The following is a 60,948-nucleotide window of genomic DNA, read 5'->3' as shown; positions in this document are numbered from 1 at the left end:
CCTCCTCTGCCCCTTCCTTTGCCCCTCCCCCTCCAATCCCCTTCTTCCCCCTCCCCCTTTCTGCTCCCCTCTCCTCCTCCCCATGGTCAGTTTTACCTATCCTAACCATGATTACATAGGAGTAAATCCCATTGAATCAATATTCATGCAAATCATCAGACCTGCCTTTCCTCTCCTTCCCTGCCCACTCCACGTGTCCCTCCCTTTCCTCTGGCCAGTCTTACCTATCCCTCTGCCCTTCCTCCTCCTCTCCTCCCCATCGCTGTGGTCACTTCCACCTATCCTAAGCATGATTGCAGGGGAGTAAATTCCAGTGAACTCAATAAGCATGTAAATGATCAGTCCATTGTCACCAAGCTTGCACAGGATCCCATTTCTTACCTCCTGGATTAAAAAGCAGAGAAATTCACTAATAGGCAAAAAACCTTGCAGTTTAAATTGGGCAGCTATAGTGAATGCACCAGGGGAGCAGGAGACCTGATCTCCTCTCTGAGATATTGGACTGCCCTACAAATTTGTAAAAATGCAAACACCATTTGGGTTGGTCTTTCACAGTCCAATCCACTTGCTGTGTAGCTTGGAAGAATTTGGTAACGTGCCTCTGAGGATATGGGGAGTGGTGGCAACACCCAATCAGCCCAAATAATAGAAACAAGACATGTGCTGTGCTGATCTTGTTTTAGCAGGGAGGAAGCAACATTAAGACAGTTGATATAGTTCAGGTAGTCACTTTAAATATGTCTGATCTACTTTGCAATTTCAGTGACGTTTCCTATAGGAAATCATTTTCTTTTGCTTCTATTTCTGTGAATATGTGAAGTACAGCAACACTTTGCAAAATTTACACTAAAAAAACTCCAAAAATAATTGTGGAATAACTATTTTGCAGAATAGTCTGGACATGAGGAGTAGACATCAGGAATGTCTCAGTTTGCACAAGATAAAACAGTGGGAGGTGAAATATATTCTAGCAAAAATCTAGGTGTGCTCTATGTTTTTAATTGACTGTGCCCATCTTGCCTTAAATGAAGTGGTTTAAACATAGCAGCTTGAAAACATGCATCTTGGGCAGGCTAAGTTTTTTTCCAGCAGCTGGAGTCATTCCTGAAGTAGCAACATATTGTAATCAGTCTGATTTTACATCAACTGCAGTTTCAGATTTAACTGTTAATGCACCTAAACTAGAAATAGAACATAACCTCCAATTTGAAACACAAAAGGCTGTCTTCACTATCATGACACTGACAAATAAAAAGGCTTTGAAATTCATAAAAATAAATTTGACACAGGTTTCTAGGATGAATGAGGGAAATAAAATTTTCTAGATTAGATTCTCTGTAGAAACAATAGTAACACAGGAATGAAGCAAAGTAATAACACCAACAAACATACAAAAATGTAGTTCATCTTTGGAGATGGCAGGTATTACCATCACTCACCATATGCTCAGAGGCACATCGCAGAGCTTGGAAAAGTTACTTTTTTGAACTACAACTCCCATCAGCCCAATCCAGTGGCCATGCTGGCTGGGGCTGATGGGAGTTGTAGTTCAAAAAAGTAACTTTTCAGAGCTCGGGGCATGTTACCAAATTCTTCCAAGCTACACAGGAAGTGGATTAGACTGTGAAAGACCAACCCAAATTGTGTTTGCATTTTGACAAATTTGTAGGTCAGTACAATATCTCAGAGGGGAGGTCAGGTCTCCTGCTCCCCTGGTGCATTCACTATAGCTGCCCAATGTCCCTGCTTTTTAAAAAGTTTGATAGAAATATCTGTGGGCTATAGGTACGTTCTTAAACCACAAGGTTTTTTGCCTATTAGTGAATAGGTTTAATAATATCACAAAACCCTATTTTCACAGCTTTGGAATACATTAATTCAAGCACAGTCTTATCATTTATTCTTACGAGGAAAACAAAAAAGCCCTGTAGTTTGTTTCAATCAGAAGCCAGCAACTTTCAGAGCAAACTGCACACTGTGATTTTGTTTCCATTTAAAAGTTAAGCCCTATTTAAAATATAGCTCTGGAGTCTGTACATGGGCAGAGGACAAAAAGACTTTGGAGAGCTGTCATAGTAGGCAATTAGTGCTTACCTTGGTGCACCAATGGTTTGACTTCACCTAAGGCAGTATCATACAGAAAAACAGATTAAAAGGAACTTCATTGTGTCCTCTTAACATTATTTTCCTAGAGGAGGATTGGTGGCAGATACTGGCTTTGGAATGGACACCAGTGCTGCATCTTGATCCTGAAATGCTTCAAACTATGTAAGGGCTACCTCTCCTAGACTTGCACTCAGGTTCTATTTTAGCACATTCCCCTAAAGCAACGATAGCATGCATTTATTGACTATTTGTAGAGACCAGAAGCTATTCTTCAAGTGATCAAAGTATTAAGCTTCAGGGGAACATCCTATGTACGTCCATAATCCACAAGTAGGTGTCATCTCAGAAATGGATTAAGAACTAGTTTTATCTGCCAAGAGATTGTTATGACGGCAGCAGGAGACTGCAGCAAGAATAGCACCACAAAGACAGAAAAATGTATCAAAATAAAATCAGTAGCTGATTGCCCAGCATTTCTTCAGAACTACTGGATCAGGAAAGTAGCATAAACGTGAAATTTTGCACTTGCACATAATTTAGTTCAGACTAATCCATGCTTTCATATTCTGTTCAAAAAGCTTGAAATCTGAAATAGCTTTAAAGTTGAATTGTACTCACAAGAAGCGATCAAGGAGCCTTGAAGCCATAGTTCATCTTTCCCGTTCATATGCGGCATGAATTTTAACTCTTCTTTGAACAGAACAGCACACAGTATACTGCTTTTGAAATGTAATGTATTTGCTGTTGTCAGTCTTACAAACTAAAGGCACATGCATGGATGAGGGGCTCATCAATCAGGTTGCAGAACAGAGAGAGGAAAAAAGGTTACTCTGTTGAGACCAGCTGCTTTGGGCCTACCCTCAACTGTCACCTAACAGCAGCCATGCCACCAGGCTACATGATCTCTTTCTACTGCAGTTGGTGCTTAAATTGGTGCCTGAGCTTGTATTTCTCCTTCCGTCTCATCCCCTTTTCCTTGTATATCATGGCTTTAGTGTGCAAGACTGACAATAGGAACCGTCTTATTACTGATTTTTGTAAGCCTTTTCAGCTGAAGAGAGTAAAATGCTCTAAATAAATAATCACAAGCTAGCTCCCACTGAACAGATCCTCCGTGGCACAGAATGGTAAGCGGTGGTAACGCAGCCGAAGCTCTGCTCACGGCCAGAGTTTGATTCCAACGGAAGGAGGAAGTCGAATCTCCGGTAAAAGGGGTCGAGGTCCACTCAGCCTTCCATCCATTCGTGGTCGGTAAAATGGGTACCCAGCATACACTGGGGACAGAACTGGCAATCCCACCCCATATATACGGTCTGCCTTGTAAAAGTCGCAAGACATCACCCTAAGAGTCGGAAACGACTTGCACTATAAGTGCGGGGACACCTTTACCTTTAGCTCCCACTGGGTACATTTAACTGTTCTCTGTACTACCATCTGGGCCAAGAGAGTGGTTATATAAAGGTGGGCTGCAAATGTAAAATAGAAGTCAAATTCTGAAAACAAATTCTCAAGCGTAACTTTAATTGCTCAAACGAGTTTTACCACAGAAGAGTCCTTACCAGAGATTATATCCAGAGACATGTGCTAGTAGTGGTACACTCCCAAACAGGTACTGGGCATGTGCCTCTTGTATAGCACCACATGCTCCACTGCTTTTTGTTCACAGAAACAAACTGCATAAACTATCTGTTTGATAAAATCTGCCCTGGATCAGGTACTGATAAGAATGTACTAGTTTTATATCTGCAAGGAGTTTGTGACTTATCACAAATTGCATTAAAAATACGACAATTATTTCCATGAGGTATTAGAGGTTTATTTCTTTGTAGCCATATACTTTTATTAAGCATTAGAAATTCACATACAAAATCAAACTCCAGATCTGCATATATTAACAAAACATGAACCATCATTCCAAGAAGGAGGTGCTGTGCTTAAATTTCTTCTACTAAGATACAATCCATGCCCAATAAATTGTACATTGCTGAAAAGTAAACGTAATGCATTACAGCCACTGAGATTGTGTCTTTGGGAAACAAGTTCTTTTTTTTAAAAAAAATCCATCATGAAAGGTAAGTACACTGACTTGAAAAAAGGGTAAACAATCATTACACAAGGCAAAAATGTTATATATCATTCAAAAAGTTTATAAAGAGATACGGAAAAGTACCGAAAATAGTTTTCTTGTATAAAATTTCAGTAATAAAATATTGCTTTCAATAAATAAGAAATGTAGATTTTGTGAACACTGGTTGCGACACCATTTTCTTGGTACCTAAAACCTGCATTAATTTGTTAATTTCCAGGCTATTTACATGGCAGTAAGAAGTCTTTGTATTGTATGCCTGTAATGAACATAGCTGGTTTGGGGCAGAGGTTAGGTGACTTCCAGAGTCAAACTAGTCCCTAGTGTGCTTCCCCCCCATTGTTTAAAAGAACACCATATGCAACTTCCCTTGCATTTTGTAACATACAAGTTTAGAATATTCCAAAATACTGCTTGAGTGTGCAATTGTGTGAGATAGATTAATAAAGCAGGGAAACAAGCTTTGCTACATCTATATGGATATATTAGATTTCATTGCTGCCCGTCCCATCTGTAGACATGGCAATTTTGAACAATTTTTTAGCAGCTGCTCAATAGCAATGTGGCGGACATTAAGTTGTGAAGCCAAGGAGTCTTTTTCTTGCACTTGCTCGGTCAGCTCTTCAAACACATCTGAAATACATTTTGGCATAAATTAATCTACAACTTCAAGTAGTAAGTTCATTACTTTGCAATTCTGTAGTTTCATTTACAAGACACAAAAAAGAAAAACTATTTTCTACACTTAAAACTAACAGTCGTACATAACAGTCTTGTAGTTATTTATTTTTATTTATTTATTATTTGATTTATATTCCGCCTGTCCTCCTGGCAGGAGCCCAGGACCTCAAATAATTACAAAAATGCCTACTGTTAGGCAAGCTTATCTTACCCTGGATTTGTTTGAGAAGTTTTTCATTCAGCTGTTCCACCTCTCCAAGAGTCATCATACTCACTGAAACATGAAAAAAAAATCAGCCAGACAAAAGAGAGGGAGAGGAAAAGGAGGAGGGGTGACTTACAGAAATATTAAAAAACACTTTTATTTGAATGTTAGGGTCAAACAGCTGTGTAAAGAATAACTGAGTTTAATATATTGCTTAATAGAGAATTAATGTTATACTTTCTTTCTACGGTAGTCACAAATCACAACACTGGAAAGCACCAACCTAATCCATTCATATTCTAACAACTTCATGTTCAAAAGAAAATGAAAAGCCCAAATGCTCCAGACTGAAGTTTGTACAATTGCTTTCTTGGGAATCTGCACCATTTTTGCCTCAATGCAATATCACACTCTGCTCTGGTCAAGGTCATAAAAACTCTTGTCGAAAAAATGAGAACACTTTTAAAATGTTCGCTGTGGCCATAAAAAGGACAAGTTTAATAAGCAAAGTAGCTCTTATTCCACCAAGGTTGCATGCCTTTCTTATCATCAGTCTCCCACTTCCCCAGTACTTGTATATCTTTCATAGCTGGTACAGGATTGCTATAATAAATGCAAAACCGTTACCTGACACACTTAAAATTAAGCATTCAGAGACAAACATTATGAAATTAACTCATGTAAGCATGAGTACATATACATGCTTACTGAGAAGTAAGTTATAGTATGTTCAATGGAGCTTACTCCCTAGTAAATGTATTCAGGACTGCTGCCTCATGGAGATTAGTTCTCCTAATTTAAAATGAAGTCATTATGTTTACTGGTTCTATGCTAGTGTGAACTCAGAAGACCTCGGTTCTGCTTAAGGATGAATCACTGGAGCAAATCCAGAAATGTCACAGGATTACTACAACGTCCGTGTTCACATACTATTTAAAGAAGGGAAATTTTCCTTATTTCATGGGTTACCTGATAATTAGATACTAGCTTAAACATTTTGGAGAAGTGTAACTTTCCTATTTCCATTAACTTTAAGATGATCATGTTCAATTACAGAAAGCTATTAAAATACCCTTCTAAAGGTATAGAACAAAAATAGCCAGAGATATAAATATAACTTCTTTCACTTACATTGCTCCCTGCTGAACTGGGGATGTCTTCTTTGGACATGGGTATCTGGGTCTTCTTTAGCTTTTCCCATCTCTGCTGACTGGTTATGACTAGACCACAATGAACTTCTGCAGCAAAATGGTGCACCTGCTTGTTCCAACATATCAAGTCTAAAATCACTGGATTCTTTTGGTTCAAGAATACTTTGTGAGCAGTTTGAAATATTCCCAGAGTTTCCATCTATCCATTTTGCAGAGTATTTAGGGACTTGGGAATCAAACTGCGGAAGGAGCTTTCTCTCTCTCTTATTTCTAAAGCCCAAAAGCCGGTGCTGTGTTTGTTTTGAACTTTCAGAATCCAAATCCAAATCTTTATTTTGTGCATACTGTATAATCCAGTTAATTTTTTTGCTCAAGATGTTTTTCACTTCTGCATATGTGCTCTTGGAGAGTTTTGACCGTGGACAACTCTGGTTTGCTATTAAATGGAATTTTTCAAAACAGTCTCTGTGTCCCCTTAATGATCTTGTGTGCAGAAGATCAGACTTTGGTATTCCTGAGGAGAGAAAAGTTATAAATTGACTGACAGAATAATATTAAATTATAGGCTGCAAATAGTTTAAAAGAAATCTGCACTTAAGGCTAGATGCAAGCTGTAAGGTCATAGTGTGGTTTAACAGGCAGTAGTGTAGTGGCAAAATCAGAAGTGCAGGGTCCCTTCATGATAGTCACAGCCAAGCCCTCTCTTTTTTCCCCCCCTGCTGGGTCGAGAATGAAATCATTAATGCAGGTGTCCTTAGGAGCCAATATGCATGAAAAGGGAGAGTGTCAGCTACTGAGAAGAGTCTACTCAGTTGCTATCTCAACTCCTTTCACTCTGATTAGCTCTAATCAGCAGGAAAGGACTAGAAAGCATGTTAGGATACATGCTCCCTTTCATGCTGATTGGCTCATAGGATGCTGAAGTTTATAGCGACCCTGCTCCCAAAAAAGGGGTCTAAGATGCCCTGAGACCTTGGATGACTACACCTCTGTTAGTAGGGCATTTTCAGTATTTTAGGTTCACCTAATTTTACTCAGAAGAAACTCAAGAGCTCTCTACACCCCTGCATTAAAATATACTATTACCAGCACTATCTCAGCACCTAGGAACTACCTCAGAGGATCAGTCTAAGTGACTTAAGAGGAAGCTAAACTCATCAGTAGTGGGAGTCCCCATGTGACAGGACCTGTCACAATGACCACAATCTTACCTGCATTCAGCTTCAGGCTGAGTAAGATTCCCAGCTGATATTGTTCAACTTATGACATGTAGCTCACATGAGCCAATCTGAATCTTGTTAAGACTATGGCCTTCAGGAATGTGGACTGATTAGAAGTAACATTTCCCAACATAGTATTTTCCTACAGATTTTGTACTTTAGAGGATGAAGCAGGAGCAACATCTTGTACAAGACAATAAATCATTTATTATTATTAACAATTTATATCCCACCCTTCCTCTCAAAGGACCTCAGGGCGGCAAACATAAAATAATAGTCTTTCATCAGTGATCTTCAGGTTGCTAGGGACAGTCCTCTTTAGCCATACATGCCTCGATAAACTGGAATGTTTTCAAATTCCTCCCGAATGTTAATAGCGATCGAGACAGATGCACCTCACTGGGGAGGACATTCCACAAAAGGGAGCCACCACTGAAAAGGCTCTGTCATGGGTCAACACCAACTGGGTAATGCTCGGTGGCAGCACCATTAACAAAGCCTCCGATTGTAGGGTCCAAGATGGTTGATACTTGGGTCCTAAGCCATTTAGGGCTTTATATGCTAGTACTAATGCCTTGAATTTGGCCTGGCAGCTCACTGGCAATCGGAGTGCTTTTAGGACTGGTGACATGCGGTCCAATTGGGCTGTCCCACTTACCAGCCTAGCAGCCACATTCTGCACTAGCTGCAGCCTCCGGACTGTCTTCAAGGGCAGCTACACATACAGTGTATTACAGTAGTCCGGACAGGAAGTCAGCACAGCATGGGCAACTGAGGTCAGGCTATCCCAACCCAGAAACAGCTGCAACTGGTGAATCAGCCTCAACTGGGCATAAGCACTCCTAGTCACAGAAGCCGCTTGGGACTCTAGTGACAAACTGGAATCTAGGAACTCTCCCAGACTATGAACCTGTTCCTTCAGAGGGAACACAACCCCTACCAGAACAGGTCATACATCTAATGGCACAGGAACCATCCACTCACATAACTTGTCTTATGAGGATTCAGTCTCAGTTTGTTGGCCCCCTCCAGTCTATCACTGCTTCTAGACACCTGTCACAACACCTTCATAGCCTCTCCTGATACAGATGGAATAGAGATACAGAGCTGTGTGTCATCAGTATACTGACAACACCATACTCCAAATCCCCGAATGACAGCTCCCAACAGTAGAATATAGGTGTTAAATAGTATAGGAAATTTACCTATGTATACTGCAAACAATATTAAGTACTGCTGCATGCTACCCAGAAACAGGGAGATTTCATGCTTTAAGCAGTTGAATTAAGGGATTCTTATAAAATATCATAGCTGAAAATGGGAAACTAAATTCTGAATTTCCTTATTCAGAGTTCTTCATGGGAGAAGCTGAGATGAAGAAAATAAATTGTCCCTGAACTCATATTAAAACTTTGTAAGTATGGAAATCTATCTTTAGTCATTGAAATTGCTATTTTAAGTTTAGCCTCTTTTGTGGACTACTTTTTCTAAGCTTTCAGGGGAGAAGCAACAAGGAAATAACTAAAACGGCTTTGGGGTGATGGCACTACCTTGCCAAATCTATTAAGGAATATTTAGCTGAATGAAAAAGTATATAAGCATTAACTAGATTTGAGTGCAAAACAGTTGAAGCAATTGTTATGGCTTCTGATTAAGCTACTGAAATCTTGCACTAACTAAAAATGGATTTCTTAACACAAAAAAGTAGTGTTGGTGTGAGAGACTGGATTCCCTGCACAATTACTAATACAGAATACAATCAAAGTAATTTTTAGAAAATGTTCTACTCCTTACAAGTTTGTTGGCCCCAGCCACGCCCCACTGTTTCTATCACTTGGCCAGCCACCTCCCTCCTCCTTGCAGGAGAAAGTCTAAAGGGGAAGAGAGGAAGAAGCTTGGGAACCCATTTGGGTGTTGGGGGAGGAGAAGAGGAAGCTTGGCGACCCTTTGTGGGAGAGGAATGCCTGTTTGAGAGTCTGAGTGTGTGCGCATGTGTGTTTGGTAGTCCTAGGGGAGGTGGGAGTCCCTGGGTATCAGAGCCATCAGGCACTTTAATATGGCACAGAAGTAATCTTTCGCAGGACTAGATTCTGATGTTTTGCGCAGCTGCTGGACAGAATCTCTATAGTCTAAGCACCCTTAAATAGCCAGGATTGGACATGGACAAGGACAAGGTCATATCATAATCCACATTACGTAGCATATGTATGAAGGTGACAGTGTTGCAACTGTGTAATTCTCCCCTCAGCAGAAATTTGTTGCTATTTTTACTAGAAAGAGTACAAAGACAGCTTTTTCATCCCATTCAACGCGTTTCATCTCTCATCTGTTGGAGTTTAGCCTGGAAAGTATGTGGGTAGAATAAATCTGGTGTCCCTTCTTAAACTCTATTTATTTCACATATACTTCATTCCAGAAACCTGTAGCTATGTTTGGGTGTGCTCCTGGACTCAGCTTTAAACTTGGAGGCCCAGGTTTCTGTGGTGGCCAGGAGTGCCTTTGCTCAGTTAAGACTAGTTCGCCAACTGCGCCTGTTCCTGGAGACACCTGATCTGGCTACGGTGATACATGCCTTAGTTACATCCCGTTTAGATTACTGTAACACGCTCTACGTGGGGCTGCCTTTGAAGACTGGTTGGAAACTTAGATTAGTACAACGAGCGGCAGTTAGGATACTATCTGGGGCTGGCTACAGGGATTATACAACTCCCTTGTTGCAACAGCTCCACTGACTGCCAGTTTGTTTCTGGGCACAATTCAAAGTGCTGGTTTTGACCTATAAAGCCCTACATGGCTTAGGCCCAGGCTATTTGTCAGACCGTATATCCCTATATGAACCTATCCAGGCCCTGAGATCTTCAGGAGAGGCCCTCCTCTCAGTCCCACCACCGTCACAAGTGCAATTGGTGGGGACGCGAGATAGGGCCTTTTCGGCGGCTGCCCCTAGGGTTTGGAACCCCCTTCCGAGGGAGGCAAGAATGGCCCCCTTTTTACTGTTCTTTTGTCGACAGGTGAAGACATTTATTCCAGCAGGCTTTTGGAGTAGAAGTTGTTTAGGACAGGGCTTCTAGAGGTATCCCATATTGTTTTACGGTTTGATCACATTATTCTTAAATTGGTTTTAGGTATTTTTAGGTGATGTTTGTTTTAATGCTGTAATGAGTTTAATTCTATTTTAAATGTAGATTTTTATACGTCCAAATTATATGTACTCATTTTTAGTTGTAAGCCGCCCTGAGTTCCAGTTTTGGAAAAAGGGCGGGGTATAGATGATGATGATTCACACATCATATGAAACTATTTCTAACATGGCCCCACTCCTGGCCTTCTGAAGCAAAGTTTGTGATTTGTTCCCCCGAATAAACCTTAGCTACCGCTTGTGATTTGTTTGGAGAAAAAATAAACCATGAGGCCTGATTTGAATGACATAACAAGCAAAGCTTCATGGCTTGCTGCTCCCAGGATAGCCAGGAGCAAATTGGAGACTTGAGTAATACGTACCAGCATACTCCTAATTCACATTAAACTAGAGATAGCTATAGTGAACCAGGCTAGAGTCTTCATGAAAGTTTTCAACTGAGTGTATAGCACATGCAATAAAAAAATCAATAGCTATAAACTAATTGAACACAATTTTGAAGTACATCTGATCTTTTAATGAGAAAATAATGTATATTTTAGTTTTTTAAAGTCAGTTACTATCATTCTGCCCTGAAGCTCATGATATCATTTATAAATATTTCGAAGACACTGCAATTTATACTGGTAACAAACAAAATCTGATTATTATACCCTTACCCTGCAAATACCCTGTACAGATGCTTCACCAATCTTGATCAAAGACACTGAGGGACTTTGCCAGGAAAAGCCCCAAGTGATTATTTCTGCCAGATTATTAGTGGGCAAGCAAATTGGTCTATGTTATACTACTGTTTTCTTATATGGAAAACCCAACATTCTTCCTAAGAATTTGCATCAAACATTTAGCCTAAATGTTCAATCTGAAGGATTAACTCTCTGCAGAGGTGTAACTGAACTGACAAACAGCTCTCAGCTAGCAGCTACTTATTCTATGCCTATGAGGTCTCTCTGTATTTGAGCAGTTTTAATTAAAATGCTCAAAGGGACTCTTGTCCCAACATATTTCTGTCTTCTTGATATATTAAACAGATATTTAGAGCAGCAAGCATATACATGCAAAGAAAGCCAAAACTAAATTATTTACTTTTCTGTAAGTATCAGGTGCTGATATAATTTGAAGTCATTTCTACAGCCTTCTACAATTGAACACTTTATTATGTAGAACAGCCAGCATTAGCTTTTGTACCCAGCTCATGTTGTTCTGTTACACAATAGCTGCTGGACTTGTTTTCTCTTTATGTGCAAGTCTCTGCTCCTCAGAGTTATGCTAGTAGCTGGGCAAGTTCAGAGAACAGGCACAAACACAGCTTTGATGCCAGGACTTGCCAACTATATATAACATCCTTCATGTGTCCTTCACCACCACTGTTTCTCCAGGTTGGATGGCATCCAAGTTTTTATTTACTTAAAAGCAATTATCCATAGGTGGATTATAATTCAGTAATAGGCAAAAAAGCTTGCAGTTTAAGAACAGATATAGCCAACAGATATTTCTATCAAACTTTAAAAAGCAGGGAATTGGCAGGTATAGTGAATGCACCAGGGGAGCAGAAGACCTGACCTCCTCTCTGAGATATTGGACTGCCCTACAAATTTGTCAAAACGCAAACACAATTTGGGTTGGTCTTTCACAGTCCAATCCACTTCCTGTGTAGCTTGGAAGAATTTGGTAACGTGCCTCTGAGCATGCAGTGAGTGGTGGCAACACCTGCAATCAGCCCAAATAATAGAAACAAGACAAGTGCTGTGCTGATCTTGCCGTAGCAGGGAGGGAGCAACAGTATGCTGATGACACCCAACTCTATTTTTCCTTTCCACCTAGAGCCAATGAAGCTGTCCTGGTCCTGAACCAGTGCCTGGCATCAGTGATGGACTGGATGAGGGCGAACAAATTGAAATTAAATCCAGACAAGACAGAGGTGCTCCTGGTTAGTCGAAAGTCAAATCAGGGAATAGGGATTCAGCCTGTTCTGGATGGGGTTACACTCCCCCTGAAGACACAGGTTCGCAGTTTGGGTGTGCTCCTGGACTCAGCTTTGAACTTGGCGGCCCAGGTCTCTGCAGTGACCAGGAGTGCTTTTGCCCAGCTAAGACTGGTGTGCCAGCTGCACCCATTCCTGGAGACGCCTGATTTGATTACAGTGATGCATGCCTTTGTTACATCCTGTTTAGATTACTGTAACGTGCTCTATGTGGGGCTGCCTTTGAAGACTGTTCAGAAACTTAAACTGGTACAAAGAGCTGCAGCCAGAGTGCTAACTGGGGCTGGTTAAAGGGACCATACAAACCCCTTGTTACGACAGCTCCACTGGCTGCCAGTTTGTTTCCGGTCACAATTCAAAGTGCTGGCTTTGACCTATAAAGCTCTATACGGCCTAGGTCCAGGCTATTTGTCAGACCGTATCTCCCCATATGAGCCTGCCCAGGCCCTGAGATCTTCAGGAGAGGCCCTTCTCTCAGTCCCAACACCTTTGCAAGCGCGATTGGTGGGGACACGAGATAGGGCCTTCTCAGTGGCTGCCCCCAGGTTCTGGAACTCTCTTCCTAGGGAAGTACGAATGGCCCCTTCCTTGCTATCCTTCCGTCGGCAGGCAAAGACTTTTTTATTCCGACAGGCTTTTGGACTAGAAGATGCTTAAGATAGGGCCTCATAAGGTCTGTTGTATTGTTCTATGGTCCTATTCTTAATGTTTTAAACTGTTTTAGTATCTTAAGTGTATGTTTCATGATTTTAATGTTACAAATAGTTTAATTCTATTTTAATTCTATATTTTTGTATGTTTTTTATCTATGAGTAGTTTTTATTTGTAAGCCGCCCTGAGTTCCAGTTTTGGAAAAGGGGCGGGGTAAAAATAAAGATTCATTCATTCATTCATAAAACAGTTGATATAGTTTAGATAGTCACTTTAAAAATGTTTGATTTACTTTACAATTTTAGTGAAGTTTCCTATAGTAAATCATTTTCTTTTGCTTCTGTTTCTGTGAATATGTGAAGTATAGCAATACTTTGCAACACTAAAAAAAGCCCCCCCAAAAGTTGTGGAATAACGGCACTGACTATTCTGCAGAATAGTTTCCAATAGACATGAGGAGTGTCTGAGTTGGCACAAGATAGAACAGTGGGAAGTGAAATATATTCTAGCGAAATTCTAGGTGTGCTCTATGTTTTTAATTGACCATGCTCACCCTTCCTTAAGTGGAGTAGTTTAAGCATAGCAGGCTGAACACATACATCTTCAGCACGCCAAGTTTGTTTTTTCCAACAGCTAGAGTCATTGCTTAAGTAATAGTCTGATTTTACATCAAACTGTAGTTTCAGATTCAACTGTTAATGTGCCCAAACAGAAGTAGAGCATAACCTCCAGTTTGAAACACAAAAGGCTGTGTTCACCAGCGTATGATATTGGCCAATGAAAAAGCTTTGAAATTAATAAAAATAAATTTGATACAGATTTCTAGGATGAATAATGAGAGAAATATAATTTTCTAGATTAAAATCTCTGTAGAAACAGTAGTAACACAGAAAAGAAAAAGTAAGAACACCAACAAACATACAAAAATGTAGTTCTCCATCTTTGGAGATGGCAGGTGTCGCCATCACTCACCTTATGCTCAGAGGCACATATTACCAAATTCTTCCAAACTACAAATGAAGTAGATTGGACTGTGAAAGACCAACCCAAATTGTGTTTGCATTCTGACAAATGTGTAGGGCAGTACAATATCTCAGAGAGGTCAGGTGTCCTACTCCCTTGATGCACTGACTATAGCTGCCCAATTTCCCTGCTTTTTAAAGTTTGATAGAAATATCTGTGGGCTATAGGTACGTTCTTAAACTGCAAGGTTTTTTGCCTATTAGTGAATTCCACTTTAAACAGTCATGGCTTTCTGTGTCTAAGGCTGTTTACACACCATACATTTACAGCACATGGCTTCCACCAAAGAATCCTGGGAATGGTAGTTTGTTAAAGGTGCTGGGAATTGTAGTTCTGTGAGGAATAAACTACAGTTACCATTATTCTGTGGGGGAAGCCATGTACTTTAAATTTAGGGTGTCTGTGGAGCCTAACTTGCTAGATTCAAAATTGGAGAGACAAGAAAGGAAATGGAATTAGAGAGTAAAGGAATACAGAGTGCAAACATTGCCTATTCTGTGTAGAAAGTGTATATGCTCCTTCCCTTAGGGGTTCACCACAGGCAGAGTTGTACTTTGGTTTACAAAGTAGATTGGACTGTGAAAGATCAACCCAAATTGTGTTTGCATTTTGACAAATATGTAGGGCAGTACAATATCTCAGAGAGGTCAGGTCTCCTGCTCCCTTGGTGCACTCACTATAGCTGCCCGATTTCCCTGCTTTTTAAAGTTTGATAGAAATATCTGTTGGCTAAACGTACGTTCTTAAACCACAAGGTTTTTTGCCTACTCCTGAATTTCCCAGCTTTTTAATCCGGGAGGTAAGAAATGGGATCCTGCACAAGTTTGCTGAAAATGGATTGCTCATTTGCATGCTTATTGAGTTCAGTGGGATTTACTCCCTGCAATTATGCTTAGGGTAGGTGAAACTGACCATGGGGAGGGAGGCCTGGAGTGGTCAGGAAGAAGAAGGAAGAGGGGAGGGGAGGAAGAAGGGAGGAGGAAGGGTGAGGAAAGGGGAAGGAGGAGAAAGGCAGTTCTGATCATTTCCATGCTTATTGAGTTCAATGGGATTTACTCCCATGCAATCATGCTTTGCATATGTAAAACTGACCGGGGGGGGGAAGGAGGAGGACAAGAGGGAGGGAGAAAAGGCTGGAGTAGGCAGGAGAGGAGGAAGAAGGAAGAGGGGAGGAGAGGAAAAAGGTAGGAGGTAGAGTAGAGGGGAAGGAGGGAAAAGGCAAGTCTGATCATTTGCAAGCTTATTGAGTTCAGTGGGATTTACTGCCATGCAATCAAGGCTAGGATAGGTAAAACTGACCATGGGGAAGGAGGGGAAGGGGAGAGTAGAAGGAAAGAGAAAGGAGGGGAAAGGGGAGCAGGAGGGGGAGGGAGGGGATTGGAAGGGGAGGGATGAAGGAAGGGGGAGAGAAGGGGCATAGGGAGGTGATGGGAGAAAGGAGGAGGGGAGGGCAGGTTTGATAATTTGCATGCTTATTGAGTTCAATGGGGCTTACTCCCGTGCAATCATGCTTAAAAATAAAAGGGACTGCCTTCAAGTAATTTCTGACTTATGGTGAACCTATGAATAGAGTTTTCATGGTAAGTGGTATTCAGAGGTGGTTGACCATTGCCTTCCTCTGAGGGTGAGAAGCAGTGACTGGCCCAAGGTCACCCAGTGAGCTCCATGGCTGTGTGGGGATTCAAACCCTGGTCTCCCAGGTCGTAGCCCTAGGATAGGTAAAACTTACCATGGGGGAGGGAGAGAGCAGAGGAGAAGGGGGGAGGAAGGAGGAGATTGGAAGGGGATGGGAAGGAGGGGATTGGAAGGGGATGGGAAGGAGGGGATTGGAAGGGGATGGGGAGGGGAAAGGGCAAGAGGGAGGGGATAGGAGGGAGGACAGGGAAGGGAAGGGCAGGTATGATCATTTGCATGCTTATTGATTTCAGTGGGATTTACTCCTGTGCAATGATGCTTAGGATAGGTGAAATTGACCTGGGGGTGGGGTGGGGCGGGGAGAGGAGCAGGAAGGCAGGAAGGGGAGGGGGGAGAAGATTGGGTGGGTGGGCCCTGGGCAGAGGAGAAGCCCCTTTCCTTTCCAAAAGGAAAACATTGTGAACAGTATCATTGCCTTTAATATGTTTCCCCCACCTTTTTATTCTACAGCAGGCACATGTAGCCTCTCACCCAAATTTAAACCAAAGCTCTCCCTGGCCACATCCACACCTCTATTTCACTTTAGATAGTCATGGCTTCTCCCAAAGAATCCTTGGAAGTGTAGTTAGTAAAGTGTGCTGAGAGTTGCTAGGAGAGGCCCTGGTCCCCTCACAGAGCTTCAATCAGAGCAGCTGACTGTTAAACCACTCTGGAGCTCTGTCAGGGGAATAGGAATCTCTTCTCAGCACACTTCACAAACTACACTTCGCAGGATTCTTTGGGGGAAGCCATGACTATCTAAAGGGAAATAAAGACCTGGTGTGGGTGTGGCCCCCTGATTAGCCAAGCCAAGCAGCTGTGAGTCTGGCTTTTAGAACACTGACAGTTGGTTCTTACTGAGCATCCCCAACATTGTCATTCAATTCCATGTAGTTTCTTAAATTAATTAAAAATCAGCCAGGCAGTTTTTAAACGTTTAAACTTCAGAAGATAAGAGTATGGGACAAGGTCAGCAATAGGATTATAGGTACTCTGTGAACATGGCTGATTTTTAATTCATTTCAACACACTATGAGAACTCTGACAGAAAAAAGTCCAAAAGGGCTCTGGTTTCTCTCTCTCTCTTTTTAGACTTTGAACTCTTGATTCTCTCTGACTGTTTTGTGTATCATCACAAAAACTTAGAGTTGTTAAGCAAGTGTTTCTGAGTTCACGACTATAAGTTTTGTAAGGTTTTGTTCTGAAATGAGCTTATGGGAAGAATCAGAATGACATGGGGGTATTTTCAATTTAACATTGTGGAATGTGAAAAGTCTATGCCGACTGTAGTATAATTAAGTACAGTACCCTTTTAGGTTTTTGTGTTGTTGTGTGTAATGGTAGATTTTGTAAAGGTTTTTAAATTAATTTTTACCTAAATCAATGAGACAATTCACACATGTTAATCAATTGAACAACACATACTTAGAAACTTGAATACAGTAAACTGATTTGCTTTAATTCACTCCTCTTCCCTCCACCTTACTAGTAAGGAAGCCAAAGAGCTCTTCAGAATGTTGCAACAGCAGTATTAAAGCTGTTATTTGCCAAGGATTTTTCTAGTGATGCAGCACAGACAATCCTGCAGAAGTCAGCAGTCAATTTAATTACTAAACTGAACACCGTTCTCACTGTTGCAGAGGCTGTCCAGTGAGGGATTCCCCAATACAAAAAAGCATTGCCACCACACGTGCATCTGTCTTTGGGGGTGTTATTTTTCAGCACATGGCCAAAAACAAATAAAGTGATTCTAAATAAACAAAAACAAATAAAGTGATTCCAAAAAATCCAGTGCTTGTGTTACTTTCCTTCTAGGAGGAAGGGCAATATATAAATTTAGTAAATAATAAATAAATAAATTCAGGCCCAAAATTATTACATTTTAGACACCCTCTTTTGTGACCAGAGACATCTGGCTGCAACCAGGATAAGAGTGGAAGGGCGATGGAAAACTTCATCTAACTTCACCCTAACAGCCTGGTACAACTGTAGATGGCAAATTACCCTGTGTGAGAAACTGACCTATGCAGTTTGGTGCGCAAAAGGTCCTAAGACAGCAGAGATCTTTCAATCCAACTGGTTTCTCCTCCTTTCATTAATTAAGTGGGAGCAGCACTATCCCTCCACGATCTCAGAATTCCTTTTGGAGGGACTCAATCATGAGCTTGATCTTCTACTCACACTCCACCCATTAGTTCTCTTTTATTGCCATTTGGATTCTTTAACTGGCTGTATTTTCTTATTGTTGTTTCTTGTTATATTCTTGCTTGTTTGATGAGTTTCAGAACATAGTACAATATAACCTAACAAACATTAAAAAACACTGTTGCCTGTGACAGCACTCAGATGCATAGTTCTCAGCCCAAGAGTGGCGTTTTCTACTGTAAGAGACTTCTACTTCATACACAGATGGCCAATTATCATTAGATTATATATAGGACAAGCTAGGGAAAGGGGACCTTACATTTGTTTTTATATATCAACAGTTCCTAAACTGCTTTACTGCCCAAATTAATAGTTCAAAAGAGGCATCCACCATGGTCTGATATTCTTTGTTTCCTCAAATAAATGTTAGGTAAAAAACTAAGGTCACTCATGCAGGAAGACTACTGACTGGATGTAAAACCAGCAAATGTTTATTATTACAGAAGTAGGTTTACTTTAGGATGCACACCTTAACATGGTGAGGGAGTTTGAGAGTGTTGAAGAAGCTGAGAGCAATGCCGTCAGGAGTCTAGACCAAGAGGCTAGACTCCTAGCAGGGGCACCCATGGCGGAATGGTCAAAGCTGAGACACCAGACTAAGATGCATCCAGACTCAGAGGAAGGCAATGGTAAACCACCTCTGAATACCTCTTACCACAAAAACCCTATGAACAGAGTATCCAAAATGTAACACGAGATAGTGCTGGAAGATGAGACCCCTAGGTCAGAAAGCACTCACCGAGCTACTGGGGAAGAACAAAGGACAAGTACGAGTAGCGCTGTGACTAATGACGCAGCTGGGTCAACGCCTAAAGGAAGCCCAGAGGCTGATGTGCACAGATGCGAAAGGAGAGTCCGGAGTTGTACAACGCACACAATAGGAACATGGAATGTGAGAAGCATGAACCAGGGAAAGTTAGAAATTGTCAAGCAAGAAAAGGAGCGTATCAACATTACAATACTTGGCGTGAGTGGATTAAAATGGACTGGAATGGGACATTTTCAATCAGGGAACTACAAAATATTTTATGCAGGAAATGAGAAATCAAGAAGAAACAGGGTTGCTTTAATACTGAGAAGTGATGTAGCAAAAGCAATTAGGAGCTACAACGCAAGGTCTGAGCAAGTGATATCAATGAGATTAAATGGGAAACCTATTAACATAACCATCATCCAAGTCTACGCTCCAACATCAAACGCAGAAGAAGAATTGGAGAGATTTTACACAGAAGTACAGGAGGAAATTGATCACACACCAAAACAAGATATGATGATAATCATGGGGGACTGGAATGCAAAAGTAGGGAACAGAGAAGAACTAGGAATTGTGGGGAAATGGGGCTTAGGTGACAGAAATGAAGCAGGAGAAAGACTTATTGAATTCTGTGAAGCCAATGATTTGTTTCTTGCCAACACATTTTTTGAGCAACCAAAAAGACGACTGTACACGTGGACATCACCAGATGGTCAATATAGGAATCAAATTGATTATATAATTGGAAACAGAAGATGGAGAAGTTCCATACTTTCTGCAAAAACAAGACCAGGAGCAGACTGCGGTACAGATCATGAACTGATTGTATTGAAAATCAGAGTACAGCTAAAGAAGAACAACAAAGCAATCATAATGCCAAAATACAATTTAAATAACATCCCAGAAGAATATAAAGATCAAATAAGGAACAGGTTTGAGGCTTTAAACTTAGTTGACAGAGAACCAGAAGAACTATGGACTGAAGTCAGGGACATTATCAGGGAGGAATGGAAAAAGACAATACCTCTTGTTAAAAAGAGAGAAAGACCTCAATGGATGACTGAAGAAACTCTTAAAATGGTTAAAGAGAGAAGGAAAGCAAAAGCAAAAGGAGATAGAAACACAGTCAGATTTGAAACGAATGCTGATGAAAGTTAAAGAGGAAAGCACAAAAGCAGGAGTACAGCTGAATGTCAAGAAGACTAAAGTAATAACAGAAGATTTATGTAACTTTACAGTTGACAATGAGGACACTGAACTTGTCAAGGATTATCAATACCTCAGCACAGTCATTAACCAAAATAGAGACAATAGTCAAGAAATCAGAAGAAGGCTAGGACTGGGGAGGGCAGCTGTGAGAGAACTAGAAAAGGTCCTCAAATGCAAAGATGTATCACTGAACACCAAAGTCAGGATAATTCAGACCATGGTAGTCCCGATCTCTATGTATGGATGTGAAAGTTGTACAGTGAAAAAGGCGGATAAGAGAAAAATCAACTCATTTGAATGTTGTGCTGGAGGAGAGCTTTGTGCATACCATGGACTGTGAAAAAGACAAATAACTGGGTGTTAGAACAAATTAAACCAGAACTGTCACTAGAAGCTAAAATGATGAAACTGAGGTTATCGTACTTTGGACACATCATGAGAAGACATGATTCACTAGAAAAGTCCATAATGCTGGGAAAAACAGAAAGAAGTAGAAAAAGAGGAAGGCCAAACAAGAGATGGATTGATTCCATAAAGGAAGCCACAGACCTGTTCATGACAGATGCTCTTGGAGGTTGCTGATTCATAAGGTCGCCATAAGTCGTAATCGACTCGAAGGCACATAACAACAACAACAAGGTTTACTTATGACTTATATTTATGAAATACAGTTCTTGACAAAATGCATATGCTTCAACTTGTCTTTTGGAATATATAATACTGTACAAAAATATATAATTTCACTATTATTCTGGATAAAACCCTATTGTTTGGAGGCAATAACCAGATTAATAACTTCATATTTCAATGCAACAGTGTTTATTCCTAAAGGGAACTGGAAGATTGTACATTTTGTCAAGAACTCTATTTCATAAGACATGAAGATGCATGTGTCATTGCTGGAATTTTAACACAAATGAGGAAAATAAGCGAACTCAATCTAGGAAATGGGCATGGACAAGTAGGTGCTTACCTGCAAATGTATAGTATGTTTAAAGCCTAGGCGAAAGCGAACACCGGTTAACTAAATTAGCAATCCTTCAAATCCTGATTATCAGATTAGAAAGGTATAGAAAGCTTTAGAGTACCTATACAAGTACTTATAAATTGACTAGCCATTTACTGGGCTCACACACACATAGTGCAAACCCATTATATTTATTAGTTACATTCCTATTTTTTTCTTGACTCAGTGATTTTTAAAAAAATTACACAAGCACCTTATGTGGCATATAAAGCTAGGACACAGCATATTGCTCAATACCGTACAGTGAACTTCATAGCCAGGGCCATGGCCAGGCATGACTGGGTCCTTGGGCACCAGCCTGCTCTGGGCGCATGGTGCCGTAGCCCAACACCCCCCCATACTGGCGGTGTGGGGCTAATAAACCTGCCTGTGTGCCCCTCCTAACCCTCATCTTGTGTGAATGACATGTGCGTGTACCACATATGCCTGTAAAGACAGCGAAGGGGGCATCGGCCCCTTATGGAAGCCCCTGATGCCATCTTGGGTGATGGCAAGCATGCGCACACAGCGCACATGGCATTAACACTGATGGTAGAGGAAGGTGGGGCATGTGGGTGGGCTTACTGAAGCTTGTGCTGTCTGTATTGGAGGGGTGCCTGGGAGTACCCTCTCCACAATACGCTGCAGCGTTGGGTTGCAGGCCCTGACACTGCAGTGGATCACAGAATGGGAGCACCACCCTCTAATCCTAAGGAGGAGCACTTCAGAGGTCCTTCTGGGTCACAGGGGCCCTCACCCAGGGCCCAACCTTTGGCACTGGCACTGTTCATAGCAGAATGTGCTCTGATCATATGTTTTCCATGTCTGAATACAATACTCTAGTAACTGCAGCATGACAGAGCCACACTAGATCCTGACTATGAAGTTTTCAACATGAAAGGATTTTGGACCATTGCTAGGAAATAGACTAGCAAAAGTTTCTGCTGCACATTCACAGGCTCTATATGACAGTCAGCATTTTATATATACATTTAATGCAGTTATCAGTCTGCATTTCATTTCCCTTTGACCTTACTGCTGACATTTTTTCTCACAACACTCATAAGAACATAAGAACATAAGAAGAGCCTGCTGGATCAGGCCAGTGGCCCATCTAGTCCAGCATCCTGTTCTCACAGTGGCCAACCAGGTGCCTGGGGGAAGCCCGCAAGCAGGACCTGAGTGCAAGAACACTCTCCTCTCCTGAGGCTTCCGGCAACTGGTTTTCAGAAGCATGCTGCCTCTGACTAGGGTGGCACAGCACAGCCATCACGGCTAGTAGCCATTGATAGCCCTGTCCTCCATGAATTTGTCTAATCTTCTTTTAAAGCCGTCCAAGCTGGTGGCCATTACTGCATCTTGTGGGAGCAAATTCCATAGTTTAACTATGCGCTGAGTAAAGAAGTACTTCCTTTTGTCTGTCCTGAATCTTCCAACATTCAGCTTCTTTGGATGTCCACGACTTCTAGTATTATGAGAGAGGGAGAAGAACTTTTCTCTATCCACTTTCTCAATGCCATGCATAATTTTATACACTTCTATCATGTCTCCTCTGACCCGCCTTTTCTCTAAACTAAAAAGCCCCAAATGCTGCAACCTTTCCTCGTAAGGGAGTCGCTCCATTCCCTTGATCATTCTGGTTGCCCTCTTCTGAACCTTTTCCAACTCTATAATATCCTTTTTGAGATGAGGCGACCAGAACTGTACACAGTATTCCAAATGCGGCCGCACCATAGATTTATACAATGGCATTATGATATCGGCTGTTTTATTTTCAATACCTTTCCTAATTATCGCTAGCTTGGAATTTGCCTTTTTCACAGCTGCCGCACACTGGGTCGACATTTTCATCGTGCTGTCCACTACAACCCCGAGGTCTCTCTCCTGGTCGGTCACCGCCAGTTCAGACCCCATGAGTGTATATGTGAAATTAAGATTTTTTGCTCCAATATGCATAATTTTACACTTGTTTATATTGAATTGCATTTGCCATTTTTCCGCCCATTCACTCAGTTTGGAGAGATCTTTTTGGAGCTCTTCGCAATCCCTTTTTGTTTTAACAACCCTGAACAATTTAGTGTCGTCAGCAAACTTGGCCACTTCACTGCTCACTCCTAATTCTAGGTCATTAATGAACAAGTTGAAAAGTACAGGTCCCAATACCGATCCTTGAGGGACTCCACTTTCTACAGCCCTCCATTGGGAGAACTGTCCGTTTATTCCTACTCTCTGCTTCTTAACCAATTCCTTATCCACAAGAGGACCTCTCCTCTTATTCCATGACTTCTAAGCTTCCTCAGAAGTCTTTGGTGAGGTACCACTCATGTATATATACATCTGTTGAAGTGAAACCTTACGCTATAACAAATCAGTTAGTCTTTAAAGTACCACAAAACTGTTTTTACTACAACAGATTAAGATGGCTACCCCTCTAGAAATACGGCTCCATGGTATACCGCAGAGCTGAGAGCTATGAAAGAATATCGGAGGCGGCTTGAGTGCAGATGGAGACGAACTCCTGGTGGATGCAATTATACACTGGTAAGTGCCAATGGTAAGCTGTATTTAGGGGCAGTAAGGGCAGCAAAAAAGCAATATTTTGCTGCCACTATCGAATCATCAATCTGCCGCCCAGCGGAGCTCTTCAGAATTGTCCGGGGGCTATTACACTCTGGCCCCAGGGACAAGGTAGAACCATCTGAGGCCCGCTGTAATGAATATGCTAGGCATTTCCAGGATAAAATCTTTAGCATCTGCCAGGACTTAAGACTCCAGTGTTATAGCAGATGAATCAAGCAAGGTATCCAGAGCACAGCCTTGTCCCGATTTCTTGGATGAGTTTCAGCTGCTGCAGCTTGAGGACGTTGACAAGGTGCTTGGACAGGTTCGTGCAACCACTTCTGTGCTGGATCCTTGCCCTTCTTGGCTAATAAAAGCTAGCAGGGATGGAACAGCCGGCTGGGCCAGGGAGGTAATTAATGCCTCTCTGCGGGAGGGGGTGGTCCCTGGCTGCCTGAAAGAGGCAGTAGTGTGACCACTTCTAAAGAGACCCTCCCTGGACCCAGAAAATCTTAATAACTATAGGCCGGTAGCAAATGTTCCATTCCTGGGCAAGGTCCTTGAACGAGTGGTTGCGGGCCAGCTCCACACACTCTTGGATGAGACCAATTATCTGGATCCATTTCAGTCGGGTTTCAGGCCTGGTTTTGGCACAGAAACAGCCTTGGTTGCCCTGTATGATGACCTTTGTCGGGAGAGAGACAGGGAGAGTGTGACTCTGCCGATTCTCCTTATCTCTCAGCGACTTTCGATACCATCGACCATGGTATCCTTCTGGGGAGACTGGCTGAGTTGGGAGTAGGAGGGACTGCATTGCAGTGGTTCTGCTCCTACTTGGCAGGTCGCCTCCAGAAGGTGGTGCTTGGGGAACATTGCTCACCACCCTGGACTCTCCAGTATGGGGTTCCGCAGGGGTCAGTTCTGTCCCCCATGCTGTTCAACATCTACATGAAACCGTTGGGTGCGGTCATCCGGAGCTTTGGAGTGCGTTGCTATCAGTATGCTGATGACACGCAGCTCTATTTCTCCTTTTCATCCTCTTCAGGTGAGGCTGTCAATGTGCTGAACCAGTGCCTGGCTGCGACAATGGACTGGATGAGGGCTAACAAACTGAGGCTCAACCCAGACAAGACTGAGATGCTGCTAGTGGGTGGTTCTTCTGACCAGATGGTGGATGTCCAACCTGTCCTGGATGGGGTTGCACTCCCCCTGAAAGAGGAGGTTCGTAGCTTGGGGGTTCTCCTAGAACCATCTCTGTCATTTGAGGCTCAGGTAGCCTCGGTGGCATGGAGTGCCTTCTACTAACTTCGGTTGGTGGCCCAACGACGTCCCTATGTAGACAGGGATAACCTGGCTTCAGTTGTCCATGCTCTGGTAACCTCCAAATTAGATTACTGCAATGCACTCTACGTGGGGCTGCCTTTGAAGACAGTTTGGAAACTGCAGCTTGTGCAAAATGCAGCATCCAGATTGGTAACAGCGACCAGACGGTCCGAACATATAAAACCGATTCTGGCCCGCTTGCACTAGCTGCCTCTTTGTTTCCAAGCTCGATTCAAGGTGCTGGTTTTGACCTATAAAGCCTTACATGGCTTGGGACCACAGTACCTGATGGAACGCCTCGTACGAACCCACCCGTACACTACATTCAAGATCAAAGGCCCTCCTCCGGGTGCCTACTCCGAGGGAAGCTCGGAGGATGGCAACAAGGGAGAGGGCCTTCTCAGTGGTGGCCCCCAAATTATGGAATGATCTTGCTGACGAGGTGTGCCTGGCGCCAACACTGTTATCTTTTCGGCACCAGGTCAAGACTTTCCTCTTCTCCCAGGCATTTTAGCATGTGTTTTATACTGTTTAAATTTTTAAATTGTGTTTTAAATTGTTTTTATAAGATCTGTTTTAAATTGTATTTGTTTTAATGTTTTTAGTTATTGTAAACCGCTCAGAGAGCTTTGGCTATGGGGCGGTATACAAGTATAATAAAATAAATAAATAAGATAAATATAATACAGTTCTTAGATACAGTAGATAATCTTGCATTTAGATACTAGTGCCTAAAGGTAACAAACAAGCAATCAATATTATATAGCGACTACTTTTGAACTTTTCTATTATTGTAGTTGTTTTTGGGGAAAACACTATGGAGAAATTTCACAAATATACTAACAGTTAAAACTTTGTATTTATATACAGTACTACTATTCTGGTAAGAGCCCTTCTTCCCTTCAAGGAGACATTTCCTCTCCCAGAATCTGGTTTTAGATCTTCCCAATGTCTCAAGGGCAGAATATTATTGTTCAATATTAGGCTACACTTACCTTCAATGTTTAGCTCAAAACAAACGTGGCAGAATGAGAGAGTCTCTCTTTCTGTTCCTAACTTGCACACACTGCAAACGTTATCATCATTCAAGTCAATGTTAACGAACTGCTCTTCATTCATAGTGTCCCTAAAAAAGAAAATGTTCAATTATCCAGTGAAGCCTGAAGAAAAGCACACCCTAGTACCCCAATTAGCACATAATTAAAAGTCAAAATGGGGGGAAATGGGCACCTTAACTTCTATGTTTCAATATATGGTAATACACCTGGAAGTTTCTATTTTCATCTTCCACCGATTTAAAATGTAAACCATTATTTTAATACGTCCTTTATTCTTTTATGTTTATATAGTTTAAGCCTACAGGTTGGCAGTGTTTTCCACATTTAATTTTTTGTAAATAGTCTAAATATTTTAAAACTTACTAAGCAAGCACTTAAATTATATCTAACCTATATGAAAGGAAAGGAAAGCACTTCACATTGAAAGACTGTTTTCGTGTGAACAAATTAACTGTATTTAAGGATTTAAAAGTTTTGTCCCAATTTAGTTTGGCAGTCATGGCAGATGCAGTTTGCATTTTTTAAAATTACTTGTCTAAAAGCAGGAACACATCCTGACTTACTGCTTTTACTCACGACTTCAAAGTCATTTGGAGCCTATACATGTTCTTCCTAACACAAAAATACATGGTTGGCACTAGTTGTTGTGTGCCTTCAAGTCGATCATGACTTATGGCAACCCTATGAATCAGCGACCTCCAATAGCATCTGTTATAAACCACCCTGTTCATGTCTTGTAAGTTCAGGTCTGTGGCTTCATTTATGAAATAAAAACATTTCTTGTTTGATCTTCCTCTTTTTCTACTCCCTTTTGTTTTTCGCAGCATTATTGTCTTTTCTAGTGAATCAGGTCTTCTCATTACGTGTCCAAAATATGATAACCTCAGTTTCATCATATTAGCTTCTAAAGATAGTTCTGGTTTAATTTGTTCTAACACCCAATTATTGGTCTTTTTCGTGGTCCATGGTATCTGCAAAGATCTCCTCCAACACCACGTTTCAAATGAGTTGATTTTTCTCTTATCTGCTTTTTTCACTGTCCAACTTTCATATCCATACATAGAGATCGGGAATACCATGGTCTGAATGATCCTGACTTTAGTGTTCAGTGATACATCTTTGCATTTGAGGACCGTTTCTAGTTCTCTCACAGCTTCCCTCCCCAGTCCTACCCTTCCTCTGATTTCTTGACTAGTTAATGACTGTGCCAAGATATTGACTGTTATGTGCCTTCAAGTCGATTATGATTTATATGAATAATCCTTGACAAATTCAGTGTCCTCATTATCAACTTTAAAGTTACATAAATCTTCTGTTGTCATTACTTGAGTCTTCTTGATGTTCAGCTGTAGTCCTGCTTTTGTGCTTTCCTCTAACTTTCTTCAGCATTTGTTTCAAATCATGACTAGTTTCTGCTAGTAGTATGGTATTGTCTGTATATCTTAAATTATTGATATTTTTCTCTCCAGTTTTTACACCTCCTTCATCTTGGTCCAATCCTGCTTTCCGTATATGTTCTGCATATAGATTAAACAAACAGGGCGATAAATACACCCCTGTCTCACACCCTTTCCAATGGGGAACCTATCAGTGTCTCCATATTCTATCCTTACAGTAGCCTCTTGTCCAAAGTATAGGTTGTGCATCAGGACAATCAGATGCTGTGGCACCCCCATTTCTTCTACAGCATGCCATAGTTTTTCCATGATCAATACAATCAAAGGCTTTGCTGTAATCTATAAAGCACAGGGTGATTTTCTTCTGAAATTCCTTGGTCCATTATATTATCCAACGTATGTTTGCAATATGATCTCTGGTAACTTTTCCTTTTCTAAATCCAGCTTGGACATCTGGCATTTTTTGCTCCACATACAGCAAGAGTTTCTGTTGTAGAACCTTGAGCATTATTTTACTTGCAAGGGATATTAAGGCAATAGTTCGATAATTATTGCATTCCCTGGGATCTCCTTTCTTTGGAATTGGAATATATATTTAACGCTTCCAGTCTGTGGGCCATTGTTTAGTTTTCCATATTTCTTGACAGATTTTTGTCAAATTTTGGACAGATTCAGTCTCAGTAGCTTCTAGCAACTCTATTGGTATGTCATCTGTTCCTGGTGATTTGTTTCTTCCAAGAATTTTAAGAGCAGCTTTCACCTCACATTCTAAAATTTCTGGTTCTTCATCATACTGTTCCTCCATGAATGAATTTGTGATCCTTGCATCTCTTTTATATAGTCGTTCAGTGTATTGCTTCCATCTTCCTTTTATTTCATCTCCATCAGTCACGTGTGTTCCCCTGTTGATTATTCAGCATCCCTACTCTTGGTTTAAATTTCCCTTTAATTTCTCTAATCTTTTGGAATAGGGCTCTTATTCTACCTTTTTTGTTGTCCTCTTCTGTTTCTAGACAATAACTACTGTAATAGTTCTCCTTGTCCCTACGTACTAGTCGCTGTATAGTTACACTTAGGGTTCTAACCACGTTTCTATGTCCTTTTGCTTTTGTTTCCTTCTTTAACAATTTTAAGAGTTTCTTCAGTCATCCACTGAGGTCTTTCTCTCTTTTTAACTAGAGGTAGTCTTTTTGCATTCTTCCCTGATAATGTCTCTGACCCCAATCCATAGTTCTTCTGGTTTTCTGTCAACTAAGTTTAAAGCCTCAAACCTGTTTCTTATTTGATCTTTATATTCTTCCGGGATGTTATTTAAATTGTATTTTGGCATTATGATTGCTTTGTTGTTCTTCTTTAGCTGTACTCTGATTTTCCATATTACCAGTTCATGATCTGTACTGCAGTCTGCTCCTGGACTTGTTTTTGCAGAACGTATGGAACTTCTCCATCTTCTGCTACCAATTATATAATCAATTTCATTGCTATATGACCATTTAGTGTTGTCCACGTGTACAGTCATCTTTTTGGTTACTCAAAAAATGTATTTGTAAGAAACAAATTATTGGCTTCACAGAATTCAGTAAGTCTTTCTCCTGCTTCATTTCTATCTCCTAAACCCCATTTCCCCATAATTTCTGGTTCTTCTCTGTTCCCTACTTTTGTATTCCAGTCCCCCATGATTATTAGAACATCTTGTTTTGGTGTGTGATCAATTTCTTTCTGTACTTCTGTATAAAATCTCTCCAATTCCTCTTCTTGTTTTGCTATTGGGAGCGTAGACTTTTGAAACATTGGGACTGCCTTCAAGTTGATCCCGACTTATGGCTACCCTATGAATACGGTTTTCATGGTAAGCAGTATTCAGAGGGGATTTACCATTGCCTCCCTCTGAGGTTAGTGCTTCCCAGATGGCTAGGGCCTGCTCAGCTTGCCACAGCTGCACAAGCCAGCCCTTTCCTTGTCTGCAACTGCCAGCTGAGGGCAACTGAGCTCCTTGGGACTATGCAGCTTGCCCACAGCTGCATAGATGGCAGGGCATGTAACCCCTGAGCCACTCACTGTGGGGGAGATCTTTAGCTGGCTCTTTACACCCGGGAGACACAAGAGGGGATTTGAACTCACAGCCTCTGGACTCCCAGCCAAATTCTCCTGCCCACTGTGCTATTTAATCTCACTGATATCACTCACTCAGACCTTTCGTTATGCTTGTAATTGATTTTGCTACATTAATTCTCACTATTAAAGCAACCCTGTTTCTTCTTGATTTCTCATTTCCTGCATTAAATATTTTGTAGTTTCTTGATTGAAAATGTCCCAGTCCTGTCCATTTTAATTCATTCACGCCAAGTATTGTAATGTTGATGCGCTCCATTTCTTGCTTGACAATTTCTAACTTTTCCTGGTTCATGCTTCTCACATTCCATGTTCCTATTGTGTACGTTGTACAACTCCGGACTCTCCTTTAGCATCTGTACACATCAGCCTCTGGGCTTCCATTAAGCTTGGACCCAGTTGCATCAGTCACAGCACTACTCGTACTTGTCCTTTGTTCTTCCCCAGTAGCTTGGTGAGTGCCATCTGACCTGGGCATCTAATCTTCCAGCACTATCTCATGTTGCATTTTGGATACTCTGTTCATAGGGATTTCATGGTAAGAGGTATTCACAGGTGGTTTACCATTGCCTTCCTCTGAGTCTGGATGCATCTTAGCCTGGTGTGTCAGGTTTGACCATTCTGGCTTGGGTGACCCTGCTAGTAGTCTAGTCTCTTGGTCTAGACTCCTGACAGCATTGTTCTCAGCTTCTTCAACACTCTCAAACTCCCTCACCACGTTAAGGTGTGCATCCTAGAGCAGGTGGTTGGCACTACGTGTATGTTAATCTGTAGTAGTTAACAAGCTCAATCACGCCTCTCATACAAAGCACTAGAGGTATAATTAAGGAACATAGAATCATTTGTCTTAAGCATCCTGTTTGAACTACACTAAGGATACAGTTTGGATTGCTCAGCAGCAACCATGCCAAATAATGCCAGATGATGATTTTCAGTTCATCAGGTTGCTTACATAAAGGGAAGGATAATGAAACCTCATTTTCTGTAGGCACACCAAAAAAAGCAGTAGTAAATTGAAATTTGTTTCTCTCCCATCTATTTATCAGATATTAAAAGTCCATTAACCATGTGTGTTCATTTGATTTTTAGTTAAGGCCTTCGAGAGATTTGAACTACTCTATTTAGTAGCTACAGAAACAAAAACCAGGATTCTCAGAGGCTGGCCTTCCTAGAAAGGACTTAAACACTTTTACCTTGCCAGATGCTCACAAGCTCCCTCCCCCCTTACATGGACTAAGTTATATATACAGTGACCCCGCCAGCATGTGGCTATCAGCCTATGTCCTTGAGGGCCAAGTCTAAGATCACATCCACAGCATACATTTAAAGTATTCCTATACCACTTTAACAGTCATGGGAAATCCTGGGAACAATATTTTGTTAAGGGTGCTAGGAATTGTATGTCTGTGAGGTCAGCACCCTTAACAAACTAGTTTCCAGGGGGAACCTAGGGGGAAGCTGTATCTATTAAAGTGATATAAGAATGCTTTAAATTTATGATGGGTTGTGACCCAATTCTTTTATCTGCTAGATCACACAACTCATCTATTAAGAGAAATTTAAGTCACATCTAAATACTTTATAAAGATTTTGCTCACTTTGATAGGGCCAAGAAATACACTAAGGATTGTCATCTTGGGCAGACTCCCTGGCTAGCTTAGAAATAAAACAAAATAAAAGCATTTCCCTCTACCCCCCACCCCAAAATGTGGGTGGCTATGGCAAGGGAAATACACTTAATGTGCTCAAAGGCAGTCTTCACTACTGCACATGTCTAACAGGAAGGGGAACCTATGGTCCTCCAAACGCTGTTGAACTCTAACACCCATCAGCTTCAGCCACCATTACCAGCGGTCAGGGATCAGGAGAGCTGAAGTTCAGTAACTTTTGAAAGCAACTTGCTCCCCACCCAATCTTTCTGTAGGTAGGGCAGTTACTGAACGTTGTTGGGTAATTTTTCTGGATCAACACTTTTAGTATATTTTGTTGTAATGGATTTGTTTTATATGCGTATCTTGTTATTCCTGTAAGATGCTTTGAGAATCCTTGAATGATCTCCCCGACAAGGTGCACCTGGCGCCAACACTGTTATCTTTTCGATGCCAGGTCAAGACTTTCCTCTTCTCCCAGGCATTTTTAACAGCATTTGAATAGCACATTTTTAACTTGCCTATTGGTTTTTATGGGTTTTAATTTGGTATGGTTTTAAATTTGTATACTTGTTTTTAATTGCTGTAAACCACCCAGAGAGCTTCAGCTATGAGGCGGTATATAAATACAATAAATAAATAAATAAATTTTGCGTGAGGCACGTAAATTGCAGAATTCTAATCTAACCGCTGTCCTACAAATTAGGCATTGTATTCAGGTGTCAGGATAGCCTTTTATTTCAAAACTAAACCCTGTTGCTTAGTTGAGCAAGGCCACCCCATCACTTCCTGTGCCTCCACCCCATCTCCGAATGTGCTATTTGGAATACCCCATTAGCTAGAACAAGTGGGAGTTTAGGCACATGAGGCGACCACCTTCCTGACGTTAAGCTCTGGTTAACGCCTGAAAGGACTGCCTGCCTGCGAACCACATTTACGCTGCCTCGGGTTCCTCGATGAAAGAATATGGGGATATAAATAAACAAATAAGAACAATTATTAAGAGGGGAACGGGAAGAGAAATAACAAGGCACACAGAAATGAATTTGGTGCAGCCCCAATTCCCCTATCATCGATTTCACAAGGCACACGAATGCTCCAACCAGCACCCCCCCCCGGGTCATAAATGCGACTCCGACACCACAAAAACCTACCACGATGCAGAAGCATGTCTCCTCCTTTAACAACCCATTTAGGGAGCCTATTTTCTGAACAAATGCAAACATAATACCCCCCCTTCAACCCGCCATATAACAACTTACCACTGGGGCCAACCTAACAGCAGCCGCCTACACAATCCGCCTCCTCTGAAGCGCGCGCCCCCTTCCCCGCTGCCACGCGCCGAGGCCGTTAATACTCTCCTACTCCCACCTAGAGACTCCGCCACGCGCCAAGCCCCTCCACACTGCCACGAAATTCTCCTCACCCTGGCCACACGTGCCTTCCCCTCTCTTGACTTTTCGCTTTTACTATTGTTCTCAGGAACGGTCACAGCTGGCATGGAGGCAGAGGCAGCAATGGCAATCTCTACGAGCGTGAAAGCCCCACCCCTTTTCGGCTTCAGGACTAGACCATCGCTTGTTAGAGAGGGGGGTTGGTTTGTGGGTGAGGAAGGAAGCATTCATTTATTCTCCAACCCTCTTTCCTCCTCCTCTTCCCTTGTCTCGTTCGTCAACCTGGAATTCGCGCGTTACCTACTCCTCCGTTCATCCAGTTACGTTCCTGCCTGAAACAGCTCTTCCTCTCCCACTATCTAAGATATGCATGACGTCATCCGCGAACAGACAGCAATCACCGAGAGATATTGAAATTAGAGTGACACACAGTCTCAATTTCTAAGTCCTGTAGATTTGTTCTCGGGGGCGGAAGTGAGGGCTGCCGATAGAAAGCACAGAGAAATCCTGGGGTTTACCTCAGCTATGGTTGGAAACACACACGGCACTAGCCAAGAAAGAATTCCTGGTCTCTCGCTTTCTCGTTTAGGCCTTATTTCATATGATTATTTACTTATTTAAAAACCTTTAAAACTTCAACAACTTAAAACTGTATGCAGGTCAGTAGGTTGATTTGTTGCTGCAATCTGAGGGGTGTTTTTGTAAGGGATTTTTGGTTGGGACTCAAAATCAGCCTCAATTCCACTCTAACGTGCAATGTTAAGAATGGATTAGGTTGCAGGTTCAGCATCAGTCAGCCTCAATTCCACTCTAACGTGCAATGTTAAGAATGGATTAGGTTGCAGGTTCAGCATCAGTCCGACTCCCAACCTGCAACGCAGGGACAACTACATTAGGGAACACTGCAAGATTGTTGTAGGCTAGTCTTTGTGCCTCTCCAGACCCCCAACCTGCAGTGAAGGTATAATAACGGTGGGAATTGGATGGTCTCAGCCTGATTCCTCAATCTGCAATACTGAGTGGAGTAAGACATCACAGTAAACCACAATCCTATAACGCCAGAACCTCAATTTAGATTACAGGGAAAATGGACTGCATTGGCATTTGGCTTAGCAGTGGAATTTGCACTGGCAGGGCTATGTTTATGTTTTTAAACTTGAAAAAATATTTTAAAATAAGCCACAAATCACATTTTTCACAGGAAATAAGACCTAGCTCAGAGCAGGTCTCTTTGTTCCGTGAAGCCATGCATTCTATTTGTGTATCTCGGCCCCTGAGAAGGGAAGGGAGGTGAGGCGGAGAGGGCAGTAGGATGTTGTTTTAATGTATTTTAAAGTCTATTTTTATGATGTTTTAAAGTGTTTTTGTTTGCCGCCCTGGTCTCCTGATGGGAGGAAGGGCGGGATATAAATCAAATGGGCGAACTACTCTATGAAGAAGAGGCGGGGAGGGAACTGTCTTGTATAGAGATGCGAACTCGTTGAAGTTTTCCTCTCTTCCGCCTCGGGCTTTCCCATGACTTTCCGTAATGTAGGGTGGTACGTCATTTACACTGGAGGAAGGGAAATAACAACCAAATTTGCCACAGGCAGTAACGCTACCGCAGACCTTACATCTTGGAAGTTAAGTGCCGGCAGTGCAGGGGGGCTATGCGGGAGGTCCAAATACTTGTAGTGTGGATTTGGCACACTGTACGTGGCAAAAAAAAGGAGAAAACATTCTCGCCTCGGCTTGCGTTGAAGCCATCTCTGTTTTCTTTATTAACTATACTGAGAGTGACAATATGATTGTCTGGCATTGCCAAATATCATACAGCCGAATTCTTTAGCCTGCAGAAGGGGGATGGTGTCAGTGTTGAATTTATTATTTCTTTTAAAATATTTTTACTCTTCACATGAAGAGGCTCCCAGAATGGCTTGCAGATAAATAAAAAAACAAGACAGCCTGTGTCTTCAAACTTTAAAGCAGTGATTTTCAACCTTTTTCATCTCACGGCACACTGACAAGGTGCTAAAATGGTCAAGGCACACTATCAGTTTTTTAAGATTGTGTTTAAAGTTCAATAACTAAAATTTTAATTGTGTTATTTTTTTAAAAAAAAATCAGTGGGAAATCTGTGCTTGATGATTTTTCATGATGTCCTTGTCTGAGGGCAGATGGTTGACAAGCATACCCTCACGTCCTCCTCCAGTGTTTGAAGCCACAACCTGTTCTTGCTCTTCACTGTGTTCATAGCAGAGAAACCAGCCTCACACAGATAAGATGTTCAGAAAGGAAGAAGTGCTTTAATCGCCATCTTTGTGATGATGGGGGATTCCTCTCTGAGAGACAACCAGAATGAGGCCATATTGGTTGATGAGTGTTTCAGTCCTCTATTATTTCTGATTTCCCTCAGCTCATTTTCTTCTGCAACAGTTAATTCTGCTGACTCGCATGCACTTAACACAAATGGATCTCTCACCCAGTCCAAGGAAGATGCATCAAGTGACGGGAAATACTTTTCAATGTTTTTACTCAGCAGTGACAAACTTTGTAGAATTAAATCGACAAGATTTTTGTCCAGTCTGCGACTTTTTGTCAGTTCAAACATTTCAACTTTGTTCTCTTTTTTGATTCTGGCTCCCCACAGTGTTAGTTTTTCCTTAAAGGAGATAACTTTGTCAGTACAAGTAAGAATATTTTCATTCTTTCCCTGCATACTCTTGTTAAGAGTGTTCAAAGCTTGGAAAATGTCAGCTAGGAATGCAACTTTATTGCACCAGGTCTCATCACTAAGCAGGTCAGCCAGCTCAGACTCTTCTGACATAAAAAAAATGAGACGGTCTTCCCTCAGTTCATACAACCTTGAAAGCACCCGCCCTCGAGATAGCCATCCCACTTCCGTGTGCAGTAGAAGTTGTGTGCGAGCAGCTTCCATGGCAGAACACAGTGCTGAAAACAACCTCGATTTTAATGGCCTACTCTTGATGTAGTTAACCATTTTGATCGTCTCAGCCAGTACTTTTTGGAGTTCAGGTAGTACTGATTTTGAAATGAGGGCCTCTCTTTGCAGGAAACAGTGTGTAAAAACAATGCCAGGGTTCTTTTGTTTGGCCAGTGCGACGAATCCTCTTAGGCTTCCCGACATAGAGGGAGCACCGTCTGTGCAGATGCTGATGCATGATTTCCGTGACAAATCGTGAGAACTGAAATAGATGTTGACAACATCAAAAATGTCTTGGCCTCTTGTTGTTTCTGGAAGTGATTTGCAAAATAACAATTGTTCAATGATGTCTCCATTAAAAACAAACCTGCCGAATGCTAGGAGTTGAGCTTTTCCAGTGATGTCAGTTGACTCGTCCAACTGGATAGCAAAGAAATCAGCTTCTTTAATGTTAGCTATCACTTGTGACTCAATGTCTTGAGACATGTCCTGTATACGCCAACTAACAGTGTTATCTGACACAGGGATTTTCAAGATCTCTTTTTCATATTTTTCACCAAACATAATATTTACAATTTTACAGCATGCTGGTAAAATTACTGACTCAGCAATTGTATGAGATTTCATCTTTTTTGCCACGATTTCAGGAATGGCATAGCTTGCTTCTTGAGCTTTGTGAGAAATAGTTGTGATTTCGGTAAATTGTTTAGCCTGACGTGTTTGATCAGCTATAACCCTTTTAAAATAATCAATTGGTTTCTCACATAAATGTGAGTGCTTTGTGTGAAGGTGTCTTTTCAGCTTACTTGGAACCATAGCTTGGTTTGCCAGTTTCTCACCGCAAACAACACACTTATGATGTGGCACTTCTTCTCCCGATGAAATGAATCCAAAGGACAAATAGTCTTCATTATACTGACGCACGACGGTTTTAGAACTAACACTGATGGTACTATGTGAGTTACTACCTGAACTAGTGCCAGCCACACCTGATTCATTGTCAATGTCCAGCTTACGTTTTTTAATTAATAATCTATCCATGTCTAATAAGTCCCGGGAAAAAAATTAAGAACTAAATTCAGAAATAACAAAATAACTAAAACAAAATAGAAATAACAAACTATTTATCTTGACATTTTTGACAGTCTGGTAGTTTGAGACTTTTCTCATGCAGCAACACCCCAAGAAAGCTGAGCTTTTATGCAAAAAAGACTCACAAATGTATAAACCAGGCCAAGACCACCTAGGAAAGACCACCTACTAAATTGTTATTTATTTTAACTGATTTTAATACTGTGTTTTTATACTGTTGTAACAATATATTATTGTAATCTTGGATATGAAATCCTAATCTCAATAATAATAATAATAATAATAATAATAATAATAATAATAATAATGGCAACAAGAGTAGATGCACAAAGGTTACTTCTAGTACAGCCCTGTAATTTACCATAGAATAGACATTGGCAGAGTAGCTAACAGCACAGAGTCTGAGCTGTGTGTATGGAAGGACGAAGGGTGGGGAAACTGTGAACTCTTTGTGACAACCCCCCCAACGCATCTACTGGACTGGACAATGAGAATGCACATCGAAGTAGTCATCCATATCAACTAAGGGAGGTGGGGAGAGAACGTCACATTCCACCATTCATAAGGCTACCTACGAAAATCACCTGCGACCAGAGCCGCCCCTAGGCACTGGGAAGCAGGGCCTGGGGCAGTTGCCCTGGGCCCTGCTCTTTGGGCCCCGCATCTGGCGATATAGAGAAGCTGGGCTGCGGCAGGGGTTTTCCCGCTCTTGGGGAATCTCCCGTTCTTCAGCTGCATGCCTGAGTGGCTTCCTTGTGCTACCGCCCGCCCATCAGCTGTGTGCAATCTAATTTTAGGCGGGAGCTTTGAATCCCCAAAGAGTAGGGGATTCAAACTTCCCACCTAAAATCAGATTGTGCACAGCTGATGGGCGGATGGCAGCACAAGGAAGCCACTCAGGCACGCAGCCAAAGAGTCTCTTCCCCCATCCCCACAAACAACTGACTGACTGACCGGCCGGCCAACGACTTTCTCGAGGATGGAGCTCTTGCCTGTGCTCTGACTGCCCACCACGGCGATTTGCATCAGGTCAAGGTGGCAACTCTGTCCGATAGAGCTGAATGCATCCCATAGCAACAACCTAAGGGGGACAGATCCGCTTCATCTCACAGCCTGGGGCAGCAACCACTAAACTTCCCCCTCGGATTCTCCTCATCAGGCGTCAGCGATGCCCCGGCCCGCTTTCCACCCTGCCCTTACGTGTCAGTCGCTATCATCATTGTTCGACACAACTGCCATTTACTAAAGTGAAATTTTTTTAAGGGACGTTCTCGCGTGAGCAAACTCCTGCGGCACACCTGCGGATCATTCGCGGCACACCAATGTGAAGCAGCACAGCGGTTGAAAATCGCTGCTTTAAAGGACACATCAGACTTTCCCCATTAATGTTTCAGTTTAGTTATTTTAGTCATGTTTAAAGCACTTTGCCTAGTAGTGTTCATTTGTTTTGTAATCATAAATATACTAACCCATTTTTGTATATTCAAAGCAATGAAGAAATCCAAAACTAACATCACAGAAAACAGACATAATAAAACAATGATAAGGATGTCATTACAGAGTTAGATAGGCCGATTAAAACATTCCACCAGCAGCCTTTTAACAATTCAAAACCTGCTTGAATGCCCATCTAGAATTCTAGATACAGGAAGAGAAGGGGGCTGGCAAATCTCTTGAGTTTATTCCACAGTTTTGGTTTTTCTTAGTACCTTCTAATTGCCCCTCTAATGGTGATGGAACACAGAGGGCCTCTGAAGTTGGTCTTAAGGCATGGCAATTTTCTAAATGAATCTAGGTCCTAGGCTGAGAAGGGCTTTTTAAGATTAGTATGTTGAATTGAGCCCAGCAACAAACAAGTAACTAGGCCAGTGTGATGTAGAGGTTAGAGTGCCGGACTAGGATCTGGAAGATCAGGGTTCAATCTCATCTTGGACATGAAGCTCACTGGATGACGTTGGGCCAGTCACCAGCGTAACCTTCCTCACCTGATTATTGTGAGGATAAAATGGAGGAAAGGAAGAATTGTGTGTACCATCTTCAGCTCCATGGTGGAAAGGTGGGATATAATAAAAAAATAAAGATGATATAAGATTGAAATTATTTAATCCAATGACTGGGCCCCAACTAAAATCCTGGAAGATGCTTTTTTTGGGCCAAATGTAGTTTGCGGATTGGACTGTCTTCAAGGGGAGCCCCACATAGCATTACAAAAGGGATGGCCTGCCACGGCCTTCTAGATGATTTTGCCCTTCAACTTCCATCAGTCTCAGCCAGCATAGCCAGAAGAGACGATGGAAGTTGTACTTCAGCAACATCTGGACAGCCAACGTTTAGCCACCCCTATATTTCAGTAATATTACCTTAGTATAACTGGGGCATGGATGTGGCCAGGAACTGTTTATGAGAGACTGCAGTTGTCAAATCTACCAAAGGTGGTAATGGGTGCTCCTGGCAATTGCCACCATCCAAAAATCAAGGAGCAGCATCAGATCAAAGAGCACTCAAGCTGTAAACGTGCTTCTTCACCCAGAACATGTTGCACACTGATATCAAGCTTGACAGAACTCTGTCAATAGCACTGCCATTTTTGGATTAAATTTCAGCTGGTTGGCCCCATCCAGTCCTGTTCTGACATGAGACACCAGGACTTTTACAGGTTTGTTGAGATCAGAAGACAAAAAGGATAGGAGAGCTGAGTAATACCGATGACAGTTCAGTCTGAACTTCTAGATGACCTTATTCAGCAGTTCTATGGACCCTTATGACAATCCTTAATTCAAAGGCCAAAGGGTGGAACCAATTTCTGGGATGAACGTTCCCCGAGTGACTGGCCATCAAGGTAGCCTAGCCAGGATACCATGACTGATAGTACAAGCATTGCTGAGAGGTCCAGAAGAACCAACACTCTATGCTCCTCTTGCCCAGACATAGGTCATCCCAAAACCAAGGAATACCTAATCACTTTGAACGAGTTCAAATCTCCAGGGCCCGATAAACTGCATCCTGGAGTATTGAAGGAACTGGTTGAAGAACTCTCAGAACCGCTGTCTATTATCTTTGCGAAATCATGGAGGACTGGTGAAGTGCTGGATGACTGGAGGAGAGCTAATGTTGTCCCTATCTTCAAAAAGGGCAAAAAGGAGGAACCGGGGAACTACTGACCAGTCAGCCTAACATCAATCCCTGGAAAAATTCTGGAGCAGATTATAAAGCAGTCAATCTGTAAGCACCTTGAAAGCAATGCAGTGATTACTAGGAGCCAACATGGATTTATGAAGAACAAATCCTGCCAAACTAATCTTATCTCTTTTTTGATCGGGTAACCTCCCTTGTAGACTGTGGGAATGCTGTGGACATAATATATCTCAACTTCAGCAAAGCTTTTGACAAAGTGCCCCATGATATTCTGATTAGCAAACTAGCTAAATGTGGGCTGGATGCAACAACCATCACATGGATCCACAGTTGGCTCCAGAATCATACTCAAAGAGTACTTTATGAATGGTTCCTTCTCAAACTGGGCAGATGTAACGAGTGGGGTACCTCAGGGCTTGGTCCTGGGCCCAGTGCTCTTTAACATTTTTATTAACGACTTGGATGAGGAGGTACAAAGCATGCTTATCAAATTTGCAGATGATACAAAGTTGGGGGGCATAGCTAATACCGTGGAAGACAGAAAGAAAATCCAAAGGGACCTTGATAGGCTGGAGCATTGGGCTGAGAACAACAGAATGAAATTCAACAGGGATAAATGCAAAGTTCTGCACCTAGGAAAAAGAAACCAAATGCACAGTTATAAGATGGGGGATACTTGGCTCAGCAGTACGACATGTGAGAAGGATCTTGGAATTGTCGTTGATCACAAGCTGAATATGAGCCAACAGTGTGATGTGGCTGCAAAAAAGACAAATGCTATATTAGGCTGCATTAACAGAAGTATAGTTTCCAAAATGCGTGAAGTACTAGTTCCCCTCTATTCAGCACTGGTTAGGCCTCATCTTTAATATTGTGTCCAGTGCTGGTCTCTGTACTTCAAGAAGGATGCAGACAAACTGGAACGGGTTCAGAGGAGGGCAACAAAGATGATCAGGGGACTGGAAACAAAGCCCTATGAGGAGAGACTGAAAGAACTGGCATGTTTAGCCTGAAGAAGAGAAGACTGAGGGGAGATATGATAGCACTCTTCAAGTACATGACAGGTTGTCACACAGAGGAGGGCCGGGATCTCTTCTCAATCGTCCCAGAGTGCAGGACACGGAATAATGGGCTCGCAGGAAGCCAGATTTCAACTGGACATCAGGAAAAACTTCCTAACTGTTAGAGCCATACGACAATGGAACCAATTACCTAGAGAGGTAGTGGGCTCTCCGACATTGGAGGCATTCAAGAGGCAGCTGGACAGCCATCTGTTGGGAATGCTTTGATTTGGATTCCTGCATTGAGCAGGGGGCTGGACTCGATGGCCTTATAGGCCCCTTCCAACTCTACGATTCTATGATTCTATGAAAACCAGGTTGGAATGGATATAAATAATAGGTTTGCTTCATCCTGGAATACCTGAATGAATTAGTTTTGCAATTGTATCTGTACTGTAGTTTTGTGGTATTTATGTCTTTTCATACATACTTTTGTTGTATATGTAGCATGCAAGCAGTTAATTGGCTATGAGGATACATAGTCCAAACTTCTGAAAGTTCTTTGACCATAAATGCTAATTCCTGAATGTGGCGGATGCCATGGGTAGTGGAGAACGACATATCTGTTCCCTTCACAGTGCTAAGTTTCAAGCACTGCATTATCCACGGGACAGAAGTGCCTGGTTTCTGTTAGTCTTTGCTATAAGATTCCTTCCAGGTCTTGTCTCTATATGCTGTGTTGCATGCAGAAATGTTTACAGCACAATTTTATACGTCTATTCAGAAGTAAATCTCAGAATCATTTTCAATAGTCACATCCACACCATGTATTTAAAGCACTCTTATACCAATTTTATTTATTTATTTATTTACTTATTTGATTTATATCCCGCCCTTCCTCCCAGCAGGAGCCCATTTAACAGTCATGGCTTCCCTCAAACAATCCTGGGAACTGTAGCTTGTTAAGAGTGCTGACCTCACAGACGTACAGTTCCCAGGAATCTCCATCACTGTTAAAGTGGTGTAAGAGTGCTTTAAATGTATGATGTGAATGTGAACAATGGCTCTTACTCCTACCTAAGCGGATGTAAGATCGCAGCCTTATTGTGCGCCTCACTTCCCCAGAATGCAAATACTACCAGTATTTTTCACTTCATCATAGGATTTTTTGTTTTGTAAAATTGGTTGTAAACACACTCTAAAGGAGTATTTTCAAATAACACAAAATAAAATGTTGGGAAAAGGTATTATCAAGCACATGGTAGATATCGGTCATTGTGTGTAACCAATGTCTCAGCCTCTAAAAGCAGTGCCATTCTATGCCACATTTAGCTGATAGAAACACACGTTTTCTATGATGAACTAAATAGAAGGTTAAGACTGCTTTTGGTTCTGCTTTCTTAATTAAGGTTAAAAGACACATTGCTGTATGTTCAAGCTGAGCCCTAGTCTTTGGAAAGTGTCAGGTAGCATTAGGCTCATTGTCAACACTGGCCTAATTTCTATTGATGTTCATTAAAAAGTTTTAGTCCTCCAAGACAAGAAGAAATAGCGAATGACAGCCCTGAAATCAATTCAGAAAGTACCAACTTGCTTTGCTAATCCACTCCACGTACTTGAAAATAACTCAGCAGGCTGGAGGAACTAATCCTACTTCAGTTTAAATGCTGACTGAGTCTATTTAACAAAACGTGTCTGGCCATTTTCAAAACCCTGACAGTGCAATCCTGTACATATCTACTCAGAGGTAATCCCCACTGAGTTCAATGGAACGTACTCCCAGGCAAGCACATAAGACTGTAGCCTGACAACAAACTCCTGGGCATGTTTCCTCAGAAGTAAGTCCCACTGTGTTTAATGGGGCTTGATCCCTAATAAGTGTGTTTAAGTTTGTAGCCTGAAATAATTTAAACAGTAAATAGTTGCCTGTTTCACATAGAAACATAGGAAGCTGCCTGATACCAGGTCACACCATTGGTCCATGTATCTCAGTATTGTATACACTGACTGACAGCAGCTCTCCAGGAGTCTTCCTGCCCTTGGCTGGTGATGCTCAGGATTGAACCAGTGACCTTCTGTTTGTAAAATAATTAATACTGAGCTACAGCCCTTCCCTCTTTTGAACATAATACTCAGCATATGTAGATAACTTACGGTCTGATGTTAATCTCTGTTGTGATGTTGTTGTTAATAAATAATAATAATAATAAAATTTAATTTTTGTGTCGCCTATCTGGCCGAAGCCACTCTAGGCGACATACAAACTGTTGTTATGTGCCTTCAAGTTGATTACAACTTATGGCGACCCTATGAATCAGTGACCTCCAAAAGCATCTGTCATGAACCACCCTGTTCAGATCTTGAAAGTTCAGGTCTGTGGCTTCCTTTATGGAATCAATCCACCTCTTGTTTCGCCTTACTGTTTTTCTACTCCCCTCTGTTTTTCCCAGCATTATTGTCTTTTCTAGGGAATCATGTCTTCTCATGATGTGTCCAAGGTATGATAACCTCAGTTTCATCATTTTGGCTTCTAGTGACAGTTCTGGTTTAATTTGTTCCAACACCCAATTATTTGTGTTTTTCGCAGTCCATGGTATGCACAAAGCTCTCCTCCATCACCACATTTCAAATGAGTTGATTTTTCTCTTATCCGCTTTTTTCACTGTCCAACTTTCACATCCATACATAGAGATTGGAAATACCATGGTCTGAATGATCCTGACTTCAGTGTTCAGTGATACATCTTTGCATTTGAGGACCTTTTCTAGTTCTCTCATATCGGCCCTCCCCAGTCCTAGCCTTCTGATTTCTTGACTATTGTCTCCATTTTGGTTAATGACTGTGCCGAGGTATTGATAATCCTTGACAAGTTCAATGTCCTCATTGTCAACTTTAAAGTTAAATAAATCTTCTGTTGTCATTACTTTAGTCTTCTTGACATTCAACTGTAGTCCTGCTTTTGTCCTTTCCTCTTTAATTTTCATCAGCATTCATTTCAAATCAGTACTGGTTTCTGCTAGTAGTATGGTATCGTCTGCATATCTTAAATTATTGATATTTCTCCCTCCAGTTTTCACACCTCCTTCATCTTGGTCCAATCCCTCTTTCCATACGATGTGCATATAGATTAAACATATAGGATGATAAAATACACCCGTTTCATACCCTTTCCGATTGGGAACCATTCGGTTCCTCCATATTCTCGCCTTACAGTAGCCTCTTGTCCAGAGTATAGGTTGCACATCAGGACAATCAGATGCTGTGGCACCCCCATTTCTTTTAAAGCTTCCATAGTTTTTGATTATCTACACAGTCAAAGGCTTTGCTGTAATCTATAAAGCACAGGGTGCTCCCCTGTTGATTATTCAACATCCCTACCCTTGGTTTAAATTTCCCATTAATTTCTCTAATCTTTTGGAATAGTGCTCTTGTTCCTCCCTTTTTGTTGTCCTCTTCTATTTCTATACAATAACTGTTGTAATAGTTCTCTTTCTCCCTACCTACTTGTCGCTGTATTACTGCGTTTAGGGTTCTGACTGTGTTTCTGTCTTCAGTCATCCATTGAGATCTTTCTCCCTTGTTAACTAGAGGTATTGTCTTTTTGCATTCTTCCATGATAATGTCTCTAACTTCATTCCATAGTTCTTCTGGTTCTCTGTCAATTAAGTTTAAAGCCTCAAACCTGTTCCTTATTTGATCTTTATACTCTTCTGGGATGTTATTTAAATTGTATTTTGGCATTATGATTGCTTTGTTGTTCTTCTTTAGCTTTACTCTGATTTTTGATGTGACCAGTTCATGATCTGTACCGCAGTCTGCTCCTGGTCTTGTTTTTGCAGAAAGTATGGAACTTCTCCATCTTCTGCTGCCAAATCAATTTGATTCCTCTATTGACCATTTGGTGATGTCCACGTGTACAGTCTTTTCGGTTACTCAAAAAATGTGTTGGCAAGAAACAAATCATTGACTTCACAGAATTCAATAAGTCTTTCTCCTGTTGCTTTGGTGTGTGATCAATTTCTTCCTGTACGTCTGCGTAAAATCTCTTCAATTCCTCTCCTTTTGCATTTGCCATTGGAGCATAGACTTGGATGATGGTTATGTTAATAGGTTTCCTGTTTAATCCCATTGATACCACTCGCTCAGACTTTGCGTTGTAGCTCCTAATTGCTTTTGCTACATCATTTATCACTATTAAAGCAACCCCATTTCTTCTTAATTTCTCATTTCCTGCATAAAATATTTTGTAGTTGCCTGATTGAAAATGTACCATTCCCATCCATTTTAATTCGCTCACGCCGTTGATATGTTCCATTTCTTGCTTGACAATTTCTAACTTTCCCTGGTGCATGCTTCTCACATTCCATGTTCCTATTGTGTGCGTCATACAACTCCAGACTCTCCTTTTGCATCTGTGCGCATCAGCCTCTTAGTCTGGTGTTTCAGCTTTGACCATTCTGCTGTGGGTGCCCCTGCTAGGAGTCTAGCCTCTTGGTCTAGACTCCTGACGGGATTGCTCTCGGCTTTTTCAACACTCTCAACCCCCCTCACCATGTTAAGGTGTGCATCGTAGAGGGGGACTCTGTTGTGATAATTGATGAAAAGTTCTTTTCAGTAGTGCAAGTAGGGACCTCAGCTGAAAATGAATGGTAAAACTCAGTGTTTGCAACATTTAGAACAGAGCAAGACTGACAGACAGGCAATGTCACTCCTCGGTTTTGGAGCTAAGCATTTGCTATGTGTATGTGATAGTAACTGGGGATTTCTTAGCCGTTTTTCCGTCTTGACACTGAACTCTCACTGAAGAATAAAGAGGTAATGGGGTCAAGTTCATGTTTTAAAACTCTTGCTTTCAAGATGAGCCAAAGGTTTCAGAGAGCAAGGTGATATTTCTGAACACCCTTGCTAGTTGCAGTTAATTTTAAAGCAAACTTGAACAGGTCTCTTTATATAAGTGAAGTAAGTAGTAACTGGCCCCAGTGATCCAAAGCTAGTGGCATATGTAAACCTTAAGAATGTGTGTCTGACTGAAATGATGCTGTCCTTTGACGTATCATAGCTCCTTTCAATTATTATTGGCCAATAAGACCAATATTGCAACAATAGCAAAGAAACAATCTGAACACTACAAATTTTAATTTCATCCCCATTTTTATCCTTACAGGAGTACTTTTTGTCAACTGTTCCAACAATTCATTAATCAACCTCTTTCAGACCAAATAGATTCTAAGCCAGCATTTTTTCATGAAATTTCTTTTTTCGGCAAATGATGCATGCTGAAGCATATGAGGTCAACACAAAGAAGCCCATGTAACTGGCTATCAACATTATTACATATATTAGCACCCATTTTCATCAATCAAGGTTAGAGACCTCCATCAAAGTGTGCACATGGAACTCTTTTTGCACCCCATATACTTTTGTACTCACCTATAATGAGAAAAGTTAGATTGTACTAGTTATTTATCTTATTTTCATCTAGGAAAACACTGCCAACCAGTAAAATAACTTTTAAGAAGGGATCCCAAAATGAGTAGTCGGCTCAACCCTTCAGGGGTGTAACTGAAACTTAGCCTTACCCACCTTCCTCCTTGTTCCCTTCCTTCCCCATCTCAGTTTTTATTATTTTTATACTCAGCTAGGGCTGAAAAGGCCCTTGCCTACTCATCATGGCCAGTTTTAAGCAGAGGTGATACCTATACTTGACAGCCTGAGTTGGCTTCCACATCAAGATAAAGTGAGCTGAGGATACTCCAGTCATATTTGAGTTACCCATCCCTAAGAGAGATTGCCAAGGACCCACTCTCACTATCTCTTACACAGTGAAACCAAAGTACAACCCTACCTGTGGTGAACCCCTGAGGGAAGGAGCATATACACTTCCTTCTACACAGAATAGGCAATGTTTGCACTCTGTATTCCTTTACTTCTCTAATTCCATTTCCTTTCTTGTCTCTCCAGTTTTGAATCTAGCAAGTTAGGCTCCATCTCCAAAGATGGCTAATTATATTTTTGTATGTTTGTTGGTATTCTTCTTACTTTGCTTCTTTCCTGTGTTACTAATGTTTCTACAGAGAATATAATCTAGAAAATTTTATTTCCCTCATTATTCTTCCTAGAAATCTGTGTCAAATTTATTTTTTATTAATTTCAAAGCCTTTTTATTGGTCAATGTCATATGGTGAAGACAGCCTTTTGTGTTTCAAATTGGAGGATATTTTCTATTTCTATTTTGGGTGCATTAACAGTTGAATCTGAAACTGCAGTTTAATGTAAAATCAGACTGATTACAATATGTTGCTACTTCAGCAATGACTCTAGCTGTTGGAAAAAAGAGAATGCATGTTTTCAGCCTGCTATGTTTAAACCACTTCACTGAAGGCAAGGTCAATTTAAAACATAGAGCACACCTAGAATTTTGCTAGAATATATTTCCCCTCCCACTGTTTTATCTTGTGCAAATTTAGACACTCCTGATGTCCACTGGAGACTATTCTGCAGAATAGTCAGTGCCACTATTCCACAATTATTTTTGGAGTTTTTTTAATGTAAATTTTGCAGTGCTGCTGTACTTCACTTATTCACAGAAATAGAAACTGAAGAAAATGATTTCCTATAGGAAACGTCACTAACATTGCAAAGTAAATCAGACATATTTAAAGTAACTATCTGAACTATATCAACTTGTCTTAATAATGTTTCTTCCTCCCTGCTAAAACAAGATCAGCACAGCACATCTCTTGTTTCTGTTATTTGGGCTGATCGCAGGTGTTGCCACCACTCACCATATACTCAGAGGCACATGTTACCAAATTCTTCCAAGCTACACAGCAAGTGGATTGGACTGTGAAAGACTAACCCAAATGGTGTTTGCATGTTGACAAATTTGTAGGGCAGTCCAATATCTCAGAGAGGAGGTCAGGTCTCCTGCTCCCCTGGTGCATTCACTATAGCTGCCCAATTTCCCTGCTTTTAGAAGTTTGATAGAAATATCTGTGGGCTATAGGTGTGTTCTTAAACTGCAAGATTTTTTTTTTGCCTAATAGTGAATTTCTCTGCTTTTTAATCCGGGAGGTAAGAAATGGGATCCTGTCCAAGTTTGCTGATAATGGAGTGATCATTTGCATGCTAATTGAGTTCAATGGGATTTACTCCTATGCAATCATGGTTAGGATAGAAAAAACTGACCATCGAGGAGGGGGAGGGGGAAGGGGAAGGAGTGGATTGGAGGGGGGCAAAGGAAAGGGAAGGGGGCAGGTTTAATCATTTGCATGCTTATAGAATTCAGTGGTATTTACTCCCGTGCAATCAAGTTTAAGATAGGTAAAACTGACCATGGGCAGGAGGAAGGGGAGGCGAAAGAGGGGATTGGAAGGGGATGGGGTGGGGCGGAGGGAGGGGCAAAGGAAGGGGGAGGGAAGGGGCAAGAGGGAGGGGAAAGGAGGGAGGAGAAGGGATGGTGGTTTGATCATTTGCATACTTTTTGAGTTCAATGGGATTTATTTCTGTGCAATCATGTTTGAAAATGGAAATGGACTGCCCTAGTCAGTCCTAACTTATGGCAACTGAATAGGGTTTTCATGCTAAATGGTATTCAGAGTGGGTTTTACCATTGCTTTCCCCCGAGGCTAAGAGGCAGTGACTGGCCCAAGGTCACCCAGGGAGCATCATGGCTATGTGGGGATTTGAACCCTAGTCCAACACTGACCAGGGAGAGGGGCAGGGAGGGTAGGAGGAGAGGGAAGGGAGAGATTGGGTGGGTGGGCACTGGGCAGAAGGGAAGCCTCTTTCCTTTCCAAAAGGAAAACATTGTGAACAGTATCATTGCTTTTCAGTGTTTCCCCCACCTTTTTATTCTATAGCAGGCACATGTAGCCTCCCACCCAAATTTAAACCAAAGCTATCCCTGGCTACATCCACACCAGGACTTTATTTCACTTTGGACAGTCATTCCTTCTCTCAGAGAATCCTGGGAAGTGTAGTTAGTGAAGGGTGCTGAGAGTTGCTAGGAGACGCCCTGTTCCTCTTACAGACCTTCAATCAGAGTGGCTGACTGTTAAACCATTCTCTCAGGGGAATAGGAGTCTCCTCTCTGCACCCTCCACAAATTACACTTCCCAGGATTCTTTGGGGGAAGCCATGACTGTCTAAATTAAAATCAAAGTCTTTTATGGGTGTGGCCTCCTGATTAGCCAAGCCAAGCACTTGTGATTTTGGTTTTAGAACACTGACAGATGGTTTTTACTGAGCATGCCCAGCACTATCATTCAATTCAATGCAAAATTTCTTAAATAACTAAAAATCAGCCAGACATTTTTTTTAACTTTTAAACTGTAGAAGATGAAGGTGCTTTCTATCAACTTCGGTTGGTGGCCCAACTACGCCCCTATCTGGATAGGGAAAACCTTGCTTCAGTTGTCCATGCACTGGTAACCTCAAAATTGGACTACTGCAATGCACTCTACGTGGGGCTGCCTTTGAAGACAGTTCGGAAGCTGCAGCTCGTGCAAAATGCAGCGGCCAGATTGTTAACAGGGACTCGGAGATGTGAACATATAACTCCGATTCTGGCTCGCTTGCACTGGCTGCCTATATGCTTCCGGGCTCAATTCAAAGTGCTGGTTTTGACTTATAAAGCCTTACACGGCTTGGGACCACAATACCTGGTGGAACGCCTCTCCCGATATGAGCCTACCCGTACTCTGTGTTTAACATCGAAGGGCCTCCTTCGGGGGCCCACCCAGAGAGAAGCCTGGAAGGTGACAACAAGAAAACTTGCTTTCTCTGTGGTGGCCTCCGAACTATGGAACTCTCTCCCCGATGAGGTATACCTGGTGCCAACATTGATGTCCTTCCAGCGCCAGGTAAAACCCTTTTTGTTCTCCCAGGCTTTTTAACAACATTTTAACAACATTTTTAACATCTATTGTAACACCTACACTTGCACTTACGCTCTTAATATTTTAGTAATCTTAATTACTTAACATCTTAACATCTTAATACTTTTAACTGATTTAATATGTTTTTAATATTTTTTAGGCTTGTATTGTAGCTGTTTATATGTTTAATTATGTTCTACTATTTTGGTATATTATTTTTAAGTTGTTGATATATGTTTTTTACTTGTATATTGGATGTTTTTATGTTGTGCACCGCCCAGAGAGCTACGGCTATTGGGCGGTATAGAAATATAATTAATAAAATAAATAAATAAATAAGGTCAGAGTATGGGGCAAGGTCAGTAACAGGATTACATGTACTCTATGAACATGGCTGATTTTTAATGCATTTCAACACATTATGAGAAAAAAGTCCAGAAGGGATCTGGTTTTCTCTCTCTCTTTTTAGACTTTTCTTTCTGACTGTTTTGTGTATCGCTATGAAAATTGAGAGGGTTGTTAAGCAAACATTTCTGAGTTCAGGACTATAAGTTTTGTAAGGTTTTGTTTTGAAATAAGCTTATGGGAAGAATCAGAGTGGCATGGGGAGGTATTTTCAATTTAACATTGCGGAATGTGAAAAATCCACCCTGGCTATAGTATACCACCACTCTTGTGGCAGTATAATAAATGTCTGGTGTGGATGTGGCTTAAGTTGTAGAAGGACAATGAAAATGGGGATGGAAGGGGGAACAGCTAGGACACTTGTCCACACTGCCTCTTCTCATGTGATAATGTTCTCATTTTCAAAATATCTGAAGACCACTAAAATACTGTTATGGAAATACACAGAGATGCTTAGCGTCTGAGCTGTGTGTGTGTATTTACCTAAGTAGCAGACTTTCACCCTGCATTTTGATCACTGAAACAAAGATGTCTCCTCTCCTTGGACAGTCAAAGAAGAAGACAAAAGAAGGAGAAGCACGTCGCTTCCCTGAGCATATCAGTTTACAACAGAAGGAAGTTAGAGAACAGCACAGGTAAAGGTAGGCAAGCCTAGTCAGCTGGAGGACCCTAACTCTATCTTCCTTCTGGAATACAAACAAAAGAACCCAAACAGGAGTCGCTCTTGCTCCACTTCCAACAAATACAGGGGCCACCAATGCAGTGCCCACTAGCACCACATGCCCACCAATACCTCCTGTGGTGCTTATGAAAGCCTTCAGTAACTATCCCCTCAAAAATCTGCAATCCATGAGAGACTGTTTGCTGTACCTACTCAACTTCTGTTTGCACTGGCTTGGCCTCTCCTATATGCCCTACAGGAACCATTTTGTGAAGATTGCCCATGGCTCTTTCTGAAAACCCCAAATGTGCCCACTGGCCCATAAAGGTTGGCAATCCCTTCTCTGATAGTTTAGCTGTGCAATGTGCCTCAGTGCTACAGCTTGCATGGGTGGCTATCGCTGGTGCAATATAATAAATTTATAATGTACCAGTTCAACATTTTAGATCACCTTGCCTCATGAATGCTAAACAAATAGTCAGCATAGTTCAGTGGTAGAGTGTTTTATATGTAAAATATCCTAGGTATAACCCCCCCCCCCAAATATCCCTAGGTAGATGAAGTTCCTGGAGAGCTGCTGCTGATCAGTGTATATAATACTAAACTAGATGGGCCAGTGGTCTGGCTTGGTACAAAGCAGCTTATATTTACACAGAGTTTATTCAGGATTCAGAGGCTTTTGTGCTAGGGTTATCTAGAGCAGGGATGAGGAATCTGTGACCCACCTGATGTTACTGGACTACAACTTCCATCATCCCTAACACCGGCCATGCTGGCTGGGACTGATTAGAGTTGGAAGTCCAACAGCATCTCGTGGGCCACAGATTTCCCCATCCCTGATCTAGAGAGGAACAAAGAATTTGATTCTGTCAGCCATAAACTCTTGTTCACCAACATAGAACATGCACAAATTGCTGTATTTTTCTATGGACTTGTGAACTCCATCCACTAGGAAAAATTATAAAAAACCAAAAACTTATTTCCACATGAAACTTTATGAAAGAGATATTCCCATGGAATACTGACTTTTATCAAATGTTCAGCTCATTTCTGCCTGTAATTCATTTCTTGACTGTGTCAACAAATTACAATTTGTTCTGAGTCCAGGATTTATTATTTCAGAATAGTTCATTATGTAAGCCGGAGGTCCTTATGTTGTCTCACAGCAAGCTCTGAGGATCAAGATAGAAGTCGCTTCTTTATCAAACAGAAGCATGTTATATTTTTGCAGCTTTGTGGCTTAGATTGTCAACTCAGTGCCAAGTTCAGCAAGCGTAAAGCCTGTCTGACTGTAATACTGAATGTTAATTAAACCAAGTTGTGTCATGCTTTTCTTGTTTGCTTCCCATCTGTTTACTCTCTGAAAAAATCAGCTTTCCTTTTTTAATTTTAATTTGCATGCTCAAAATGCAGCATGTTTAATTATGAATTACAACCATATTCATTTGGAAAGCTAAACTGAGGGGAAATAACTCCTTAAAGTGTTTCCCTTGAGGAGAACGAAAGACTTGGTGTTAATTTTCTTCACAGATTTTGATTAGTCTAACACAACGTTTACCTCACCAAATGATGTTGATTTTAAACTGGGTATTCTCGAAGTTGCACAAAAGCAAAGGTAGCTATGTTGGCCCATAGGAAAAATTCCAAAAATCCATAGTAGAACAGAATCTTTATTCGGTCAACCAAGATGTCACAAAGTAATGAGTAAGCCTTCAAGTTCTTCAGGTTGAATATTAAGCAAAGCTGGGATTGGGAATGGGATGGAAGAGAAAAAGGCTGGCCTGGTGTTAAAGCCTGATATCAGTCTTAAACTGGATTGTGGGTTTTGGTAGCAGACTTTGGTAGCTACATACACACCACACGTTGAAAGCACATCACTTCCTCTAGACTATCTTGGGAACTGCAGTTTTTTAAGGGTGCTGGAGATTGTAGCTCTGTGAGGGGTAAACTACAGTTCCCAAGGCCCTTTGGGGGAAATAATGTCCTTTCAATATATGGAGGGTACTCAGCCTAGGTCTCCAAGTGTCATAAGACTGATACCAGTGCAGACATCTAGCCAATTTTTTCTGTACCCACCTCCCTCCTTCCTTTGCTGTACATCCAGGCTGATGAAGAATTTTGGAGAACTCAAAAGTTTACTTAGTATTCCATAATATTTCAGTAGGCCTAGTAAAGATACTGCCATGCTATGGATTAGAGATTGACAAATCTGCCAGTTGGTTTCTCTTAGATTCTCCGTCTTCTGATCTTAAATTCAGCTCTCCATATTTCCAAATCAGTTTGCAAGTAAAATTTGTCAGCCCTGCCTTCAGTTCTGTTTCATGATTCCTCTGATGTATGTGACAGAACATTGGAAGAGCTGATAGAATATTGAGAGCTGGCATTTATATAGAACAGGGGTAGGGAACTGGATCTGGCCACCCTCACAGGACAATAGGTCTGTACACCTGTCAGTGATAACAATATCAGGTGACCCATTTTCTTTTGCCTGAAAAAGCAGTGTTTTGCAAGCACCTGTTATCAGCAGGGCAGGGCTTTGTAAAGCGCAATGCCCTCGCAGGCATTGTCACCATTGTCGCTATTGAAAACAGAAGACTGATGATATTGTACTGAAATGGCCTCAAACTATCTCAGTGAATACATCGGATTGAGGGTTCTTGCGTACTTCCCTTAGTCTGTATCTAACTTATATGATTAATGTTGTGGTCACCTGAGCATCCACAGTTTTTGCCAGCCATTAGGTTTGTCTAAGTGAACTGCTGTCAGAGGTCCTACCAAAGAACACACTAAGGTTTAGAGATATCTCAGGAAAAATGGGAGTTCAACACATTATCTTTAAAATATTTATTATTTATATATTAAACATATTTACTGGCAATACACACAGGAATGCCATTGGGTCAGAATGGCTTCTGATCAGATGTCAAATATCAGGCTTATACATCAGTATATATTGTATTATACAGTTAACATAGCTGAGTATAATGTTCTATTAATTCAGACTTATACATGATACAAGTTACACTGCAATAATTGTGAAGTTATATTGCAAGGAATCAACATCAGACAAGTTTCATTTTCCTTTTAGTATATTTCTGTTTCTTATCCATAATGAAATGAAACCATCTCACTCTTAATTTGAGCTTGGACCCCCTGAATCATGCCCTATACTTAGATTTTCTAACTGTACCAAAATACCGACGAGCAGTCGCCAAGGCTAGATTCAATTGTCTAACATCAGCACTGTTGGAAGGGAGATATCAGGGAATAGGCTATGATCAACGCATCTGTCCCTGTAAGGCGGGTAGCATAGAAACGCTCTCACACATTTTCTTTGTTTGCCCACTATACTCGTTCAAACACTACAAATATATATCTCCAATTACCAAAAAGTTTCCTAATAAACCTCCCGAGTGTTTGTTATCCTGTCTCTTGACTGGCTTAAATAGGTCAATCATGATCTCAGCTGCTAAATTTGTTTATGCAGCCCAACTCAAGCGCTCAAAATTTCTCTCTCAAAGCCTATGATAGATTTTACTCTGTTGTTTGATTGTATTTAAATCTTAACTCCTTTATTTTACTGTGTACAATTTTACTTCTGTATTTTATATTATATATTCTCTGTACAGGTCATTGACCGCAATAAATAAATAAATATCTATCTATCGATCGATCTATCGATCCATTGATCTAACCATCTCACCCTTGTGGGAGGCAGATCTCTGGTTATCATAGCAGCAGTGTGTCTTCAGCTAAATCTCCAGGAAGACCGGCTAAATACTGCTCCTGAGCTCCTCAATTTATTGGAGTGTCTCAAGGCAGTGACCTTGCTCAACAAGCTGTCTTATCAGTTGCTGCCTTATCAGCTGTTGTTTCTCCATTCCACGTTGCAGAAGCAGCAAGCAGGACCAGCTAGCCTTTTTCAACAACAACTAGTTACTTCAAGTAGAAGCAGGTGTTGTATACACCATATAAAGGCAGCTGCAGCTGGCAGCTACATGTTATCTCTTTTTGTTTATACAAGCAAGAGTACATTGGCTGACTGCCCAGAACTAGAAACAAGAGGGAGGAGCAGAAAAACATTTTCCAGTTTGAATTTTACAAGGCTTGACTGAGTACTACGAGGAAGTCTGCATATCTGGACATATAATATCCTATACATTAGGATTAATACATACATTAAAGACTCTTAGATGGGAAATTTACATACATTGAACATCAGGTCAGCCCTTAACAGTACTTAGTTGCTTTAGTAGAATCTCTTCACCCCACCCCCTATTAGTGTACCTTTTCAGAAAAGAAATGAAAAAGGACATTATTTCTTTTTCTCATAAGGTCTGATACAGGCAAGTTGTTAGTTTATGGCATGGATCCAAATGTGCATTTGTGTAAACAGGTGCAAGGGGAGGCATCCTGATTTTTGGTTATTTCTTCTCTATACTCACTATGAACAGCCCAAAGCTACATATCATGCTATCCTGGAGGGCCCCTCAACCCTCAGGAGCAGGTTCCAGGGGGCTGCAGATGGAGGGGGAGATAAAGAAGCCCCATTCTGGTCATGAGATGAAATCCAAGCCTTCGAATTTAGTGTTTAAATAGATTCACGCTTTGGGAGGAGAAGTTTGAGCAAGATCAGTGGATGTGCTTCTGAATGCTTCTGAGAGCTTGTAACAACTACACCAATGAGTAATGTTGCAGAGAACTGAAGAAAGTATATAGCAATGAAACTAATTGCTTAAAACAACCTTTTCTCACATTCAGTTGTTTAATTATACAGTAAGACCATTAGTATTGGTTTACCTTTTAACAAGGCTGGAGAACCTGAGATCTTGGGAGTTTCCATAGGCCATGATCCCTTTCCAGGATCTATACCCCTTGCCAGCTGTTGAGTGCTTTTGCATGGTAGGAAGGTGTCCTTGAATTGTGATGGAGGATGGTGTGTGTTTTCTGTGGGTGTAAAAACCTCTGACATTGCATAGCTGGAATGTCGCCCACTGTACAAAAGTAAGAGTTGCATCCATTGTTCCACCCATCTTGGCCTCTGCCCCTGCCCGCTACTGGTATGGAGCCCTTGGAGGGTCTGTCTTACAGTGATCTGAAGCACATTCATTATAATTAGTACACAGAATGTTCTCCCAGTTCAGTATGAAAGTTGTGCTAGGAAGAAGAGCTGAAATTTTGCACAGACACACTCTTTTCATACTTGCTCACTATTTTTACTTTAGTCTCTCTCTCTCTCTCTCTCTCTCTCTCTCTCTCTCTCTCTCTCACACACACACACACACACACACACACACACACACACTCTTTGCTGAGATGCTATTTATTGTTTTTGTTAAGGCTTCTTTTAATTGAAGGTCACACAGGCAGTATGGTGACATCACAACATATAGTCCTAATCAGATTTGGCTATGAGACATGACTGAGGGCAAACAATGCCAATTACCCTCCATCTGAATGATGTTCTGGTAGAAGAAAGTGTGCCCATTAGTGAGGAACCCAGGAAATGCTCCCTATATTACTATGCTGCAGCATTTTTATTGCCCATCCTTGTTACACCTTCTCACAAACAGTAACCCCTTTTTGACAGAACCCATGAAACTATCAAAGGGGGGCATTTTCCCACTGCCAAATGTGTTCGGGAAAGCTACCCCTTCCTCCAGTTTGGCTCAGCCATACCTGATAGTCCAAAACACTTTAGCATCTTATACAAATAGCTGGTATTGATATCCTCTTCAAATTTTGCTTTTTATGCTGACCTCTGGTGGATAAAATCAGTAATAAACCAAAGAGAAACATAACCAGATTAGGTGTGTTTCTGTAGGACTTGATGCAATGCCCCATTTTTTGGAGTTGAAGAGCAGAAGAGTCACCATGGTAACTCTGTATGCCTACCGCAGGTGGTAAACTGCTTGTTTCTAACCTTTTTGACAGTTGGCCATTTGTTATCTTACAAGATAGGCTACTTTTTTAATAACTTCAAACCTGGTTGTGTGAAATATTTTAAAAGCTGTGAAACATCTGAGACTCGCTGGTTTATTGTGTTGTAACTGAGACCCTAAGCTACTTCATCAAGTAAAAGTGAATCGCTGTCCTATATGAAGGATAAACAGAGCTGCCAACTTAAGAATTGAATATAATGGGTATACTAAACACACCCTGATTGTTATGGCATTAAATATAGTGGATCATTCAAATGTAATGCCAAACCATAGTTTGCTGATACAAGCTCTAAGAAGCCTTACTCTTGTGTGCTCATGTCCAAGCAGGTAAACTATGGTTTGCAATTGCCTGCAAACTTTCATTAAACTCTGATTTGCCATCACAAACCGTAGCTTCCTGTTTGGATAAGTTAGTAAACTATAGTTTGCCACAAATTGGAATTGAAAGTTTTTAATCACTAAGCCTGATGGCAAGAGGGAGAAAAAAGGCATACATGAGCCTGAGCCTTGTACTCCAGCATCAAACTGTGTAGTATCAAACAAAGTAGTTCCACTAGCACAGCCTTTCTCAACCAGTGTACCTCCAGATGTTGTTGGACCACAACTCTCATCAGCTTCAGCCAGCATTGCCAATGGTCAGGAAAGATGGGAATTGTGGTTCAAGAACATCTGGAGGCACACTGGTTGGGAAAGGCTGCGTGACTAGCACAAAGATGTCTGGCTGCCCAACAGAATGTTCCTCCCCTCTCCTTTCCCTGGGTCCCCCCTAAATCTGTTCTAGGGTTCCCCCAACCCTCTGGAGCAGATTTGGGGACGGTACAGGGAGCATGTGGAGAGAGAAGAGGGAGGGGAAGTTCTGTTTTGCAATAGAAATCCTTGTGCTGAAGGAACTACTTTGTTAGATACCACTCCAAAGGTTTCTGCAGGAAGGGGGCAAAGGGGACACTTGTATAATGATTAAAAAGAACAGAAAGACTCCACATAATTTATGTATTTATTTATTTACAACATTTACACCCCAACTTTTAGCAAAAAAAGCTCTCTGAGCAGCTTACAAAAATCAGTTATAGGACAGTCCCTGTCCTCAGGTTCACCCCTCCCCCTAAAAAAGCAAGGACAAAGGAATGGGAGGGAGGAGGAGAAAATGGAAGTCCTGCCTTGCCCTCTTTGAGATTGTCAAATAGGAACATAGGAAGCTGCCTTATACTGAGTCAGATCATTGGCCCATCTAGGCCAGTACTTTTTTTTTTTTACAATAATTTTTATTCAAATTTTCATAAAACATACAAAACAAAATCATAAAACATTCAAAGACAAAAAACAAAACAAAACAAAAATGATTAAGCAAAAAAATAAAATATTGACTTCCCATTTGTCACAGATCAAATCAGTTATAGGTCTACAATATATAACAATCCTGTCTCTTAAATTATATTATAAAATCACTTTCCTCCAGTAGTTATCTTAATTAATCATCAAATCTCATAAACATTACTTTATTCTTTCCACAAAAAGTCAAAGAGAGGTTTCAATTCTTTAAGAAATATATCTATCAATTTTTCTCCAAATAAACATTTCGATTAATCCATCTCATCAAAATCTGTTAGGTCCAATAATTTCAATAGCCATTATTCCATTATCCCTATTAATTTCATCTTCCATCTTCAATAGTCCTGTTAAGTCCAGTAATTTCAGTGTCCAATCTTCCATTATCAGTATTCCATAATAATCTTGCTGTCATAGCCATAGTCATATAATAAGAGTCTGATGGGAATTTCCTCTATCCCAAATATTTTCTTGCCAGCCATTCTGAATAAGTTGCTGAAGTACTGTTGTAAAGTCATATCTCTGTTCTTCTTTTTTACAAAATGCACTGGCTCATCTCTTGAGAGTTTTTCCATTGTCACATGGCTGCAGTTAATTCCATAGATTTTCACTATATCAAACTCCATCACGTCATTCCAGTCCAGAAGATTATCCAAGCCATTGATAACTTTATCTCTAATATCTTCATTAATTTCTTCAGAGATAACGTTAAATTCCAAACAGTAGATTTTATTTCTAATATCCATAAACTCCAGATCTTTTTCCAATTCCACATTTGTTCCAATCTCCAGGGCTTGTATCTTCCCTTTATTTTTTCTTTTCTCATCTCTGATCTCATTCTCCTCTCTCACAGGATCCCCTATTTCTTTAAGCTCCTGTGTCATTTTGCTCAGTTCAATTTTCAGCTCCTTACTGCCCTGTCGCAGGGTTTGTTTCGTTATCTCAATCTCATCCATTATTTTCTGAAACATAATTACTTCCAGATTCTCAGCCACTTTCTTGATTGCCATTTTTAAAACCACGAAAACAAAGCAAAACAGAAGTAAAGAAGAACCACTTCTTATTTCAGCAACAATTGGGTTAATATTCCAGGCTTGATGACATCACAGTATAAACAGAGCAGCCTGCCTTATCTCTCTATGTTCAAGAATACAAAACAAATTTGGTTCCCAGCATCAAAACAGTTAGTGGCGTCGTGAAGAAGCAGATTCGTCGAAATAAGATAGACCAAAAAGAGAATAGTCCCAGACAATATAACATTCCTCGGAATAGAAATCCCTCTTCTGTTGATATCTTTAGAATGCACTTCCAGGACAGCTTTTTGCAACAGAAACAGAGATAAGCTGTTAATTTCGTGAATAACAGAGAAGAGTTATAGCTCACCCAGGAGTACTTCAAAGCCGATCAATCTGACAAATCTCCTTTTGCTGCAACAATTTAAACCAAGTAAGAAAAATAATAGAAAGAAGGGCGCTTGCCTGTTAGTCGGTTTTCTCTTTGAAGAAAAGATAAACGTATCGCATTAAACAGATAGAGCAAAATTTTGGAAGTCCGTCCGGCATTGTTGGCTGGACCTTTTCTCATAAATTAATGAAATCCAGTCCTCCCAACAAAAACAGGCTTTTGAGGTTGATCTCTACGTTTCTCCCTGCCCGGGAGAAATTTCATCAGTCAAAAAAAAAAAGTTCTGACTGATTTATATCTGAATAAGCTTCTTTTGAGGCGGGAGCCCGTCTCAAAAGCAGGCACAAGCGAAGTCACCCTTCCCGGAAGTCCCCCATCTAAGCCAGTACTGACTGGCAACAACTTTAGGGTTTCATATGGGGGGGCACTCCCAGCCCTACCTGGAGATGCCTGGGGATTGAACTTGGAATCTTCTGCACGCAAAGCAAATGCTCTGCCACTGAACTACATGTCAAGAAACATGTAGAGTGGGGTGATTTGATGGACAACAATGACATATATGAGCTACCTTTTGGGGTGCTGATTGGTGCTTGACCCTAACCAAAGTGTGCTGTGAGTTTGAAGTGCAGATGTCTCCTTTATGAGTGCAAATCAGGTACTTAATTTACCACAAGGTGGGGTGATTTGGGGTTTGGATGGGCATTGGCCTGGCCCAAGGTGAGGACTAGTTTTTGACATTCTGATGGGTATCTCACTTCAGTAAGAGTTGAGGAGTGGATTTGAGATGACTATTGTCATGAAATGTGAAGAGAAAGTGTGGGTGCATGCAGGTGTTAGCAAGCAGAATGTGTGTAGAATATAGGGACATGGCACAGAAATTGAATCAGATGCCATAACTTTCCATTTCCATGCTTTTTGATGTATAAGTGGATTTATAATTTAATTCCAATGCATATTAGGAATGTGATTCTGATGCATGTTACAACTCAGACATTACAAGATCCAAGAAACAGAAGGTGCAATGTACAAAACTGCCAATAGCTGCAACTGAATTCTCCTCCAAAGGAAGAAACACAATACAAACCAGCCTCCCTTGATTCCAAACTTGTAATCAGCTCCTATCATCATAATCTTCATCATCATCACTTGTTTACCTGTAGATACTGTTATTGTATTAATTTCAAATGCATAGATTTTATCTGCAGCCATATATTATTTATTTATTTAAGGTATGCATGTGCTGTTTTTCTAGCAAAAGTGGGTTACATTTCTTTTTTAAAAGCATGAATTATGAAACTATAGAAATAAGACAGTAGAAACTAGGTACAGAAGAAAAAATATTTTGCAAGATAGGAGTTGGGGGAGGGAGGGGTCACCTCAGCTGGAGTTCAGTGGTAGGCAACTCCTGCAACTCTTCTGTCTCCTCTCTGCCCTCTCCTAAGGCAAGATAATCCTCGAATAGCCTATAGTGGCAGCTGGGACAGGTAGAAGCTATGGTTTTCATCCAACACTGTTGTTCCACTTGCTCAACAGGCTTCCAGTTGTGCAATGGAACTTCTCCCTCCTCTCCTTTCTCCTCCAGCCTCCAGAGGAC

At 41.2% G+C, this 60,948-nt stretch overlaps 1 protein-coding gene across 2 annotated transcripts; it reads right to left on the bottom strand.

The window, feature by feature from the left end:
- Positions 1–3,908: 3,908 nt before the first annotated feature.
- Positions 3,909–32,950, bottom strand: C5H21orf91 (chromosome 5 C21orf91 homolog). Of its 2 annotated transcripts, none has more exons than XM_061629492.1 (5): positions 32,619–32,950; positions 25,972–26,102; positions 6,210–6,743; positions 5,085–5,147; positions 3,909–4,825 (listed from the first exon to the last, which is right to left on the bottom strand). In XM_061629492.1, exons 2-5 carry the CDS (start codon positions 26,093–26,095, stop codon positions 4,665–4,667), a joined length of 882 nt encoding a protein of 293 aa, XP_061485476.1. In that variant the 5' UTR covers positions 26,096–26,102; positions 32,619–32,950; the 3' UTR covers positions 3,909–4,664. The 2 variants fall into 2 exon arrangements, with proteins under 2 accessions (XP_061485476.1, XP_061485477.1); XM_061629493.1 differs by lacking the exon at positions 32,619–32,950 and adding an exon at positions 32,455–32,612.
- Positions 32,951–60,948: the final 27,998 nt, after the last annotated feature.

Source organism: Rhineura floridana, chromosome 5 (genome assembly GCF_030035675.1).
Source record: "Rhineura floridana isolate rRhiFlo1 chromosome 5, rRhiFlo1.hap2, whole genome shotgun sequence".
In the NCBI taxonomy this organism is placed as follows: Eukaryota; Metazoa; Chordata; class Lepidosauria; order Squamata; family Rhineuridae; genus Rhineura; species Rhineura floridana.
Note: the sequence above shows the minus strand (reverse complement) of the source record. Positions and strands in the feature narration are given on the sequence as shown.

Coding starts and splice junctions, on each gene's coding strand:
- C5H21orf91 (XM_061629492.1), bottom strand. CDS start 26,095: ATGAATGAAGAGCAGTTCGTTAACATTGACTTGAATGATGATAACGTT. Junction 6,744..25,971: donor TTTTGAGCTAAACATTGAAG/GTAAGTGTAGCC, acceptor TTCTCTCCTCAG/GAATACCAAAGTCTGATCTT. Junction 5,148..6,209: donor CCAGTTCAGCAGGGAGCAAT/GTAAGTGAAAGA, acceptor TTCATGTTTCAG/TGAGTATGATGACTCTTGGA.